We start from the raw sequence: 71,901 nt of genomic DNA on the forward strand, positions 1-71,901 counted from the left end.
GTGCAGCCAACTGGGATAATATCATAATAATATGGTCAGATTCATGGACGGAGCCATTCATGGACTGGGGGGCAATGGCCCCCTAATTTTTTTTTTTAATATAATTATAAAACTATATATTTAGGTATTAATTTTAGCAATTTCGTTTAATAAAATTACATTTTGTCTCCCTTATTGATCATTATAAGAGAAATGCTACAGCTACAGCTACTGCTACAAACTTTTTTACATACTATTGAGTATTAAGGTAGCTAATTCTTACTGGTTTGCATCTGGGTCCACAACTTACATCATTTTTTTACTTACTAATAACTACTAATCACAACAAAAATTTGTAAAAAAATTTGTAGATGTAGTATTTTCCTCCTTTTTTAAAGTCCATAAAAAAACTTTATAGATCTAAGATCTACAAAAACAATATACAAGCCCAAAATATTATCCTAACAACAAAAATTACCAATAGGCAATAAAAAAAAAAAAAAATTGAGACTAATCAACTAATTTTACCAAAAACAAACAACTTAGCCCTTTAAAAAACTTTAAACAAAATAATTTTGTCCTTACCAACAAAAGCCACACTCTACACACACATAAAAATAATAATAATAAAAGAAAATTTTTGCCAACTAAGTAATAGAGCTGAAAGTCGAAACCACTGCATATAGCTAACAATAAAACTACCCCCCCTAACTTCAAGTCCTAGCTCCGTCCCTGGTTAGATTGTGGTCAAGTTCCTAGGTCTCACCTGGCTAGTAGTTTACTCTGCACAAACAATCCAAATTTTATGGACCAAGTCTAATGCAATGTATTCAAACTAAAAACAGAGAGAGAGAGAGAGAGAGAGAGATTGATATCCAAAAAAAGAAGGGAAGAGAGAAAGAGAGGGGTATAAATCCAACTAACCAAATTGATGAGTGTGTTGAGTAATTTTCATTCTGAGAAGATGAGTGTGTTGATTGAATGTGTCTGATTGAGACACAGAATTTGCTTGTCTATAAAATGTCTTATCCTCATCTAAATACATACGGAGAATGACAATCACATGTTCAACTTTAACTCTAGTCTAGGAGTCGTGGTCATGGACCGCCGAAGTGGCTGCATGCCTGCATCCTAAGACCATGGCATGCCAAAACCATTTCACACTAGGCTAAATGTTCTAGCCACGCAGGCAAGTAATAAATGCTAATAAATAAATATCTCTTAAATTGAAAGTTACTCAATTTTTTTATAAAAAAAATTAGTATATCACATTACAAAATTCAACCCTAACAAATATCCTAAAGCACATGTTAACGGAAACTTTCAAATTAAATAATATTTTAATTCTAAAAGTAAATTTCAAGTAAATTGTCTTGAGTGGATGTCTTATTTTTCATGGTCGTAGACAAAGCAATATAGTCACAAACTCACAAATGCCTTAGTTAGGAGAGTAAGAAGTTCTGCAAGTTTTTTGTTTAGGATGAAGTTTATTTCAATTGATATTAAATTTGTAGTTGGTGCTAATTTAGCATGGTGTTAAATGAAAACTATTGAACTTTTTCTCAATAAAAAAATAAAATGTAAATTTCAAGTGTTTAACTAATGCACCGCAATCTCAAGTTAATTTTGCTTTCAAAGTATGCGATTTGACTAATAATATTTGAATTCCTAGATCAAGGATTATACATTTGGAGTTGCCACTTATTTTAATTAATTAAAAAAAAACTATAATGTATTGTTTTATTGATAGAAAATGTTTAATTTACATTTCACTAGATATAAAAATAAAAATTACATATCTTTGATCCTGTATATAATCTAAGAAAAGTAAATGTCCTTATAGTAGTTACATTAAAAAAAAAGTTAAAATTATATCAATAAAGACCTTGTATAAGAACCATTGACCTAAGATCAGAGACTATGTTATAAAGTTGGTAAGTGTTAGGTATCCACTGTGTGTGGAGTATGGTAACCACTGTCATGTCATGAAATCTATTCATCCAAGCATGTCACCAAAAAAAAAAAGAAAAATGCATGTCATCACACAACAAATAAATAAATAAATCAAGCGTCTCAGGGTTTTGAAAAATAGCTTGAATATTTAAACCTTAATCAAGTGTCTTAGGGTTTTGATCCTAATTCATCGTATCATCAAAGACAAACATGTTTTACTTTTTAATTTTTTAATTAATTTGAGGCAACTCAACCAAAAGTTCAAGAAATTTTATTATGCTTGTAGAAGGCTTGATAATCAGTTTAGGTTCAAATGGATGATTGAAAGTTTGCAACAAACTTTATGTCTAAGATTTTTTTTTTTTTTTTTGATGAGATGTGTTTAGGATGAATTGTGTAGGGGTTTAGTATGTTTTTTGGGATTTTTTTTTTCAAAATAACACTAATAACTATTTTGTTAGTTAGCACGTTTTCAAAACTATTTAGGAAACTAACATTTCGAGTGCAATAAACTCGATTTCGAACTCGATTTCATTTTAATTTCAGAATTCAACTTCAGTTCTCACCCTTTAACAAACTCCAGCAAAACTCAACTCCAGCAAAACCTAGGTCCGATCTAATTCGAGCAAAACCCAGGTGAGCTTCGGTGGGGAACGAGATATATGGAACAAGACAAAGTGAGAGAGAACCACTGATCATCCGATCAACTCCAGCAAAACCTTCCTCACAGTTCCGATCTGATCCTAGCAACTCCAGCAAAACCCAGGTCCGATCCGATCTGAGCAAAACCCTAGGTGGGTCTTGGGTTTGTTGATTTCGTTGTTTCTCTTTGGTTGTTGTGTTTGATTGTTGGAGAAGAAGAGTTTTTGGAAATGGGTTGTTGTGTTTGATTGTTTGAGAATAAGATTTTTTGGAAATGGGTTTGTGTTTGCTTCTTCGATGTTCTTCATTGTTTTTGTTTTTGTTGAGTGAGTATCGAAATCGAGTCTGTAAGGCTCAATTTCAATTTGACAGAAAACGAGTTTGATGGACTCGAGTTTAGCATTCCAAAATCGAGTTTATTACACTAGAAATGTTAGTTTCCTAAATAGTTTTGAAAACATGCTAACTAACAAAATTGTTTGAAAATCAGTGTTATTTTGATGAAAAAAAAAACCCTGTTTTTTGGGCATTGCGGAGTAGAGAATTGAATGACAAAGAGTCTATTATGTGTTGAATAAAAGAATTAGCAGCCACCTTATGTAATTTTCTTGAAATTGTGTGCTTTGAATTGTGATAGAAGGGAAAATCTTAGTTGATGAATTTGAGCGAGTCTAAGACTCCCTAAGGATTGAATCCACAGAAAGTGGGAATTGAAAAAAAAAATTATGAAAATTCAGTGTATTTGTGGCAAATGCTGATCGGCGCTTGCTCTGAGGAGTGTCGATGGGCACTTACCCCATGGCCATTTGAGAACAAGAAGACTTGACCCGAAAAGGAAAGAAAAAGTTACTCCTGTAAACTCCAGTCCAAACTCCATATCATGCCAATTTTGTCATAAGTTTTTTTTTTTTTGGCCTTATCCCAATTTACCCTTCTCATTAGTCATGAGCCCACAACACTTTTTCTAGCTTATCACTTAAAAAAAAATCTCACTTTTTACTTTTTGCTTGCAAAGTCAGTTTGTTTGAGGATGAGAGAACTTGGATTGAAGAACCACCAGGATTTTAAAGAGAGCAGTTGCATTTTGATGTAATCAATTATAGATGAAATGAAATTTTCTTATTAAAAAAAAAAAATCAAGGCTTAAATTAGTGGCCATTTATGTCCTTGTACGGCAACAAAACCTCTTTGTATTTTTTTTCCTTTCATCTTTTGACTTGTTAAGAATTTCAAATTATGTGTTTTTATTATAAACCCAAAATTTAAGTACTTAGAAAAATAGAGAAAGAAAAGTTCCATCTTTCCTTTAAATTAAATTATAAAAAAAAAAAAAAAAAAAAAAAAACCTATCAAGGCGATGAGATTTGCATACAAAGTATTTTAATGTACTCATAATTTATTTTAAGAAATTAAATTGGATGTTCTAGGTTATTATTATTATTATTTAATATTATCTTTTAATCTTGCCTTAGAGACTGATGAAATTCTGATTTTACCACTGTTTAGAGGCGGAATCCAAGTTCCGAACGACACCTAGTCCCATGTCCGATTTGACTTGTTTTCATTCCTTTCACGATTGATGTTTTAGAACAGATTTTGAGCTTATTCCATCTTTTGGTGCTGAAATTTCCAATAATGCGAGGTTAAACAATAAACACATGTTGCAATAGCATATAGTATAGCATGGACGGAGCCATTCATGGACTGGGGGGCAATGGCCCCCCTAATTTTTTTTTTTAAATATAATTATAAAACTATATATTTAGGTACTAATTTTAATAATTTCGTTCAATAAAATTACATTTTGTCTCCCTTATTGATCATTTTAAGAGAAATGTTACAGCTACAGCTACTGCTACAAACTTTTTGACATATTATTGAGGTAGTAAATTCTTACTGGTTTGCATCTGGATCCACAACTTACATAATTTTTTTACTTACTAATAACTACTAATCACAACAAAAATTTGTAGATATAGTATTTTCCTCCTTTTTTAAAGTCCATAAAAAAAACTTTATAGATCTAAAATCTACAAAAACAATATACAAGCCCAAAATATTATCCCAACAACAAAAATTACCAATAGGCAATAGCAAAGCTATAAAAAAAAAAAAAATTTGAGACTAATCAACTAATTTTACCAAAAACAAACAACTTAGCTCTTTAAAAAACTTTAAACAAAATAATTTTGTCCTTACCAACAAAAGCCACACTCTACACACACATAAAAATAATAATAATAAAAGAAAACCTTTGCCAACTAAGTAATAGAGCTGAAAGCCGAAACCACTGCATATAGCTAACAATAAAACTGCCTCCCTAACTTCAAGTCCTGGCTTCGTCCCTGTAGTATAGTGGGATTTTAATAAATGTGCTGTTACCCTGTTAGATCTAATAGAATCCATATCTGCTTTAGAATGTAAAAAGTGTTTTCTAAACCCTTGTTTTTCAAATATTACATGTGTTAATTAGTTAAATTAATCCTCTTTAATCTTTATAGTAAAAAGTTAAAATAACTTTCGGTTTCCACTTGGTCTTATTATATTGTGTCCGTTTGGCAAATATTATTTTTGCTAACTTATTTTACTATTCAACTTATTTTTATTACTATTTATGGGTCTTACTGTATTTTTGGTACTATTCACAAGTCTTACGGTACAATTTCAGATTATTTTTACTTTTATTTATAGTATTTTCAACAAAAAGTTTTCTATTTTAAAAAAATAAGCGGATCCCAAACTAACTCATTTTATAACTTCACAAGCCATCAACCTTAAACTAGTGGTCACATCAAACTTCTAAATTCAATACTAGAGCAACGTTTGGATACCGCGTTTCACGCGTTTCCAATGACTGCGTTTTCTCCTTCTTTTTTTCAAATCACACGGATTCTACTGTGCAGAGACATTGTGCACTATTCATGCACTGTTCATGGGACCCACAACCACTTTATTCAAAAAAATTATTAAAAATGGGTCCCACGGTACTATTTACATATTTAAAAATTATTTTGCTATAGTGTTTTCAGTTTTCAGTTTTCAGCAAAATAAACTGTATCCAAATGGATCTTAGGTGTGCGTTTGGGTTAGGATGAAAAATGAAAATTATTTCATTATTCAACTTATTTTTACTATTATTTATGGGTTTCATTGCACTTTTTGACATTATTCATGGGCCGTATTATACTATTTCAACTAACTTTTATCTTTATTTACAGTACTTTCAGCAAAAAAAATTTCAATTTCAGCAAAATAAACGGTATCCAAACACACTCTAGAGCAACTAAAGGTGAAGAAGCAAGTAGAAGTGTAAGTTTCATTTTCTTCTCCCACCTCATAATTCTAAAGCAAACAAATACAGCCTACGAATGGATTCTTTCCACTTATAAACCCCAAAATATAATAATATTACAATTATTGAGAATTTGCTTCTACGTGGCACTTGACTAGTTGAGCCCATCAAGAAAGAGCAAGAATTTAAAAAAAAAAAAAAAAAAAAAAAAAAAAAAAAAAAAAAACACAAAACACAAAACCAAATTCCAACATTTTGGCTAACCATAGACTGGGGTTGCCTAAAAATGCCGAATTCTAGTCTATTACTTTAAGCAAGAGAGACATTTCTAACCACAAACGAAAGGCACCCCAAAATTTGTGGCCTAGTTTTGATATCAATAATACAATATGTTGTGGGTTCCAGTTAATTTTCGCTTACAATAAAAATCATTTAATGTCTTGGTCTGATAATGAGTCATTATCAAGAGCGGACGCAATATATTGAAACTCTAAATAATAATAATAATAATAATAATAATAATAATAATAATAATAATAATAATACAATAGGTTTGAATTACATTCCTCTTTCACAGTTGGTACATGCTTATTTTATGATTATCGCTTATGAAATTATAGATGTCGTGTGAAACAACAATTACCAAATGGTTGGACTCCCAACTTTCAAGGGCTCATGGCCAAATATATCTATTAAACTATCGTGTGATTCTGTTCTATTCATGTGTTCATAATTTGCATATGACAACAAACGTAAAGAAGGGGCAGTGTGGATTGCCCCATTTGCTCTAGACCAACTTTACAAGTCACGTCTCCTCCAGGAATCTCAATCTGTCTTCTTTCCTAACGATTATTAGTCACCCATTGCAAATGCTACCTGCACTAGATGATACTACTGAGTTGAGCCATCCTTTTTTTTCCATCAGCAACTTATAGTCCTACGTCCGATTTGACCTGTTTTCGTTCTTTTCACGATTTTGGCGTTTTAAAACTGTTTTTGAGTTTATTCCATATTTTGGTGCTAAAAATGTTTCCAATAATGCGAGGTTAAACATATGTTGCAATGGCATATAGTATCGCGGGATTTTAATAAACGTGCTGTTACCCTGTTAGCACTAATATACACTTGCATTTCAAAAGTTTTATGTGATGATTAGTTAACTTAATTATCTTATAGTCAATAATATAAATAACTTTCGGTTTCCACCTGGTCTTATTATATTGTATAACTTCACTATTGCACCAAGCCATCAACCTTGAACTAGTGGTCACATCAAACTTCTAAATTCAATAATAGAGCAGCTAAAGGTGAAGCAAGTAGAAGTGCAAGTACCACCGAGGGGTGTGGTTTAGTGGTTTTAGGTGATGTATAAGATGCGCTGAGTGTGAGGTTCAAGGTTCAAGTCCGAAAATAGACTCACTTGGGTTGCCTCTCTCAACAACTCAAAGTTCACTAATGTATCCCCTGTGGAGTTGGGAAGCTATGGCTAACCGTGGTTCCCCTACACCTCAGCAGGGTTCCGGACTTTACAGGTAGAGTGCTACTATGATCACGTCGAGGTAAAATTGTTGCATTGGTCTCCCCTATTTTTTTTTTTGTTCATCAAAAAAAAAAAAAAAAGGTGCAAGTAAGTTTCATTTTCTTCTCCCACCTCAGAATTTAATGCAAACAAAGAGAGCCTACGAATGGATTCTTTCCACTTATAAACCCCCAAATATAAAATTACAATTATTGAGAATTTGCTTCTACGTGGCACTTGACTAGTTGAGCCCATCAAGAAACAGCACGAATAAAAAAGCAAACACAAAAACCAAATTCCAACATTTTGGCTAACCATAGAGTGAAGTTGCCTAAAAATGCCGAATTCTAGTCCATTACTTAAAGCAAGAGAGACATTTCTAACCACAAACGAAAGGCACCCCAAAATTTGTGGCCTAGTTATCAATAATACAATTTAGCTTAATTGGTAAAGTTTTTTATGATTGAATAAAAGATTTGGGGTTTAATTTCTCCTTACACCAAAAACCGATTAATATTTGATAATAATGAGCTATTTTCAAGAGTGGATGCAATATATTGAAACTCTAAAAAAATAAAATAATAATACAATATTTTTGAATTACATTCTTCTTTCAAAGTTGGTAGTACTTATTTTACTATTATCGCTCATGAAATTATAGACGTGTATAAAGAATGTCCCTATGAAGAGTATGAAAGAACAATTACCAAATGGTGGGACTCCCAACTCTCAAGGGCTCATGGCCAAGCATATCTATTAAACTATTGTGTGATTCTGTTCTAATCATGTGTCCATAATTTGCATATGACAACAAACGTAAAGAAGGGGCAGTGTGGATTGCCCCATTTGCTCACATGTTGACCCGGTTCTGTGTCTAGAGTCTAGACAAACTTTACAAGTCACGCCTCCTCCAGGAATCTCAATCTGTCTTCTCTCCTAACGATTATTGGTCACCCATTGCAGATGCTACCTGCACTAGATGATACGACTGAGTTGAGCCATCCTTTTTGTCCATCAGCAATTATTAAATATTAATGTATTCTATTCGAATGAAAAGCACGTTACTAGCAATTCATAACTAGCAGCCAACCCCTTCCCCAACCATTATCAGGAATAATTACCAACTATCATTAACCTTTTGATTGAATTCAGTAACAAATAATTAAAAAATGGACTTTGTTAATAGGTGCCGGACAGCACCCGTTAATGAACCAGCTATGGTTCATTTATGATCTATCACAAATCCCACTGTATAGGAAATTGGTAAAATTTTACTTTTCAGTTGTAGTTTATCACAAAATTATTTGGCTTTCACCATCTAATCTGATACACATTTAATACATATTCAGTTTTTTCTACATCTCTAAAAAAAAGCTTGAATAATTTACTTTAATTTTTATCACATTAATATGTGTTGTACAGCACCCTTCAAAAATAAAGGCCCAAATTCACTGTTGGTGCCAAAATTTATATATTGAAATTTTAATAGGTAAATTTCACGGACTAATAGAGTATTTTAGTTAATGAGTAATTACTAATGAAAGTTAACTCTTTTTTGAGAGACTAATGAAAGTTAACTTAAGATTAACGGTGCTCATTTATTAAACTCAAAGACAAATAATACTAATTTGAAATTTCAAAGATAAAAAATACTCAAAATAAATCAATTTTAGGGACTAACATAGTCCAAAAATTCAATTACATAAGATATAAGTTGGAGTTTTTTTTTTTTTTTGGGGGGGGAGGTGGAGATTGTAGAATTGAGTCCACGAAACATAGACCAAATACATGGTACAATCTTCTCCACACAAAAAAAATAATACATAATACATAAGTTGGGCCCTCCATGTAAATTATAAGGGGGAAAGGGGTTAAGGAAATCAGTTGACTAATGATGATTAAATATTACTTTTCTATTTCCATTAAATAAAATAAAATACTATTCTATTCAGTCATGCTACTTCTGTAATGTGTTATGACTTGTGAAAGCAATATGCAAATCTGTTGCGAAAATATCTATGGCCACCACTTGTAAAATGAATAAATTAAAGCATCCCAAAGCAATATACGCAAGTGGATGTGACAGAATTTAGGTAAAAAAAATTAATAATTATTTTAATCACAATAAGATCGATGTTGTCAATGTTTTTCACTTTTTTTTAGTCGTCACTCTTCACTGTGTCAATAATTCTCTCCGAGGAGCGGAAACCTGGTCGGCTGGTCCTCACTCCTCATTACACGGCCTAACAATATGGACCCCCCCCCTACCTACCGATTCCACCTCAATCACGCACACTTTTGAATTTTGACACGTCATCCACTAGTAATACTGTAATAGTATAGAATAATTATAAGGGACCACGTTCAAGTTTTAAAATGAATAAAACTATTTATGAATAGATCGAGTTGAGCTAAAAAAGTTTACTTATCTTTGTTTGTTTAGACAATGAGTCAAATTTAAGTTTAAGTTTAGACTCAATTGTTAAATGAGTCAAATTCAAATATATTAATGTGTTTGTGAATAAGTTCATGAACATGAGAACATTATTTAACTATTATGATATTATTTTATTATTGGGAAATGTTAACAAAAATTATGCGTTGCTTGTTAAAGTTTCTTTAATGTGGGTCTTATATAATAAAAAAGAAGATAAATAAAAGAAAAAGACATAAAAGTACTTATAAAACAAAAAAAAAAAAAAATTGACATAAAGCTAAAAAAAAAAAAAAAATGTCAAAAAAAGTAAAAAAAAGTTGTTGTTAATGAATACCTTGCAGTACCTGTTAACATAACCCTAATTTATTTTTATGATAAACTTGTACAAAAATATATTATATACAATGGAATTTTGATTATAGAAGTTTGTTAATATGTTCATATCGATATTAAATTACTATTTGTAACTTATTGATAATATAAACAAGCCTATTCATAGTAAAGATTCATAGGATTATGAAAGAGGTAAAATATTTTAATCATGATTTTACTCTATGTATATATATATATATATGAAGAAAGAGTTAATCACTTAACTCCTGAACTAGGGGTGTGCAGAAAACCCACCGACCCGCCAAACCCGACCCAACCCAATCCGACCTGTCAGGTTGGGTCGGTTTTTAAGGCTTGGTGGGTTGGGTTGGGTTACAAAAAAATTTTTTATGGCGGGTTGGGTTGGGTTTGGGTCATAAAATTACAAACCCGCCAAACCCAACCCGACCCACCCATATTTAATATATATTTAAAATATATTTTTACATTTAATAATTTTTTTTTAAATCAATTGTAGGGCACTTATATATATATATATATATAAATATATTATATATTTAATAATTTAAAAAAAAAAACAGTTGTAGAGCAGCATTTCCTCGGTTCCTCCTATTAATACTAATATATATATATATATATATATATTATATTGTGGGGCCCGACCCAAAATAATGGGCTAGTTAAATACAGGCCTGTCCGAGAAGCATCGTGTCCGAGGAGAAGTCATAGCCAAAACATTATTCAAGCCCAACTGCGGTAAAAGAAACCTGTCCGAGGAGTAACACCTCTTCGGACACTACGAAGTCCAGACCAAAAGCTCGCCCCAACCACTGCAGCTCATCCTCCAAGCATATAAAAAATAATAAAACCCAAAATATCTCATGGAAAGCTGCTACCACCATATTAAATGTGTCACAACCACCATCTTGGCCGCATTAATGAGGAAAAGACCCCTGAGCAGTACTACCTTGGCCACTGCAACTCACAAGGGAGTGATAAAGGTGTATGATAGGACAGGTGCTCAAGTGGGGGCTTAGATGATCAACAAGTGTAAGGTTCAGATAAGAATGAGAGAGCTATATAATGTAATGGAGTCCCTCAAAGAAGGGGACGAAAAATGTATTTAGCACTCAGGAAATAGAATCTTCTGTGGAGTATCCATTTTGGTGTTTTTATTCCTGTAACAATATTTTCCATACATCAGACCGACTAAGCTCACTGAGACTAAGTTCTTTGACCCATCCTCTACAAGTATTTATTGTGTGTTGCGCCTTGGGCCAAGGCCTGATCAGTAGGGTTTGGGCCAGGAAAATTGTGCAACTACATATATAATTAATAAATTTTTGTAAATAGCCAGTTTTTCGTATCCTATATAAAAGCCAATTAGTTCACACAAATCCTAATAAATTACTATTGTTGTTTAGTCATTAGTGTTGTTTGCCTTTAAGGAGTTACATTGATAGTTTGATACTAATTTTTAGGTTTTTTTAATATATTAATATATTTTTTTTTTCTACTCAATTTAATAATAATAAAAAAAAATTTTCAAACCCATGTGTTCAACCCGATCCAATCCGACCCATGTGGGTTGGATTGGGTTGGGTTGGACTTATGTGATGGGTTGGGTTGGGTTGAATTTTTTTTGACCCACCATGGTGGGTTGGGTCAAAAAATTCCCTCAACCCGACCCAACCCGACCCATGCACACCCCTATCCTGAACAAACTTGAGTTTGCTTAGCAAGAAAATAAGTCAAATTTGAATATGCAATTTGATAATGAGCTCAAACTTGACTCAAGTTAAAAAAATATAATAAAAACTTTTAATATTTTGACTTGACTGATTTACAGTCCTGAACATCTGAAACCAAATTCAATTTCACATCCATGGTGAGTTGTAGACATTTTCTGTTCATCCGTGTTTAGATATATCCAAACTTTTTGATTGATCGATCGCATCATATTATTCGTATAAGTCAAAAAGTCATGAAAATGGGTCTCACTGAAATATCGATGATGTTATAAACTTGCTTCTTGGAAGTTCTTGTTAAACCTCAAAAATGACCAAATTGTCCAAAACTTTTGAAGCAGAGAGGGAATCATCCATTGATTCCAGTGGAAGCAACGTGAAAAATCAGTAATGACCCACCACCGGAAAGGCTCAGTAAAAAAACACGTGCAATACCCGTGACCTATTAAATTCAATCAAGAGCCGCCTCTTTAGAAGGTTATTACATCCATACATAGTAGTAGTAGTAGTAATCTGCATTCTGTAATAGTAGTACCCATACCCATGCAGTGACGTCTCACCCATTCGTAACACTCACCGAAGATGCCGGGGGTGGGGGGGACCCACACATAACCACGCTTCCACGTGTACATTTCAGTCAGCTAATCATCACCAACTCATCACCACCTATGGAATTTAGCACACAAAGCAGTAACTAACACCATTTGCATCCAACAATACAAAATTTAAATAAATAAATAAATAAATAAAAACTCAATTTTACCTATCACAATTCCAAAATCATTCATATCAATCAAGTTATAAATGTGTAAATTTACAAAATTGTTATAGTAATCATATAAATTTATATTAGCATGGTTCATTTCATGTTTAGTTTTTTTATTTCTTTTTTACGTATTACGCAGATAAAGGAAATAAGTAAATGATTGTTACGGTGTATACTGTTAAAATAAATAATATCATACATGTTTTTTTTCTTAAGTGAGAATGTAAAATAAATTCACAAATTTTTTTGATCTAGCAGCATATAAAACTCTCTTTTTACACTCACCAATCACGGTACTATTAACCCAAGCCACACATGTATCGGGATAACCGGCACTAGCCTGTTTATCAAACCTATCTCAATCTCTCAAAAACCGGCTATAGCCGGTGGAGTCCGTAAGAAGAATCGCGCCCACTTTCTCAGACACCCTTATCTTCGTCACCGTATAAAATCCATAGAGGGGAGAGGCTTTGGTTGCTCATTCGAATCAAACCTATCCTCTTAATTTATTTTTTGATGTCACTTTTTGCCATTGGTCTTCGTTGTTATTTACAGTTATACCACTCGGGTTATGTTAGCTTCTGGTGATTGGGAACCTGAGAGCAGAAGCTCTTCTCCGGCTCTCGGCTTCCCTCGCCTCAGATTCTTCCGGTACCGGCGCTTGAGGTAACCGGTGTTAGACCAAAAAAGAAGAAGAAGAAATTCAAATTTTATAATTGTAAGTATATTATTTTGCTTTACATGCCGAATTCGAAGAGTCACCGTAGAGTACCGGAGGAGAAGAACCGGAGGGGAAAACTAGCGCATAGAGCGTCGTCGTTTCACGGACAAAGTCATCTTACTATGGCGGCGGAGCTTCGCCGGCCGAATACGACGCCGGAACTGCTATCGTACAATAACGTAGTTGGATCGACGCCGATGGAAGGACGGCCACCGGCGGCGAGGCTGACGAAGTTGTTGTTGAACGTGACGATCCAGGGGAGTCTCGGCCCCGTACAAGTGGTCATGTCGCCGGAATTGACGGTAGGCGATCTCGTCGCCGCCGCAGTGAAGATTTACGCTAAAGAGTGTCGCCGGCCAATCTTGCCGACCACCGATCCGGCCATGTTCGACCTCCACTACTCGCAGTTCAGCTTAGAAAGTAAGAATCTCGTAACAATAGCCGTTGATTGTGTGTTTTGGTGACACGTGTGCGGTTACGATTGGCGGTGTGTTTTATTAATTAATTAATTAATTAAATTTTTATGTGGTGGGGCCAGGTTTGGACAGAGAGGAGAAGCTGATGGCATTGGGATCGAGGAACTTTTTCCTGTGTAACAAAAGGACTGCGTTGGACGGTGGCGTAACGACGTCGTGTTCCACGCAAGCTGAGAAAGATTCAAAGACTGGCTTTGCTTGGCTCAAGTTCATGGATTTCTTGCTGTGATTGATTGTCTTTTTAGCGGATTATAAGCCTTGTAGTATTTGTTTGTTCAAATTATTGGTGTGAAAAAACCGTAGGTCAGAAATAGTTGTCATGTGTGTTAGATTTTGGGGCATTTTCATGGTGTTCCCCCAACTTTTCTTATTGCTGTTCCTTGTATCATAATAATTAATGATTTGGAACTTGTACAGTTAAAACTTTGGCCAATAGTTTTTTTTTTTATTCCTCAATTACTCGGGCCAATATGCTCCTTATGGATTTTATTTTTTAAACAAAGAAGATGCAAAATATTACTAAATTATAAGACTTTTGCATCTTCTGAATTAATTTGATACTTTTTTTTACTTAATATTTAAACATTTGAACCACAACGATCAATCAACGTCTATCACAAAATTATAAAGGCTCTTGCATCTTCTTAATTAATTTGATAATTTTATTTTTACTTAATATTTAAACATTTGAACCATAACGATCAACGTCACAACGTGCACATGAGAGGTAGGTCAGGTCAACTGCATTATTTCTCATTCTCCATTGCTGTAGTAATTTTCTAGAACTCAGTAATGGATTTTTAGTTAATGATGAGGCCTCAAATTGCTCTATCTGTAAGTTAATCACACTCCTTATTTGTCTTTGATTGTAAAGGCCTTTTTTTTTTTCTTTTTTTCTTTTTTAATTACAGTAGACAATAGGGAAAAATCTCTAGCGTTTTGGTCTCTTCATGTAAGTTGTAATTATAATAACTCACTAAACTTCCGCTATCAAATCATTTCTCAACGTAATAACCATCTTTGCAACTAAGTTTGCAAGGATGCTTTTGTAGCAAAATGCCTACAAATTTTAAGTAAGGAGAGGAATGAATCTCTTCTGATATGTTTGATTGGGGGGGTTGGAAGGAAACTTCGCTAATGGAAAAGTGAAGGTAGAAAAAAAAAAAAAAAGAGGGATAAAGTAAACTTTAAGCATCCATGATTTTTCATGGGCCCCTCCATAATAGCATCCCAAATTGGGATAAAACAATAATTGGAGAGAAAAAACATTCTTTTACAAATTTGTTATTTTTTTTTTTTGAGAAACTTCTCTCAATTTTGTTGAGAGGTAAATAGACTTAACACACACACACACACAGGGAGTGGGGGGCCGAGTTTAATATCACACAACTCACTCCACACAAAAGCCGGTAACTCTTGTGGGGAGTGTGAAGGCTTTAAACCCTTGTGGACACACACACACAGGCGATGTGGGACAAACCCACTTGAGCTTTTTTTGAGAAACTTCTCTCAATTTTGTTGAGAGGTAAATAGACTTAACACACCCACACACACAGGGAGTGGGGTGCCGAGTTTAATATCACACAACTCACTCCACACAAAAGCCGGTAACTCTTGTGGGGAGTGTGAAGGCTTTAAACCCTTGTGGACACACAACAAATTTGTTATTTCCCCCTTTCAATTAGACAATTACTACGTGTGTTTGTGTATTGTATGTTTTGAAGTATATAAAGAGTATGATGGGGGAATCTTGTAAGTTTATGCAATGTTAAATAAATTAAGATGTTTAGTAAACAAATGATTTTTATAAATAAATAACAACATATATTAATCAAATGTGATGATTGATGGGGATAAATACATGGGTTATTCGTCCTTGTGTCGCCGTCCAAAACATAAGAGAAAATTATATCAGCTTGTCCAAGAAAAAGAAGAGATAAAAACATGTACATGAATGACCAAGTCATGCAATGAAGGAAACTCTTCATAGACGAGTATATCTACAGACGACATGCACATAGATGAATGAATCATACTTGGTGAGTTTTGTAGAAAATCCTCCATTAGACTCACATGAGCGAAGTACAACACGTTGCATGATATGTGGAAGAAATTCCACATACAACCCCCCATGTAACCCATTTTCTTTGTCAACCGCCAACATTACCCATGATGGTGATGGGTTCGAACAAGCAGACTTGCGTCTAAATCTCTATAGAAGGAATAAATTTCATTCTCCCAAGGTAAGTTTCAACCATTCACTATGGGTATTGGTCTTTAACCTTATTTAGACCTTTATTAAAAAGGGGGGTTCACTAATATTTAAAAGATCTAAATTGTTAACTTTTCCCTAACAATATCAATTTATTTCAAGTTTTGTAAAATTAGCAAACAAGTGTCATAATTGTCAATTTATATGACGATTCACCTCCCTTATCCTATTATCACTTAATTTTTTAAAACATCCAAATAAAGGGAATAAATATCTATTCCCCATTTTCCATACTTAATTTTAAAACATTCAAATAAGGGAAAGAAGTAATGATATCCCTCCCCTTTCTTATCCTTCACTCCTTGGCATCTACGGAAAATTATTAGGTACTCCCGGAGTACCATAAATGCATAATCCCTCCTCTCACATGAATGGTGGGTCCCACCATGAATTTAATTAGTAGGACCCACCATTCATGTGAGAGGAGGGACTATGCATTTATGGTACTTCGGAAGTACACAATAATTTCCCGGCATCTACTATTCTCTCCTTTCAAATTTCCAAAACACTTAAAAATAAAATCCATGTCATGCACAAATCTACATTTTCACTTTAGTTGCTAAAAAAAAAAAAGTGCAGATCATACAATTACAAGCGAGCTCAACTTTGTCATAAGCTAATAGAGGCACCACCTTAGACGATAGGCTTTCAAAATTAACAAAGTCATTAGTTTGTTGACAACCTACTTTTGCTAAGGCATTGCAGTGGTTTGCTTCTCAATTTGGTCACGCAATCAATGAGAATAGGCTCCATAATATGAATAAACAATTTTTTTTTAACAAGTAAATTATCAATTCATTTGAACATCTAATTCAACATTAACGTAAGTGAATTAGGGTGAGCTCGTCCTTGAGTACCTAGAGTTCAATCATGGCAAATGATGTTTTCCTTAGAGATGTTGAGAAGCTATTGATCCAATCACCATCTTCATTTCTCAGCAATCCTTCACCACCCGCAATACTCAAGTTACCCAAAGAGGAACCATTGGTGTTGAGATTGACCCAATTAATTAGGGGAGGGAAGTCCATTTCCATCTTTAATGCATTACTCATGGAGCTTTGGGTTAGGACTTAGGAGTACTTGTTAGAAAGATGAAGTGGTTCCTGTGAAGCCATAGGTGCCAAACCAGTCCACTATTGGAAATAGAATATTCCCAAGGGATTAGTAGGTGCTTACAAGAATAATGAGAGGCACACTTGGAATGAGGCCATTCCATTCCTCCAAAGGAATAAAAAAGAGTGATTCACAAAAGTTCCTCGCCGCTGTGTGGTCTTGAAGAATATAAAATTATGGGTAGTGCATTTTATAAAAAGGCCACACAAAGAGCAAGTGGTATCTAGATTAAAATAATAAATAAAATGGTATCAACTTCTAACTAGTAGTTTCTAAAACAATTTAGCAACCACATGGGATGTGACTTGATAGTAGGAGTCTTTGTCTCAGCACTTAGAAATGAGTGGTTTGAATAATAGCTCAAACAAGACCCGTGTAGTATACGTGATATTATCTATTGCAGTCATTTGACATGAAGTCGATGAGCCCACACCAAAACCCAGTTTTTCATTCAGGAAAAAAAAAAATATATATATATATATATATATACACATATATTTAGCAACAAAAAGAAAAAAAAAGTTTATAAAAAAGGAATCTTACGAACAAGTAAGCCCAGCCCAAAAATCAATCCAAAGCCATTTAGGATTTTATATAGTAATAGTAGCCTAGCCTAGTAGGTATTATGATGTACTAAGTCGAACAATATAAGTCCAAAAAAAGAATGGCCCAGGACTAGGCTCAGGCCCAAATCTATTCCTAACGCGCATTCTCGCATTATTGTTTCTCAAAACCCTAGTAAGGTGAGTGAGGTTCTCAAAAAGTAAACCCATCGGCGAGCGGCAAATCCTTATAAAAAACCCTTCAAACCCTTTAATTTCATTTCAGCCTCTTTCATCGCTCACTCACTCTAAACTCTCTCTCTCTCTAAAACCCTCCTCAAACCCTAGCCTCCTCCTCTCTCTCTCTCTCACTCTCACTCGCTCGCTTCCATGGAGTTTTGGGGTAAGCTTCTCATCTCCACTATCATCGTCGTCCTTGTATTAGGGTTAGGGTTTCGTATTTCTGTTTGTATACCTTCGTCATACGCTTCTGTCTCTCTCCTTTCATTTTCGTTCTTGTCCTTAATATTTGTATATTTGTTTCCCTGTTGTGAATATGATTGTTTGTGTGTTTGTTGCCATGGCTGTGTTGTTATGAAAGCTTGGAAGCTACTTGTTGTTCTACCTGCCCTTTTGTTGAAACTGGAAGTTATTTTTGTAAAAATTGTTTTGGTTTTGGTGAAGTGCTTTGTTTTTGTTACTGTATGTTTAAGAATCGTAGTTCATGTTTCTCCGCTTATAGTTTTTGCTGTTTGGAGCTGCTTAGTTCTATAGTTCTATTGTTTTTTTTTGTTGGGAAAGTACTTTCTGGTTTTTCTGCTGACTTTGTTTCTGTTTCTGTACGTGCAAGAGCCGTGGTTTATATTTCTCATATTTTTGTTTCTTAGTTTTTATTCAAAATGATTTTCCAAAATGTTTTAAGTTTAGTAAAACGCAGGGAATTATTAGTTAGTGTTATTTTCTTTTGGTTCTTGAAAAGAATGAGATAAAGGAGAGGGAATAACCCCCCAAAGAATTAAACCCATATTTTAAAGCCTTTTTCCCTTATGCCTTTTGTGTTAGTTTGTGTGTGTTCTTTACAATCTAAATGAAAATGGAACTCCTGTGGTTCTAGATTGCCTTTATGATTTGCCATAACGTCATATTTTCTGTTGTGTATAACATTGGAGCTGTGGAGCTGTGAGCCTTTTTGTCTCTATTTCCTATATTTTTGTGGTTTTAAATGGGGAATGATTATGGTTCAGTGGTTTTTCCTGTTGTATGATTTGGTGGAATAATGTTTGTCTCTTGCATTACATTTTTTGTTAATGCTTGAAATCACTCTGTTGATTTACTAACTATTGTCAACAATGATGGGTATTGTCAATAATGATGGGTATTGCTTGAGAGTCTCTTGTTTTTTTTTGGTCAACTCCTGCACATACATGCATGTTACCTTCTCCAACTTAGTAATGTACGGTCGTGGCAAATCCACTAGTCATACAATGTTGATAACTATTAGTGCTCTGTATCTGTTTTATCATATCCACTGGCATACAGATGTTGAATAGTTTCTTTTTGTGTTAATCTCAAGGTGTTGAAGTCAAGGCAGGGCAGCCTCTTAAAGTATCACCTGGAGAGGAGAAGCTCATTCATCTTTCACAGGTAAAAATTATTGTGTTTTTACTGTTGTTTTGTAGGGTTAATTGATATATTGCTGTCTAGTTTTACGTGTGTTGGAAATGTTTAAAATTATGCGTTTTGATTCAGGCATCCCTGGGTGAGTCTAAGAACAAGGGAAATGAATCCACACCTATCTTTGTGAAGTTTGGTGATCAGAAGCTTGTGTTGGGAACACTTTCCCAAGAGAAATTCCCTCAGCTATCGTTTGATTTGGTTTTTGAGAAGGAGTTTGAGCTCTCTCACAACTGGAAAAATGGGAGTGTATACTTTGCAGGTTACAAGGCTGCTGCTACGTATGAAGAAGAATATCCTTCACATTTACCTAATTTTTTCAGCAAATCGAGTCTTTGATAGTTACTTTCTCTTGAAATTTGGTGCTTGTCTTAAGGGGTTGATGTGATACCCAATGCTAACATCCTAAAGTATTTACTGAACTTGTAAGCTGTGCATTTCTGCCAATGCATGTGAACAGAAAAGCTTAAAATGGATGGGCATCTTCCCTATAACTGTATTAGTTTTAGAAAATAACTGACCAATTGGTTTCCCCTATATTAGTTTATGTAAATAACTGATCATATTTTTGAGTCTAAAAAGCTGGTTACCTAATGAAACCATTATCATTAGGACACCATATTTTGGGATCATTCTAACACGTGTTGCATATGGAAGGTCTGTTTCTCTCTAAATTATCTGTTGTTTCCTTGACTCTCTGGTCCCTTGTCTTTGCCACTGAGCCTGCTACTGGTGAGTGATAAAAATATGTTTTCTAAAATTTCTAATGTCTTTTCAAAATGTGATTGTGAAATATTTACCAATTTCAAACTTGTGCAGATTCTGATATGGATTCATTTGATGAAGAAGACGAAGAGTTGCCACTGAACATTGCAGAGAATGGTAGATGATGCTTCTGAGATCTAATTTTCTGTCAGCTGAATATTATTTTCTATTTTAAGCCCTTGCTGCCTCTGACTGCCAAAAAAATTTCAGGTAAGGCTGGCCCAAAGATTACAGCAGTTAAAAGTATTGCTGCACCTTCTGAAAAGCAGGTTAAGATTTCAGAACCAAGCAAAGATGATGAGGATGATGATTCGAGTGGATCTAGTGATGAGGTATACTGCTGTTATATTATTGCAGAAATTCTTCTAATCGGAATGTCATAGATACTCACTTTTGACCCTTAGGTGAATCACTTTGCATTGTTGTTATATGCATGAATATCTTCTGTTTATGGTTCTGTGGTAATTTGCCTTGGCTCAAATATAATTTGTCTTTCTACAAAAAGTAACATCAAAGGAATGCGTCTCTGCATTCTCGTTCTCAAATGGGACTAAAAATTGTGTTTTGGAGTGTTCTGATGGATCAATTTTTGTTTTGTCTACAAGCCCTTCATCTACATTTCTTCAACTTATTCTGCTTAGGGGGAAAATTTTGGTTAGTGAATTTAATGCAAGATTGATATCAATGTGTTGTAGATTTTAATGGATAAAGAATTCTTACTTTGCCTGTCTTGGGTCCTTGCCTTAATGCAATGACTACTTTATGCAATTACAGCATTGCTAATTGCACCTTTATGTTGCTCTGTAGGCTTTACATTTTCTATTTTCATTTTCTGTTTTTAATATGCTAATTGAAAATAATTTTACCAGCTTTAAATTTTAATGTGTTGCAGGATGATGATGATGATGATATTAGTGGTGATGAGGATGAGGATATGTCTTTTGGTTCTGCTGAGGATGATGATGAGTCTGATGATGAGCCTGAAGAGACACCTAAGAAGGTATAGAAATATATCTTGTATTCTCTATAACTCTCTCTTCTATCTATTTGAATATTTTTCACATTGCTGATGTTTTTACAAATTGTTGATATCACCTCTTTTTGTTGAAGGTTGAATCGAGCAAGAAGAGACCTTCTGAATCTGCAACTAAAACTCCAGTCCCTGCTAAAAAGGCAAAAGCAGCTACTCCTCAAAAAACTGGTGAGTTTGTTTCTATGTTGTCCAAATTTGTGGTTGCTTGCTTTCTATATGTTTGTTCTAATAGTCCTTTGACCTAATGGCACCTTAAACTAAGGGTCCAGGGGTTTGATGATCATGTTTTGTCCCTACAATCAAAGTTGACCTTCCATTTCTTATTCTGGTTTTGTGTTATTTGTTTGTTTTCTAAAAAATCTACAGATTACATGGGAAATATCTATTTTTGCAACAGTTCCACTCTCTTTTCATGTGTGTTTAATTCCATGTCAATTGTCTCATCTCTTGTCCACGCTGATAAGTCATGCCTTTTGTTGTGACATGATTGGAATCGATATTTTTTCTGGAAATATGTATTTTCCTGTGACATGATTGGAATCAATAATTTTCTGAGTAAAGCTTACTAAACTCTGCACCTTCAACATGATTTCCTATTTTTTGTTTATATGCTTTAGATGGTAAGAAGGTGGGTGGTCATACAGCAACTCCACATCCTTCCAAGAAGGCTGCAAAGACTCCTGCAACTAGTGAGCAATCTAAGCAGAAGTCCCCAAAATCTGGTGGTGCATTCTCTTGCCAGACCTGCAGCAGGTATGTTTACTTACCACTTTTCTCCAATTCTATAAGTGATGTTGCTTTCTATTCTCACATGCGTCTCTATATATGCACAGGACTTTTGGCTCTGAAGTTGGTCTTCAGTCCCACACAAAGGCTAAGCATGGTGAAAACTAGTGACTGGGCTATCATAACATTTGCTGCTGTAGCATGATCTGGATTTCTCTGGAAATGGATTTATAGAGAGCTAGGGGGTTATTAGATTTTGGCATCATACATGAGAGAGGGTTCTAGTTGAATGTCCTGTTTTTGGAGTTTGTCTTTCCGGATTTAGTCCTCATATTTTTGGATAACGTAAAACGAGGTTATTTTTACTATGTTATTATGATTTTTTCTTCTTGCTTCGGTAATCTGCTTTAATTTACATAACATGGGAGAATGATGGAAGTCTTGGGAAGGCATCGGTTGCCATTTGAATCTGGCCATTTGCTAAGAGAGTTGAACAAGCTATTAAGTATGAATGTGTCTGATCCAAGTAGGGTTGTGTCTTTCTCAAATGAGAGAATTTGGCTGCAATTGTTCGATATAACTAAGTCAAAATCATTACTTAAAATAAGCACTTTAAATAAGCACAGATATGTCTCCATAATGAATTGTCTATGGTATGTGATGATTATTTAATATCTGAATTTGTTTCTTATTTGTTTTTGGAAGAATTTATCAAAATTAGTAATTAAGAAAACTGAGAATTGAGGCGAAATCAAAGTTCAAAACTAGGTTATGCAAAAAACCAAGAAGAAGATTGGAGAAGATCGAGTGTGTGAGTTAACAAGGCTTTCGTGCTTTGAAAGAAACGTCTTGCTCACAATCCCTTCAAGCCTGGTACTCAAGTTTTTGAGTATCTCTGTCATGAAGTTGCATGAATCTATTCTTAGGGGTGAAGGAAAAATAAGTTCCCTGAAAATGTGCAGTTCTGTTTTGACTTTTTGGAGCCCAGATCCACATAACGAGCTAAGTCGAAACCTATTCAATGTCGTGTGCATTGAAAATTACTTAAAACATGGAAGAGAGAGAGAGAGGACGTTTGATTTATTTTCCGAACGCATGATATTTTTGCTTTTCAGAATTGCATATGTTTTGCAAGTAAATGATCAGAAGCTTGTCCTTTTGCAAATCACTCTAAATCTAACGCAAATTATAGAAGTTGGTCTGTCATTAATATTCAGGTATTAACTGGGAATTTGCTTCTTATCTGTCATTAATATCGTACATAAATTATAAGGAAAAAGTAAACTAAATTGGCGTAAAGAAACATATACATTTAGAGATATTAAAAATGAGTTTAGTAGCTTCACTGTATATTTGTAGCCTTCTTAAAATAAGATTATTATTATTATTATTTTTTAAATCATGAAACCAAAAATAAATGCAAAAGAGTAACGAGACCACAAAAATAAACTAATTTGTGTTGTGTTCCCATATTTCATACTATGAAATAAATGTATACCCAACTCTTTGGTTGTCTTCTACTCATCGATAGTGCGATATTAAGACATGGTGTGGGTAAGTGTGTATGCATATGTCTTATAGATGATTTAAAATTAAATCATGGTAAATTATGACTTTACATTGCGCACCAAATATTCTCTTTACTTATATACCCAAATAAAAACTAACTAACTAACTAAATTACCTAAACCTAAATCATATTTAAGCCCCTAATTTTAAAAGAAAAAAAAGATTACCAGTAGGGGTTTCGGTGTCTTGATTGTGGTGGGAGGCCAGTATAACAGAGGTGGTGACCCCTCAGATTCCTCTTTCTCTCTTTCAAATGTTTTGTTAGTCTCAGGTATTTTATTTTGGTAATATATAGTGAAATAACGTCTTTTATTAAACAATCCACAACATTTTTTGTGTCTCTCTATCTCTCCCTAGTCTTATCTCATTAGTTATTACTATTAATCCTTACTTTTTTTCTTTCTCTTTTTTAAAATACTAAAACAGTGGATATGGTAGAAGACATGAAGAATAGTGAAATGTGTGGTGTAAGCCTAGGTAATTAATGAGATATTAATGAGATAACAGTAAAATAAGATGTAGGGTTCGATTTTTTTGGTCCGGCCCAAGATGTGTGGGACTTTAGACCAGTGAGCCCGGTACAATGAATTTGTAGAGAGTGGGCCAAAGAGCTAGGCTTTGGTGTATGAACAAAAGTTATCATGGTGCTTTACTTGATCAGGATGAGATGGACTGAGTTCATCTGGGAGAATTGGTCCTCGGCACAGTTCCAGGAACCCTTCCTGGTCCCTCTTATGTGTTGGGGGGGTCCCCCACCCCTCTGTCTCTCTTTGCTCCCTTTTAATAGTAGATTTCTTCCTCTGAATGGGGTCCCTAGGGTAGGTGCTTGTCCCATCCGCCCTTCCCTCCAGTTGTTGGGAGTGGTTGTAAGGACAGGGAAGTATAGCCATGTCAGGCACAAGATCATGAACGCAATAATGACAGCCTTTTCCCTAGACACCTCCCTTTTCTCCGTTGTCCTTTTCTGCTATAGTACTTTTCCTGCTCCGTGGTACGATATAGAGTGTCACTACCAGTGGAAGGTCTCCTCATGGCCGAGGAGGGGTCTTTCCTTAGGCTGGGCCCTTGGCCCAAATGTAGACATTCCCATGGGCCTCCAAGTCTTTTACCCCCCACAATATTTACCCCCCCACATAAGATAATGTGAACTTTTGGGTAACAAAAAAAAAAAAAAAAAAAAAAAAAAAAAAAAAAAAAAAAAAAAAAACCTTAATGAAAGAGGTAAAAAAAAGGCTAAATGCAAAATTAGAGTGCCCCTTGACAAGACCTCATATACTCTCGCATGAGGTCTCTGAGAGAGACATTTGTAACAACTTTTATTCTACAATATTCCTCAAAAAAAAAAATTTTTTACTCATTCCTTGAACTGAATAATTGTAATGGTTATGTGTGTGCAATTTATAATTGTTGTTTCACTGCATATTTATAGCTTTCTCAAGGTAAGATTAATTTTTTTTTTTTTTTTAAGTCATGAAACCAAAAATAAATGCAAAAGAGTAACGGGACCATGAAAATCAAATAATTTGTGTTGTGTTCACATATTTAATACTATGAAATAAAAGTATGTCCAACTCTCTTATTGTTTTCCACTCATTGATAATGCGACATTAAAACATGGTATGGGCAAGTGTGTATGCACGTGTCTTATAGATGATTTAAAACCATGGTAGAATATGGCTTTACATTGCGTACCAAATATTCTCTCTACTTATATACCCAAAACAAAAACTATCCAACCAAATTACCCAAACCTAAATCATATTTAATCCCCTAATTAAAAAGAAAAAAAAAAATACCCAAAGGGGTTTCAGCGTCTTGATGGTGGTGGGAGGCCAATATGACAGAATCGGCGGCCCCTCAAATTTCTCTTTCTCTCTCTTTCAAATGTTTTGTCAGTCGCAGGTCTTTTATAGTGAAACAATGCGTTTTGATTTTGTAGTAAAACAATGTGTTTTATTTAACAATCCACAACATTTTTGTGTTTCTCTATTTCTCTCCAACGCCTTATCTAGTTAATTAGTACTATTAGTCCTTAATTATTTTTTCTTTTCTTTTTTTAAAATATTAAAATGGTGGGTATGCTAAAAGACATGAAAAAGAGAGAAATGTATGATGTAAGCTTAGGCAATTAATGAGAGACTAATGAGATAACAGTAAAATAAGTTAATGTAAACTTTTGGGTAACAGTAAAAAAAACTTAATGAAAGAGGTAAAAAAATGCTAGATGAAAAATTAGAGCGTCACTTGGCAAGACCTCATGCACTCCCGCATGAGATCTCTACTTTTATATTTTTATATATATATATATATATATATATATATTGATGGTTATTCCTTTATAACTCCTAATCACTAATCAACATGAGTCTCAATAAACTTTGTGATAGGACTTTATCATACATACAAAATAAGCATAGATATATATATATATATATATATATATATTAAAGGATATTGCTATTGTATTCATCCTTATAAGAATTTAAGCATAGATTAAATTTTCATTATTTTTGACAATTTTACTTTGATTCCTTTATAATTTATATATTGTGTTGATTTAAATGAATTTTTTCTCAAGCTTTCAGAGGATGGACTTTAGATAAGATGTTCAACTTTTATACACCAAGCATTAACTGTAAGTCTTGTACATGGAACAAATAGAGATAAGGAATTAAGAATATGGTCCATTTTGGTCAACCTTAGCATTTGTCTAGACATCAATTTTCTCACTTGCCAAAAGTTCGACTTATTTTATGCGAAAGTTTCCTTGATTATTACTTGTATACAAAATTCCAGGATCATTAAATTGGAATAGGTCCCTTACTAACCTAACCAATTAGAATAGGATGAAATTTCTTCCCAACCACACTAAACGTTGCGAACACTCTAAATTTTTTCTGCATCTCATAATGATATGTTGTTGATAGGTGTCATCCAAGTCCAACATGATTGAGAGTTGTAATCGAGATTATGGCCCAGAAGCTTTACTATTCAATACTTTGCAAGAAAAATTAAACACTCATTTGATGTAACAGGAGACTATGGAATTTGACACTGTATACACTAGGGTTTGTTCTTGATGTTGTGAAATTGTTGTAGGTACTAAAAACTCTAGTTTGATTAGTTGGCAAGTCATGTTCTTTAATCGTGAAAAGTCTACAAATGAAAACTTTTATATTCCTACAATAAATGTTTTGAAGAGAAAATTGTTAGCCTCCTCATCCCATTGGGACCCCCCTATTTATACAAAGGAAAAATGGTCCAATATTCCTGAGTGTGACTTAGTTACATGGAATTTTTATGCAATTGTGCCTAGATTTCTTTTAAAAATTTAATTATAATTTTAAACTCTAATTTGGTGATTTTTATATGATTTTTGTGGTTTGATTTTGATTCAGTAAAGACATATTAGCCAAAAGAAACGAAGGTAGAGCTATTAAAGAAATATGTACTGTAGGGACAAAATTTGGAGCCCAAGCCTGAACTGCACGAAATCCTGGTCCAAAAAAGCCCAATACAATGAATTTTGTAGAGTATGGGTCGAAGAACTAGGTTTAGATGAGTTGAGCAATGGCTTGCATGGAACTGAGGGACAGATAGACAAGAATAAAAGCTATTATCGTCAAAGAGCCTCAGTCTGAGGAGACTTGGGATTTTATTTATGAGTATAAATCACTATATTAGGGTTCTTTTGCATGCTACAGTACTATCCTCTTTCTTTTTTCCGCCCCTATTTCATGGGGGCTTCTTTGTATTATATAGGCTCTTTCTGATCATCTGGGCCTTGCAGTTGTTGATCATCTAGACCTCCACTTGAGCACCCATCCCATCAGACACCACTTTCACTCCTTTGTGAGTTGCGACAGCTAAGGCAACACTGTTCAGGGGTCTTCTCCACATTAATGTAGCCAAAAAAGCAGCTGTAATGCATTTAATGTGGTGGTGGCAGTCTTTCCTTAGATATTTTGAGTTTTCTTCTCTTTCACGTGTTCAGGGGACGTACTTCAACCACTTGAATATACACTTGGTCTGGGTTTGCCGTGTCCGAGGAGAAGTTCTTCCTCGGACCTTCTTCCCTTTGTCTCCCAATGATGAGGCTTGTAAAGTAGATCACCTAAGTCATGTTTCTCTCCTCGGACTTGTTAGTGTCCTTGGATAAGGCCCAAGGCCCAATACATTATTTTTTGGCCATAGTCCCTACTATAGCCCCTCAAAACTCTGGTTTTTTTACTCCATCCGAGCAGAAAAGCGGGGTTTTGATTTTTTGAAGAGATAAAATCAATTAATTTTGAGTTCACATGTGTGGGAGTGGTTGCTTCTGACGTGTTGTAGATTATGAGGCGCTATTAATTGTTTCAATCGGCTTTGTATTCCCCCATCCAACGGCGAAGCGTAGATCCAACAGCTGGCATTCCTCTTAGAATTTTGAGCGGGAGCAACCTTTCCCCTCCTTCCCTGCTATATAAAGCCTTGAAGAAACTCTTTTGCCTTTTTTTTTTTTTTTTTTTTTACGAACATCCAAGAACTTCAGCGCCCAGTCTTCCTAATACGCACCAAACCTTTGAGTTCCCGTAGTCATTCCTGTAAGAAGTTTTTTCTTGAGAGGATCTCTGAAAGCTTCAGAGATTATTGTACAGATACTTGTAAGTTCTTATTCTTTTACGTTTCCCCATTTTCATCTCGGCATTCCTCCTCGGCCCTTCGGTTCATCTAGATGGGTAAATTTCAACGTTTAGTAGATACACCTGCCGCCAGGGAGGCTTTTAGAGCTAGGTACCGCATTCCGCCGGGGGTGGTTTTTACTTATTGTCCTAAGGACCGAGTATTAACCGATAGAAAAGTAGGTGAAGTCGTTATTCCCATGATTGCTTTTATAGAGGGAGGAATGATGTTTCCCATCCGTAGGATCACCTGAGATTACTTACTTAACCATAGGTTGACACCTCATCAGTGCGCCCCCAACCTATTTAGGGTCTTGGGCAGCATAGATGCCCTGAACGAGCAGATGGGCTTAGGTCTCACATGGCACGACATGGTTCACATTTACGAGTGCCACCATCTTGCCAAAGTGGGGTACTACCTTAAATCTCGGTCCGAGGTTGTTAGGCTAATCTCCTGTTTTCCTAAGTCCAATAAGGGTATGAAGGATGACTACCTGATTGCCTCGGGGGAATGGAGCGACGGTCTTCATTGTCCAACTCGGGTAGGAGATCCAGGTGTGGTACCTCTTGGATCAATCCCTTGGGAAGGGGATTTAACCCTTTAGTTTTATTCCTTTCGCTTGGAAATTTGAACTTTTTTTTTTTTTCTTTTATTTAGAAAATGTCTTTTTAACAATCTGACTACAATTCCCTTCTCGGCTGTTTTACAGATAGAGCCCACGTTACTCCTTGGCTAAGCCATACAAACGTTCAAGCCCTCAACTATCTCTTGAGGTCAGAGATCATTGTTCACGAGGACAGAAAACTGCGTGCCGCCCACTTGATCTTAGGTTACAAGCCCTTATCACGCGCTTTTTTGGACGTCGGACAATCAATAAGAGCGGGTAGTACAAGGTTATCTTGGATTGATGTGTCAAAGTCGGTATTCTTGGCTCGAAGGGATCTTCCACCGGTTACCCTGCCCATTCTTCAGAATCCTCAACCAGCTGTACAGCTACCACCACAAGACAATCCCGGAGCTGCAGCATTTGTTGAAGAGGAGACTGAGTCATCTCGTCTTTCACTAGAGGAAGAGATAGACGAGTTCTATTTTGAGGAGGATAACCCAAAAGCTCTCCTAATTGAACTCTCGGACGCTGAGGGCGAGCCTGATAGAAACTCGGCAATTGGCGTTCCTCCTCTTGTTATTTCCTGCCCAAAAAATTCCTCTGACGAAGAGGTGGACAACATGGCCTCAAATAAAGGCAATAAGAGTTTGCGGGAGCTCATGGTTGCTTGTAGTAAGGGGCAAACCTTGAAGGCACCACTAAGTCCCAGACTCCCTCCAACCTTCCTCCTGCTCCTCCACAGGTCCCGCAGACCTCGACCTGAAAGTCAATCCTGACTTGAAGAAGAAAAGGCCAGTCGAGTCCCTTGAAGAAGGCGAGGTGGGTCCTTGCCAGGGCGCGAAACAACAAAAAGTGACCCGAGAGCCTTGGGACAAAAGGGCTTCATCTATGGAGAGTTGAGATGAGCTGGAAAGGGCTGAAGTGCGCATCCTGCCGCGTACTTGGAGCGTTCGACTCGAGGTGGACGGAGCAGCAATTCCTTACAATGCCTCAGTTCGAAAGTACCAAAGGGGCCGAGCAGGGTACATCGTTGAAGCCTTGGAGTAGCCCATGCTCCTTCCTAGGGACATGGAAGCTTACAGGCGCTTCTCGCAGAGTGAACTCTTTCTGTCTCTGAAGAGGGATCTTGCGATGGTAAGACAACTTATCCCCTTACAGGCATAACTATTGAGCCATACTATATTCTAACTCATGATATTTTGTGATTTTTGGGCAGATTACTCAGCAGGTCTTTGTGGCCGAGGAGTGGTGTCACGATGCCCGCAAAGTGGCTGACACTAAAGCCATCTCTCGTGCCGAGGTGGAGAAGACCCTAGGGGCCCTCAAGCAGGTGCAGCATGAACTGGTTAAGAAGTTCAAAGAGGCGGAGTCAGGCTGTAGGAGCGCTGAGGCTGGCCTGAAAAACGCTGAGAAACAAGCTGAAGACCAACGCCAGCTGCTGTACGTGACTGAGACCAAACTTGCCACTGAAAAGCAGGCCGTTTTGGATCTCAAAATTGCGTTGCAGAAAGCTAAGGAAGAGGTCCAGCTAGCCAAGGAAGCAGTTGAGGTTGAGAAGAGAGCTGCTTACCAACTTGGAGTGGAGGAGACGGAAGCAAGGTTCACCGAGGAATTGTTAGAGGTATGCAAGGACTACTGCAACATTACATGGGGTCAGGCTTTCAATGCTGCGGGGGTCCTTGGAGATTCTACCTGGAGGCTGCCCGAAAACGTCTTCTACCCTCCAGAGATCCGAGAGGTCCCTGCCGATGCCCCTGAAGCTTTTGAGCAGCCTGCAGCTATTCCTGATGCCATCCCCATAGCCGAAATTACTAAGGGCTCTGGCCAAGTCGCCGTCCAAAGTAAGGATGCTGAGGGGGAGAAGGGCAAAGGGAAGAAGCCCTCCTCCAAGTCTAAGGATCCCTCTAAGTAGACAGTCACTGAGGCCGACGGTCATGGGGTTGACCCAAAAGCCAAGGATGTTTCTCCTCCTCAGCCATAGCAAAAAGAAGATCCCCCTGCTGAGGCTTAGCTCCTAGGGTTTTTCTCTTTCTTTTTTTTTTCTTTTTTTTGAAGAGAAGTTGTATTATATTTTTGTTTTCAAAGACTTCTCATCCAACAGTATTGTATTATCTCCGTTTATTAATATAAAAGCTCTTTCTCTCGTTCTTTATTCTTCTATTTGATGTTGATGGGATTTTATTGTATTGTTCCGAGTCAATCTGATTGCTCCTTTAGTTGAAGTTTACAACAACGTTTTGCCAATTTAATCAAGTGATAAGAGTAGGACAGTGCAATGAACTTTAGGCAGTAAAGGTTGTCGTGCAAGACTTTGGTTATGTTTAAAACTGCATAGATGCCTTAAGTTATTAATTTCCCCTAAGCCTGTGGTCCGAGGACCCATGCAAGATTTAGGTTCTTTTTAAAACTTGGATAGATGCCATAAGTTATTAATTTCCCCTAAGCCTGTGGTCCGAGGAACCATGCGGTACTTAGATTCTGTTTAAAAGTTGGATAGAAGCCATAAGTTGTTAATTTCCCCTAAGCCTGTGGTTCGAGGAGCCATGCAGGACTTAGGTTCTATTTAAGACTTAGATAGATGCCATAAGTTGTTAATTTCCTCTAAGCTTGTGGTCCGAGGAGCCATGTAGGACTTAGGTTCTATTTAAAACTTGGATAGATGCCATAAGTTGTTAATTTCCCCTAAGCTTGTGGTCCGTGGAGCCATGTAAGACTTAGGTTCTTTTCAAAACTTGGATAGAAGCCATAAGTTGTTAATTTCCCTTAAACTTGTGGTCCGAGGAGCCATGCAGGACTTAGGTTTTGTTTAAAACTTGGATAGATGCTATAAGTTGTTAATTTCTCCTAAATTTGTGGTCCAAGGAGTCATGCAGAACTTAGGTTCTGTTTAAAACTTGAATAGAAATGAGCCGGAAGACGTGCAGTTATCATGAAATATAGTGTAGGCAAAACCCTTTTTTATTAATAATAATACATTCTTAGGTTAAATACATTCTTAGGTTATTTACATTCCAAGGGCGGGGTACAGCTCTCTCATCTAAGTCTTCTAAATAATATGCACCTATTCCTGCCACTGAAGTGATGCGGTATGGGTCTTCCTAGTTGGGTCCCAACTTTCCCCAGGATGAGTTCTTGGCGCTACCAAAATTTTTTCTCAACACTAGGCCTCCTGGCCCTAGTGGTCTCAATTTTACATTGGCATCATACCCCTGCTTGAGCTTCTGGTGATAATAGGGCAGTTGGATCATTGCCTTTTCTCTTCTCTCCTCGATTAAGTCTAAACTTCTTTCTAGCAATTCGTCGTTGTTACTTGGGGTAAAGGTGCCGGTTTTCAATGTTGGAAAGCTAGTTTCCAAGGGAAATACAGCCTCGACCCCTTAAGTCATAGAAAAAGGAGTTTCTCCCGTTGACTGTCGTGGCGTAGTTCAATAGGTCCATAGAACGTGTGGTAGTCCTTCCACCCATCTTCCCTTTGCATCATCCAATCTCTTTTTTATCCCATTAACTATGACCTTATTTACAGCCTCAGCTTGCCCATTTCTTTGAGGATAGGCTGGAGTGGAATATCGGTTCGTAATTCCAAGGTCGTAGCAGTACTTCCTGAAGGTCTTACTATCAAACTGAAGGCCATTGTTCGAGATGAGGGTACGAGGAATTCCGAAGCGTGGAATGATGTTTCTTCAGATGAATTTCTTTGCATCCACGTTCCTGATGTTGGCTAGAGGCTCAGCTTCGACCCATTTGGTGAAGTAATCTGTGCCGACCATCAAGTATCACTTGTTTCCTGCTGCTTTCGGGAAGGGGCCAACAATATCCAGATCCCATTGAGCGAATGGCCAAGGACTGGAAAGGGGGTTAAGGACTCCTCCCGGTTGGTGGATATTTAGGGCAAACCTCTGGCATTGGTCGCACTTCTTGACATATTCTTGGGCCTCTTTCTGCATGCCCGGCCACCAGTACCCTTGGGTAAGGGCTCTATGTGCTAGCGATCTTCCTCCAATGTGGCTCCCACAAATTCCTTCATGCAGTTCTTCAAGTAACATCTCTGATGCTTCTGGGTGTACGCATAATAAATATGGCCCATAATAGAAGCACTTGTACAACTTGTGATCCCTTGACAGCTAGAACCGAGGAGCTTTTCTTCATACTTTCTCGGCTTCCGATTTCTCTTCGGGCAATACATCATCCTTGAGAAAACTCACTATGGGATCCATCTAGCTTGGACTCACTCTGACCTGATGGATTCGAACCATGTCCTTTTTGATTCCATCTACCTTGCACAAATCCTCGACGAGGATGATTCGAGGTAGATCCTGCTCTGAGGAAGTGGCAAGAGTGGCTAATGAATCCGCGTGTGTGTTCTCACTTCTAGAGACGTGTGTCAAGTTGAAAAATTCAAAGTCTGATTGCAAGCTCTTGACTTAACCAAGGTATTCCTGCATTCTTACATCCTTAACTTCCAACTTGCCCCTCACCTGGCCTACAACCAGTCTGGAATCCGAGAACACTTCTAATGCCTTTCCCCCTATTTTCTGCACCATGGCCATCCCTTGCAATAAAGCCTCATACTTGGCTTCGTTGTTTGTAGTCGAGAACCCAAGTCTCAATGATTTTTCAATGGTAATCTTCTCAGGGGATATTATAACCAGCCCTACCTCGGATCCCCTTTGGTTTGCCGCACCATCAACGTAGACTTTCCATTGTGAGACTCTTTGTGTAGAGATTGTGTTAACCGATTTTCCATCCATGTTTTCCTCCTCTGCTATTGCTTCTACTGGGGGTTCAGCAAATTCGGCTATTAAATCAGCGAGAACTTGGCCCTTGACAGAGGTCTAGGGCATGTATTTAATATCAAAAGCCCCTAGGAGCGTGCTCCACATGGCAGTTCTTCCTGTGTAATCGGCGCTTCGGAGTACCGACCTAAGAGGAAGTTAAGTTAGGACAATGACCGTGTGTGCCTGGAAGTAGTGGGGGAGTTTTCGTGTAACATGCACTACTGCAAGAATTGCCTTCTCCAATGATAAGTAACGCACCTCAGCCTCATGTAACGATTTACTTACATAGTAAACTGACCGTTGTACACCATTGTTAACCCGTATTAACACCAAGCTCACAGCATGAGAGGCCACTGCTATGTAGGCGAATAGAACTTCGTCAGCCTCAGGGCTAGACATGATGGGCGGCTGCGACAGGTACTCTTTAAGTTGCTGGAAGGCTAAGGCACAGTCCTCGGACCACTCAAATTCTTTCCACTTGTTCATCAGGAGGTAGAAAGGACGGCATTGGTCTGCAGATCAGGAAATAAACCGATTCAATGCCGCGATCATTCCAGTGAGTTTCTGGACTTCTTTTGGGTTCCGAGGAGCTCGTAAGTTATGAATTGCTTTGATTTGATTTGGGCTCACCTCTATTCCCCTATGAGTTACCATATAACCTAAAAATTTGCCGTACCCAACACCAAATGAGCACTTAAAGGCATTGAGACGCAGTTTGTGTTTTCTTAAGATGCCAAAGATGACCTCGAGATCACTCAGATGCTCAGATACCACTTTACTCTTTAATACCATATCGTCTATGTAGACTTCAATACTCTTGCCTAGTTGTGGTTCAAACATTCTGGTCATCATCCTTTGGTAGGTAGACCCTACATTCTTTAAACCGAAAGACATCACTTTGTAGTGGTAGTTTTCGATAGGGGTCATGAATGCTATTTTTTCTTGATCTCCCAGGGCCAGTGGTATTTGAAGATAACCTTGGAAGGCATCCAAGAAGCTCATTCGAGGGTGGCCTACAATTGCGTCTACCAACCGGTCTATCCGAGGCATTAGGAACGGGTCTTTTGGGCACACCTTGTTCAAGTCTGTGAAATCTACGCAGACTCGCCTTTTCCCAGTCTTCTTTTTTACCACCACTATATTTGCCAACCACTCGGGGTAAAAGACTTCTTTGATAGCCCCTACCTTCTTTAATTTTGTCACTTCGTCCTTAACAGTGTCGGCATGCTCTTTTGACAGGCGTCAGGGTGGTTGCTTTTTGGGAATAAAGGATGGGTTAACATTTAGGTAGTGGCAAATGAGATTCGAATCAACCCCTGGGGCATCGTAGGCGTCCCATGCGAATACGTCCCATGCGAATACGTCAACATTTTCTCTCAGAAACCCAACCAATTCCTCTCTCTCTCTCTCTCGGAGGGGTAGTTCCGAGCTGACTTGAAAGAATCTCTTTGGGTCGTTGTCAACAGTAACCCTTTCTAGACTTTCGCATTTTATCTCCTCGGCTGACTCATCAATGGGTACTGCCGAGGTGGCTAATTGCTATAAGTCCTTTCTTGTAGAAGCCGAGGGTTCTGCATTGGATTAGAGTGAGATGGAAGCCACCATGCATTGTCTAGCCATGGCTTGATTTCCTACAATCTCCTCTACTCGACCCTCTGACGGGTATTTTACCTTCTGGTGAAGTGTAGAAGAAATGACTCCTAGGGCATGGAGCCAAGGTCTGGCCACTATAGCTGTGTACGGTGAGTAGGCGTCGACCACGATGAAATCCACCTCTATCACGTCTGAACCGGTCTGTATGGGCAATCTAATTTGTCCCTTTGGTGTAACAGTTTTCCCTTCGAAACTTACCAAAGGAGAGTCATATGCTGTTAGGTCCTTGAGCTTTAGGTTTAGCCTCTTGTACAGACCAGGGTACATTACTTCCATAGCACTGCCCTAGTCTACCAGTACTCTCTTCACGTCAAACCCCCCAATCCTAAGTGTAACTACCAAAGCATCATCATGGGGTTGGATGATTCTGATCTTATCCTCGTCCGAGAATCCCAGCACAAGTGAGGCTCCCTTCCTAGGCCTTTTGGATTCCCGATCATTCTCCTTGAAGGAGAGCCGAGCCACAGACATTACCCTGGAGGGAAAAGAGCCGGTTCTTCCCGGAGCAGCAAGGATGACATTTATCGTACCCATGGGAGGTCTTAGAGATATGTCTCTACGGGGTTCTTAGTTTGCCTGACCTGGATGACCGCTGGAAGGATGTAATAAGTGCCGCAATTTTCCTTCTCGGACCAACTGATCCAGGTGGTTTCATAGGTTCCTGCAGTCTTCGATGGTATGTCCGTGGTCTTGGTGGTACTGACAATACAGACTCTGATTGCGTTTTAAGGAGTCTCCAGCCATTTTATTCGACCACTTGAAGAATGGCTCATTCTTGACTTTCTCCAAAACCTGTTGTACCGGTTCTCTGAATACGGCGTTAACCGCTTGCGTGTTGGTTGATCCAGATTGTCCCGCAAAATCTCTTCTCGGATGGTTATTGTTGTATCGTTCCGACCTAAAATCATTCCTCTTATGAAGGATGATCTTCTCCTTTTCTTTCCCTTGTAATTGGTCCTCTTCTACCCTTTTGTATTTGTTAATCCGATCCATAAGTTGACGAACGCTGGTAACAGGTTTACCAATTAGGGATTTCCTTAAACAATGTTCAGTGGGGAGACCGCTTTTAAACGTGTTGATGGCGACATTGTCATAGTTACCATCCATCTTGTTGTACATTTCCCAATATCTGTCCAAGTACGCTTTTAAAGTTTCCCTTTCACGCATGGACAATGACAATAATGAACTCAGAGGTCGAGGAACCCTGCTGTTCATAATGAAACGAGAGCCAAAGGCTTGGGTGAGTTGCTTGTAGGAATCTATGGAGTTCGTTTTTAAGCTGTTGAACCACCTCATCGCCACGGGTCCTAGACTAGACGGGAAAACTTTGCACATCAAAACCTTGTTTCGAGAATGGATGGCCATTCTTTGGTTGAACTGGCTCACATGCTCCATAGGGTCTGTTCGGCCGTTATAAATGGTGAACGTAGGTTGGTGGAAACCCCGGAGTAGTCTAGCCCCTTCTATCTTATGCGTGAAGGGTGACTTAGAGATCTGATCCAGAACTTTATTCATGGCATCATTACCCGAGCCCTTACCAGATGGGCTCTTATGTCTCCGTCCATGACGCTGCTCTTCTTCATAAGAGAAGGTTTCACTTGGGGGAGTTCTTGATCTCCGCCTGTAACTGACGTCCTCTTCTTTATTAAAGGATATGTCGGAACTGGTAGGGGATTGCCTTTGCTGTGCATGGCGCAATCTCATTTTCAAGTCATTGATCTCTCGCTGCATGGCCTGACAATTGTTTTGTCTTTGGGATATGCGACTACCTACTTGGGAATGGCTTTAGCTTGTCTGGGTAGTATGTACACTCCCCTCTCGATTCCTTTCATTGCCCTGATTTTGCTCAGGGTCAGGAGGATTACTTTGTCATTGAGGCCTAATGGGTTTTGTCCGCTGAGGATCGATTTGGCGTGGGTTTTCTTGGAGTGGACCTGACCCTACCATGTTTAACCGTCGCACTCACTAACACCCAAGTTCTTTCCCACAAACGTCACCAATTGTAGGGACAAAATTTGGAGCCCAAGCCCGAATCGCACGGAATCCTGGTCCAAAAAAGACCAATACAATGAATTTTGTAGAGTATGGGTCGAAGAACTAGGTTTAGATGAGTTGAGCAATGACTTGCATGGAATTGAGGGACAAATAGATAAGAATAAAAGCTATTATCGTCAAAGAACCTCAGTTCAAGGAGACTTGGGATTTTATTTATGAGTATAGATCACCGTATTAGGGTTCTTTTGCATGCTACAGTATTATCCTCTTTCATTTTTCCACCCCTACTTCATGGGGGCTTCTTTGTATTATATAGGCTCTTTCTGATCATCTGGGCCTTACACTTGTTGATCATCTAGACCTCCACTTGAGCACCCATCCCATCAGACACCCCTTTCAGTCCTTTGTGAGTTGTGGCGGCCAAGGCAACATTGTTCAGGGGTCTTCTCCACATTAATGCGGTCAGAAAAGCAGCTGTAATGTATTTAATGTGGTGGTGGCAGCCTTTCCTTGGATATTTTGAGTTTTCTTCTCTTTCACGTGTTCAAGGGACGTATTTCAACCACTTGAATATACACTTGGTCTAGGTTTGTCGTGTCCGAGGAGAAGTTCCTCCTCGGACCTTCTTCCCTTTGTCTCCCAATGATGAGGCTTGTAAAGTAGATCACCTAAGTCATGTTTCTCTCCTCGGACTTGTTAGTGTCCTCGGATAAGGCCCAAGGCCCAATACATTATTTTTGGGCCATGAACAACATGTATATAGCCATGAACAACATGTAATTTTAAATAGAGTGATGGTAGGTTGCTATACATACATACATATATATAGCCAAAATTAAGAGAAAATTTAATTAAATTCTAAATTAAAGTCTAATTTTGTGCCATGTGTCTCATCTAATTTTTAAATTTATGTGTCAAGTGAATTATTAAGTACAAAAATCAGAGAGTCTAAATTCAATTAGATTCTAAATTGAATTTTAATTGGAGTTCAATTTTGCATCATGTATCCCATCTAATATTTTAATTTTTGTAGCAAGTGAATTATTTCGTACAAAAACCAAAGAGTCTAGAATCAATTAGATTCTAAATCATATATATATATATATATATATATATATATAAATAATTGTGATTGTGATTGTTTTTAAATGTACATGTGCATATGCACGGGGTTATACACTACTTTTATTAAATGAATGTATCGGGGCTCGTTTGGTAATATTGTTTTAGTAACATTATTTGTATTTTTTGGAAATACGTGTTGGTGAAAAAATGTATGAAAATACGTGTAATATTGTTTAAAAACTGAAAAATATTGTTTAAGTGCATATACCAAATGGGCCCTCAATTTTTAAACATAAAATAGAAAACTAATTAGGAAATTGATTTATTACCTTGTTGACATGACATGAATTATATTCATTACCATGTTAGTTTACAAGATTTTTAAATATAATTGGTAATAACTTTAACTTCTTAACAAAATATGATAATGTAAAAAATTGACATTTGGCTTTTGTTTTTTAAATTTTCATTTTAAAATTAGGTAAATAGTATGTTTATTAGATGATGTTCATGAGCACTATAACTAAAAAGTAAAGACTTAAACCCCATTTGGTTGCCAAGAAAGTAGAGGAAAAGAAAAGAAAAGAAATTTTCAATTTTTGCTAATAAAATGACCTCTCATTTACTTATGGAGATGCAATTAATATATTTTCAAATATTTTATTTTATTTTCTAATTAAGGACAATAATTCAAAGGATAGCTTAGATGGCATAAAAATATTATTTTGATATTAATGTTAGATACATCATTTCTTTTCATGTACCGCTTAATAATAAGGATTATTTTGATAAAATACCAAAAGTTTAGAAACAAAATTGACACGTTTAAGATGGTAAAAACCATTTTGATACATAGTACAAGTGTTAAAGACTAAAATGGTAATTAATCATGTTTTTTACATATTTTTATTAAAGATTAAATTCTATAAGAATGTGGTTTAAAACCCAAGTTTTATACCCTCCTGTAGGGACACGATTATTTAACGGCCCAAGAATAACGTTGGGCTCGTATGTAAAGGGCCCGAACAATATGATTTGTAGAGAGTGGGTTTGGAAAGGCCTACCTTTGGGCGCTGGGTTTCAGTCTAGTCCCGGTTTCATGAGTGATTATACAAAGATGAGTTTGGATTGCATAGCTGAGCCTTGCATCAATGTAGTTTGAAAGGTTTGACTCCTCGGAATTAGTCCGAGGAGCATTACATTCTCACCATTCCTCCTTTTTCTTCCTTCTTTCTCCGGGGGCCCTCCCCTTCCCCTTTTTCTCCTCCTCTTTTCCCTTTTATACTAGTATTCGATTTCCCTTCTTCATCTACGTGTCAGTTTCTCCTTGTTTGGGGTAGTTACTCGTCCTATCAATCTTCACGTCAGAGTGGTTGGGAAAAGCTGGATAGCATGGTATGGGGTATGGGCTTGTCAGGTGCTGGGCTCCACGTTATGGTGTTGGCAGCTTTCTAGCTTGTACTACTCCTGTACTGAGTTTGTCCTTTTCTTCAGACGTTTTGTGAGGCGTTGAGCGTGAGGTTGTCCTCGGCTATTTTACTGGGCCATCAAGTGGTTCTCCTCGTACCTCCTCGGCAGTAGGGCTCCTCGGCTTGGGCTTTGGGCTCTTAATGTGAAGTGGGCCGGGATTCCAAATTTCAGGCCCCACACCTCCAATTCCAACATGCCACATCATCTTATCACGTATTAAAAAATAAAAACAATCACACTCAATTAATTATAATACTCAACTGAAAATTCAACCAAATTGGGAGTTTATTAATATGTTATTAATTGTGGTATGATTTACTGAGTTTTAAGTAAAAAACTGATATGACATCTCTCATTGGATGGTGTAAAACATTAATTTTACACCCCATTCTTTCCAAATTTAGACTCTTTTTATTAATATCCTCAAAACACTTTTTTTTATTAGCTGAATTTTGAAACTAATATCCTGATTGGTTGTAATGGAGATGAAAAGGAAAGAAGTGAGGAAAAAGTAAGGGAAGGGAAAGGGAAGAAGAGAGAATTGTACATAGAAGGATTGCATTAAACAATTTCTTCAAAAGAAAACTCTTCTTTGAAAAAATAATGGGACTGTATGAAGGATTGTGCTAAGAAAATTTTTAAAACACAAACTTTTCTCAAAATTATGGGTTGTGAGAAAAGTATGAAACTTCATCAAAAAAGAAAAAAAAAAGTATGAAATATTGGCAAATCGGTCAAATTGTGTATTCTCACTTTTTAATAAAAAATTGAAAAGTGAAAACGCTTAGGACCATCACAACACATTAATATAGAAAAACTTAATGAAAAAGGTAAAAAAAAAAAAAAGGCTAAATGCAAGACCTCATACACTCCCGTATGAGGTCTCTACTTTTATATATATATATATATATATATTGATTTTGAGTCAGGTTGGTCCTCGTTTTAATATATATTGATCAAAATGATTTTGTGAGATCCATAATGGGGTATTGATAATTGAGATTATTTTTTTTTTTTTTTTTTTTCATTTGGCCTTAAATTTTTAACAATTTCGTTAGTGGTGGTACTTGCAAAACAATGTGAAAAAATAGCATCTTGAGTTTTTAAGACTCGAGTTTCATGATAAAACTCGAGTCTTAAATGCTCGAGTTCCGAGTATTATAAACTCTGCACTTCTTCTTTCTCATCTGTTTCTACAGATTCTTCCTCCTTTCTCATCTGTTTTTGTAGATTCTTCCTCCTTTGTTTTTCAGATCGTTTTGCTCCTTTGGATTTGCCCTTTGTTTTTCAAATTGTTCTGCGTTCTCCAAATCTCTCTTTTTCTTCCTCGGATCTGCGTTTTCCAAATTGTATTCTCTGTTCTTCTTCTTCCTTCGGATCTAGTTCTTCAATTCTTCAGATCGTCTTCATCTTCATCTTCGTTCTTCAAATACTTCTATAGAACTCGAGTCTGAGAAACTTGAGTTCCACGTGAATAAATTACTCCACCTTAGCAATAGAACTCGAGTCTTTGAGGCTTGAATTTGTCGCCGAAATTGAGCTTCACAAACTTGAGATGCTAGTTTCCTAAACGGTTTCAAAACCTTGCTAACTAAAAGATATTCTCTCCCAAAATTATGCTAACCTGCAAATTACCTCTGATAATTGATATTTTCCCCCCTTTTGTTTGGCTTCTTAAGAACACAGGACGCCGTTTCCAAGTTCCAACAAAATAAAAGGCTTAAAAATATAGAACACCTCATTTTGGTTTTCTAGTTTACCGATGTTTGGTCGCTGGAGCGATTGGAAAACATGTGTCGTTAAGTTTGGAAAAGTTGGTTTTGTCAAAAATTAATGTTTTTGAGTGATTGGAGCAGCGTTTGTAAGGTGGAAAGTAGGTTTGGCGTCGAAGTCAACAATGGAGAAGGTATTGAAGCCGGAGCAGCAGGTGCATGATAGAGAATGAGAAAGGGCTCAAACAAATCTCATTCTGTACAAAAACAATTTTTTAGCTCAGAATGACCTTTCACCCAAAATTGATCGAAACAATGGAGAAGGTATTGAAGCCGGAGCAGCAGGTGCATGATAGAGAATGAGAAAGGGCTCAAACAAATCTCATTCTGTACAAAAACAATTTTTTAGCTCAGAATGACCTTTCACCCAAAATTGATCGAAACAATGGAGAAGGTATTGAAGCCGGAGCAGCAGGTGCATGATAGAGAATGAGAAAGGGCTCAAACAAATCTCATTCTGTACAAAAACAATTTTTTAGCTCAGAATGACCTTTCACCCAAAATTGATCGAAACAATGGAGAAGGTATTGAAGCCGGAGCAGCAGGTGCATGATAGAGAATGAGAAAGGGCTCAAACAAATCTCATTCTGTACAAAAACAATTTTTTAGCTCAGAATGACCTTTCACCCAAAATTGATCGAAAATGCCAGAACAATTACAAATGGCTTGATATTTCAGCAGAACTTGAAAGTTGAAAGAGGGGGGGGAATAAATGCACTGGACTGAGTATCAGTATGGCAAATACCGACCATATTGGCTGAAATGAAATAGCATTCAAAATATTGCAAAACACAATACACAAAGGCTAAAAAGTTGAATAGTTTAATACACAATGCAAATCCTAATGATGTCAATAACGATGAACCCAATTAACAATCCCAAAGCTATTACAAACCCAAAACACAAATAACATCAATTGCCAAATAGCAAATGTTTACACTGCAGCCATATCCCTGACCTGCGACGTGACCAGAAAGCCATCAATAATATTTCAAGACCTCACCTACGACTCTCAGAAGTAAGAATTTGATTGCAGGTGCTTTCCTTCTCATGCTTAAACCCTTCCTGCTGCTGCACTCAACAACCTGTACATAAATTTCATGGTAAGCTGCAAATAAAACAATATTGGTCCTTAGAAGCAGGGATACCTGAACCTGCAAAACTCATAACATGTAAGATCATTAACTTCCCCAAAAACTATGGTAAAGTAAGGTAAAAGAGAGTTCATAGAAAACTAAACCAAAGACAGAACCATGGAAATTTGATCGTTCCCCTGATGTGTGGTGGTTTTCACAGAGTCCCTGACAGTAAAATCATTCATGCATATACTAATATCTCACATCAAACAAAAAGTTCCACACATGCTTATGGTGCACGCTATTGAATTTGGCTCCCAGCAAGAGTAAATCAACAAACAAAAATAGACTTCCTCAAAGATTTCCATTGTGTTGACTAAAGGAGACAAACTTAACCAATTACTTCCTTAAAATTGTATGTCTAACATTATTTAAATTGACACCATGCCTCCGTATATCCTCTATAGTAAGAGTTCTACCCATTAGGCTGGTGGCATAAATTCCACACAGGAGCGCGCGCGCACACACACACACACACACACACATATATATACAATTCTGGAAAAAGGACACTTCAGAAAAATCTAATCAAAGGATGAGTTGAAGTTTAAGATATCATATAGGTGGTTAGGTTTGTTTGATTTAATGCACCATCAATTACAGTTAGTCAAGGGATTCTAAATAAAAGAATTGAATAGTTTTGCTATCTTTTTATTTTATTTTTAATTTGTAACTACACTCGCTCACACCCAGTGGATCCTAATCCTACAAGGAACTGACTAGTTGACAATTAAGGATAAAAGAGAGCTGTTTAATAGGGAAATAGGGCAGAGATGAAATGGTTAAGTCTTGATAGCAGTTGGTCTTAAAAAGGAATGCAAAGACTTAGATGGAAGATGGAAGCAAAAAAACTGGTTTAAGATGATAAAATAGTTTCTTTGAAGCCTATCATGAGATAAAGCATGCATTGAAGCATACAGAAAGCAGTATGTATGCAGACGAAAAGGCACAGCCCACACCGCCCCCACCCCACACACCCAAAAAAAAAAAAAAAAGGAAAAATAACAATTCAAATTCCATATCAGAACTGTGAACCTGCACACCACCTGCACAGTGGAAAATGGGCTGTAAGCTATTTTTATTAAATTGGTGGTCCTTGATGAAATGTAACTTTCTCCCAATGAAGCAAAGACTATCAAAATAACAAAGAGAAAGAGGAAACGAACCGGATACTGTTAAAAGGATCAGTAATTATATTTTTCTTGCTGTGGAGGTGGCTGCTGCTGGTAGCTATAGTACTGATCTCCATTCTGCATATTAGCATTTTCTCCATCATTTTTGACCTTATTAGCATTTTCTTGCTGTTGTTCTCTTTCCCTATTCCACTGTTCAATTTTGGCACGCCGCTCTTCACTGCCTTCCCTAACTGGACTGCGGTTCCTCCTTTCCCCAGGGCTCTTGCTTCTGCTTCGTCCTCTCCTATGGCCAGGGCTTGTGGTCCTGTGCCTCCTGCTCTGACTTTCGTGATAATAATCCCTTTCATCATACTTTTTGCTAGAACCACGTCCCCCATGAGAGCGCTCTTCATAGCTACGATGCCTGTAGGGGCTCCGACTTCGGCTTCGACTGCGGCTGTGCCTTCGTCGGTACCTCCCAAACAATTGCCACCTTAACTCCCTGAAAAGATCAGATTAGATGAATTACAATCAGATGCAACACTTTCAGACAGAGCATAACATGTTTAGGTATTGCGGAGAATATAATATATCATAGAGGACAGTTTACCTGCTGATCCTTTTCAAGTGCATAAAATTGCAGTATCCACCACGGTTGCAAGTGTTCTCCTCGTACTGCCTACAAGTGGCTTCACGAAAGTCTGTTACTGGAGAAAAATCAACAATGATGGGACGGCCTGCAATTTTTGGCTCCCAAAGTGAGATAGACGTGAACCATGTTTTGATTATCTCTAATTCCAGACATGAATGCCAAAACTACTAATGGTAAGTTTCACACGCACGCACCTAGTGGGTCTTGAACCCACGACCTCACCCTCCATCCCATTATTACGGGAGAAGAAAGTGTCAATTGAGTTATAGCTCATTAGCAAGACTAAAGTTTTTTAATTCATATTTTAAAGTTTTTGGTTTCGGTGTAAGCCAAATAGTAATACAATCATGAGAGCAAAGTCCAATTTTAAGCTTCTTGACAAAAGATGCATGAAACCAATATAAAATTACACAGTTCTAAGGATAAAGAAACCTTCTACAGTTTGTTCAGAATGGAGAGTGAAAGGGAAGGGTGGCCTACTTGTCTTCTCCCTACCCATCTCTCTCCATGTCCACCCACTCTGCTTCAAAGAGCTTTTTCAATACGACAAGTGTCCTACATATTATAGCCAATCCAATCATAACATGAGGAAGTTACACATGAACCCTATGGGTCTTGAACCCGAGATTTTACAATCTATCCCTTAATTAATGAAAAAAAAGTACCATTTGATTTTGAGCTAAAGCATATTGAGAACTAGCATAAACAGAATTTAGACTACAAATATTCGATAAATAAAAAAATCCCAAACTCAATCTAAAATAAGTGGAAAAAGAAAAACGAACCAGCATAAAACCTTCCAGTCAGATTGCGAAGTGCATTTGCAGCATGTTCTTCCTCTCTGAACTGAACATAGACATTGCCCACCTGCCAAATCATATAAAATCAATGTTCTTCTCATTGATAATAAAACTACATTTGGCCCAGAATTTTTGAAAATTTTACGCATAACTATACATAAAAAATAATAATAATAACAACAATAATAATAATATATTTACTTTCTAGTGCCTAAATAAATGCTAAATAATATTCTATGTTAACTAGTTTGGAACAGGAGGGGCGGTACCATGTGGTCGGCAAGGTTGTCACAGATATTGAGGCTTTCAATCTCGCCGTACTTGGTGAGCTCCTCAAAGAGATCTTCATAGAACTCCTCGAAGTGGGTTTGAATGGTGCGAGGGTCGATGGGCTGGCCCTGAGCGTCGACGCCAGGCGTGATCATGTCAGGGCGCTGGTACATGTTGGAGAGGAGAAGGGTCGGGCTTACGCTGGGCTTCGTGTGGAGCCTCGAGCACCGGTCGCCGTGTCTGCAAGCTCCGATCTTGAAGTAGAATGGGCAGTTCACTCTGTCTTTCTCCGTCCCAAATATCGACGCCAAGTGCTCCGCCATTTCCCAACACCAAAACACAATTTTTTTGTGACCAAATATATAACTCTGATTCTTTCTCTGTAACTCTGTTTGTGTGTTAGATTTTTTTTTTTTGAAGATGAGGAGAAACTAAAAAACGCGTTTTTGTTTGAACTATAAGAAAGAAGCCGTGTGTGCTGTGGAAACGGATAAGTGATAAACACAGAGAGAGAGAGAGAGAGTGGTGATGTAATCAGAGCCGTTCCAAGATTGTCTTTGTTACTTCTAGATACTTCGTCGCGGAACCAAATACAACACATGTCACGGTTAATAATAATTAGCTAAATATATTTAAACAACGAGCTGGTTTGCCCGAGAGGTTAAGGGGGAAGACTTAAGATCTTCTGCACATAAGTGCGCGTGGGTTCGAACCCCACAGCCAGCAATCTTTTATTATTATATATTGCTTTTTGTATTTTTATTTTTCAAAATTAAAAAAACATGATGAAGAAGGCAATGCGTTTGCCGGGAGTCGAACCCGGGTCTATTGCTTGGAAGGCAATTATCCTAACCGTTGGACTACAAACGCGTTCGCTTGATTTTCGTGCTATTGTCAATTACTTAATTGAAGTAAAAGGGCTGATATATAAGGTTTATTCCCTAACTGTTCACTTTAAATAACATTTAGTTGCTAAGACCCTTTTAATATGGAAATGTCCAGGGTTTGAATCACCCTTCCTCATTGTAATTGTCGAACTTTATATATGTGTAGAACCGTTCAATTGAGTTGGTTGTAGGCCTTATGTGATCATGAGATATTTGAGAGCCATAAACAAGCAAGTACCATGTTAAAACTAAATTAAAATTACGTCTTAATCCATTTAGATTGACATCATACCATTTTCGTGATACTCTAGCAATTCTGTCATATATAATAACTAAAGCAAGAAACTTTTCTATTGGGCCAAATCCGGATAGCAATGCTATCATTTTTTGGGCCGAATCCTCAGTTCCCATAATTCCAAGTACAAAACCAAGAAACTTTTCTGTTGGGCCAAATCCGGATAGCAATTCTACAATTTTTTGGGCCAAGTCCTCAGTTCTCATAAATCCAAGTACAAAAGCAAGAAACTTTTCTATTGGGCCAGTGGACTACTATTTTGTGCCTGTTTTAACAATGCTGGATCTGAATGAAACCAGGCCTAATTTTTTACATTGAAGGGTAGGTCGATTAAGTGTTGGATATGAATATATGGTGCAACTACAAAAGTGCCACCAAGACAGATTGCTGGGAAGGGAATTTGCATGTGGTAAACTGGCAATTTGCTATCATAATTCATAAATGAAAAGTCGAGTAACCCACCACATTCAATAAGCCGAAAGTGTCAGGCTGCATGTTTATTAGCGGAAAAATCTCACATGCGATAGGCGTATGAGACCTCTCTATCGTTGACAGGTGGGTCTTATACTAGCTAGTTTATAATCAACTCCATAATTAATAATACTACATTTCCTATCTTAGAACCGACATTTTATGATAAGTCATTCCCATTGATTCATGTAAGTTTTTAAAAAAATATATATATATATAAGAATCTACTTTTTCTATTTTACATACTCATTTTTTTAAATGCCACACGTTATGTTATTTATTTTACACTATATTTCATTAAAATATCAATTTTCATTGATTTTTGTAATTGTTTCTTTTTCTTCATACACAACAATCATCATTAACTCTCTTATTTCGTCATTGGAATATGTAAAGAAAGAATAAAAACTAAATGAAAAATAAATAGTGTTAGTATAAATTTACACTATTACTATAACAAATTTATAAATTTACATAATTATACACGGATTGATGTAGGTCTTTTTAGACAAAATTATATATAAATTTTACACATTTTTTTACTATACACCAATGAGTGCTATTATTTATAAATGCAATAAGACAGTTGCTAAAGAAAAAGACATATGCGAGAAAGGTAATTGATAATTATACGAAGAAAACTACATGAATGTACCACAAAGAATGTCGGTAGTTACTTGAACTCATAGTGTTGTAGACTTAGGGGAAATACGTATGCTTGAGATTTGCAAAAAATGAGACACACACGAAGACAACTGGTCCTCCCACATGAAACTTTCTCTTGTCCTAAATAATTAACTTTGTCACAAGTTTTCAAACAGCACAACATTTTTTGGCTATTTGGAATCATATAAAAGTGACTTGGGGTTTGGTTGCTATCAAATCGATCCAATTAATGCATAGCAAGAAAGAAAAGAATATTTCAAACGAAGGTGCCGAATATTTACATTGAATAGCTGACCCACATGTAGGAGATAATGGGCCTAAGGTTAAGGTGTACACAAATTATGGGCATTAAACGTGACGTGACATGTGGATGCTTTCATTTTATAATTCGAGCTGGAAATTGGAACCGTTCATGAGAAAATACAACAACACTCCCTATTCAGCAGCCCACGTGATAGGGCCTGACAAAACAAAATTTATAATGTAACTATATATAAAAATATTTATATATTGGGTTATTTCTCAAATGATTCTCTTGTGTGAGCCTGGAGGCACATGCGTTTGTGTCAGTAGATAGTTTTTTTTTTTTTTTTTTGGAGAAAAAGTGTCAGTAGATAGTGTGTGTGCGTGTTTTTTTTTTTTTTCTTCTTTCTATTTATGAAGCAGTAAATTAAATATTATGTGTTGAATTAATTTTTTTCCTGTCATAAGGAAAAAAAACTTTTGCCTGTCTATTAAAAAAAGAAAATTTATAAATTGCATGTTCTTTTCCATTTAATTATTTAAGATTCATTTTGAGCATGAGTTCCAACTAGCTTAACTGGTAAATCAGACTAAGACACTAATCAATTTTTGGTGTAAACATGAATTGATCCTTAGATCTCTTATTCAACCATTAGAGATTTTATCCGTTGAACTAACTGAAACTCACAAAGTCTCTGATGATTGAATGATAAATTTAAGGTTCAATTTCCGTTTACACTAAAAACCAATTGATATCTTGGTTCAATATGACCATTAAATCCAACAAAATGACATAAATTTGAAAAGTGAAAGATATTAAAACTAATTTTCAAGAAAGAAAAAAAAAACTAAAAATGTTGATTTAATATAAAATTGGAAGTTGGAAGGTAGTTTTCAGCCTTTGATGAAAAAGACAATGGGATAAAACATTAAATGCTATGATGACTTGGAATTTTAAAGGAAGAAGAAGAAGCAATTTCCGGGAAAACCTTCCCCAGATTACTGTTCATTCTCCGAGACTTGTTGTGTGTGGGTGAAAGATGCTAGGGTAAACGTCATAGAAAACCACTTTGCATATGACATTACCAAATGTTCGCTGTGATTGTCGGCCTTTACACATCATTGGATCAAATATTTGGAAAAACCTCTCAGATGGAAAAGCATCTAAGCAATCTTGTAATATAATTAATCCCAAGTGAATTTTTGTATTCCACATTTCCACTTTCTATTTTTCTTTTGTTTATTTATTTATTTTTTATAGTCTTCGTTAAGAACTCTACCTCACCCAACTTAAAAAATTCACTTTCAAATACTATTAAACAATAGAATGGAATGGAAGTCGTAAAAGACAACTCATCTACATTCTATAAACAGTAACAGATTGCATAGTGGATAAGTAGCTTCCACAGATCTATTTTCTTGATAGCGTGTCATGTGTGAGATCCATGCAGTGTGAGAAAAATGATTTGTTGCAACACGTGTCTTTTTGAAAAGTTTAAGATAAAAATGTATTTACAACTTTTTTTGTTTAATAACAATAGCGTGTCATGTGCGAGATCCACGCAGTGTGAAAAAAAAAATGATCTGTTGCAAGACATGTATCTTATAAAAGTTTAAAATAAAAATGTATTAAAAACTTATCTCAAAATAGCATACATGCTTTTTCCATATTAATTGAAAGGGAAATGTAGCCTGGTTGGTTGGTCCTCACACTACAGTAATAATGCCTAACTACTGGATTTTATTTTTCTTTTAAGGTTTGGTAGGAAGTAGGAATCACCTTGTGGATTGTTATAATTATGTTATTCACCCATGACAGGTTGGCAATAGGAGTGCTTCTGATATTATGAATGGAATATAAAAGTCCTAGTTTTTTTTTTTTTTTTTTTTTTTTTTTTGCTGAATAAAAGTCCTGGTTTATGACTGTAAAAAGTTATTGGATGAGATCTGGTTCATAATCGAATAGCCAAATGGGTTAGTATAAGGTTCATTATGATCTGCTTTATCATTGGAGGAAAATTATATTATGACTTATGGGTCTTTCAGTCTGACTGCAAACTTAGCTTGTGTTAAGTCACAAAATATTTGAAATATTTTCCTATATTTTGTCAGTAATTAAAGTTAACATGGGTCTGGCCCCCATGAATAAAATAAAGAATAAAAAACACTAAATTATATAGTTGTAATCAGTGAACATTCCAATTGGTAATGGCACAGTGCATTTTCAGTGTTGATTTATGCTTTATGTTTGTTTTTCCCTCTTTTATCAGAACCTATGGTGAATTACTTTGTTCTTTTCCTCTGCTTTTTTTTTTTTTTGGGTTATGAGTTCCTAATGTGAGACAAATCACAAATGTACTTATTCGGCATAAAGGGCTAATGATGCATAGCAGTTGGGCCCCTAAGTCCACTGTTTGTGACATTTATCTTTTCATGACAAGGCTATCAGAACAACTTGCTTTGGAAGTTTCCATAATATATGGCATGAATTAAAAAGTGATATTTTAAAAAAGCCAATTATTGGTATCTTTCCAAATTTTAATTAAAAACAATTCTTGCCCTTACCAGTGGTTCAAATAAACTAATGTGCCCTCTATGATACTAGCTCTAGTACCATAACTTTTGTACTACCTCCATTGGATATTATAATTGTGTGCAAGTCTCTCTCTGTCTCTCTCACTATCACTATCATTGGTTCAAGTAAAGGAAAAGGATACAAAAGATAATGACACTTCCACAAGAAGTAATGCATAAACCTCAAGTTTTAAACTTTCATTAAAAATTAAAAAGTAAAAACCCTCCCCAATTTTAAACAATGCTACCCGTGACATAATGGTAACAAGAAGTAAGCCAAAAGGTGACCACTGATAGCGTGGAATCATAAAACGCAATTCATGCCATCTTACCTATATATGATTGGGACAAGGCATGACAAGAGACATGAAAATGTTCCCTTATGCCCTCTTTTACATACAAATTAAGGGTACAGTTAATATATGTACATTAATGATCTATTTTAAGAAAGCTTTATGGGAAATTGAAAAAGCTATAAAAATAGTTAATCATTTTTTCATAAAAAGTTACATAAAATGGTACTCGTTAATAAAACCCAAAAATTAAAGCACATAATCTTATAGAAAGAGAGGTAACATGCCTAGAGAAAAAAACACCAACTGCAGAAAATATATCACATACTAGTTATTAATATCATTAACAACTTGGGAGCTTTTATATAATTGAGGAACGACTGATTTTTTTATAGGAGCAAAGAGTAAATATTCATTTGCAAGAAGAAAATCAGTTAAATTTGATTTTGATAAAAATAGACAAACTGTTGCAGTCTTTCAAAGGAAATCTAAGTAGCAATTGTTGCTTTTTGTAAAATATTCTCCACCCTTAGCTATGGACTTTGAAACATTAAATACCAAAGCGGCATATGAAGGCTTAAGCCTATAAATACTTTGATTACAAGTTCACCCTTTTGATTGCTTGGATTATTCACCAAAACTAAGGAAAACTAACAAATAGAAAACCGAAAAAAGAAGAAAATCTCACAATTACAATCTATCAAAACAAATTAAATAACAGTCTCCTTGTTGTCTAAACAAATATGCTGTTTCAGCTTCTTCCTTGTACTTGGTTCTGTATAATGTGTTTTCCCAGTAATGTGAGCCTTTTCTTTTTGTTATTTTCCAATACCACTTGAGTAATTGCATGACATACCCTGAGGAAAGCACGGCAATAACCTTTCTTGTCAAATATGACGAATGAACTCTTCTTGAATAAGTTGACATACTACAAATCGCAATCAATGGTTGCTCAACCCCTATCCGCAATATATAATTCGGTGTTGGAATGAAAGATATGGACACGGCAGGACAAACACTAAAATGAGGCACCAATTTAATGTATATAATTTAGGAATACAGCCACTAAGAGCTGGGGATGATGGTGCCAATGTAGCCAAAACCTGCAATGAGGAAGCTAAAGGTTTGGAGGAAAAGGTAGATGAAGTAGTTGTGCTTCCCATGGACATAGTCATAGCATCCACAGAAGAAGAGGAAAGCTGCAAATCCCAGCTCCAATGTGTTGAGCCTGTTCAAATTTAACCAAGAAGAAACAAAAAAAGGAAATGCATGTTAGGAAATATATACACACCCTTCACCTTGATTTTTACACTCACACACAACAATTGCATGGCCTAGAAGCAAAATTGTTGATGATAAACTATCACTTATACCAAAAGTTTAATTGCTGATGATGAACTATCACTTTAGGTGAAGATTAAGTAGAAAAGAACTGTTGACTTTTTGCAATTGAAAATAGAAAAAGAAAAATAGGAAACTAATCACCACAAATTATTTTCTAGAGTTGTGGAGTTGGCTGTTTTGGAAAAATTTATTTTGGTCCAACACATGGAATTTCCTGTGTGGCGGCCCTACATCATTTTGTGGCTAGTACATATTTCCCTCTCCCTGCCAGTATTCATGTGTGTCTCAAAAAGACTAGTAGAGAGGGGGGAGTACTATTTATTTATCAAGATCTCCAACTTGAAATGGTCGGAGAATCTTAAATTTTGTTTATACTAACTATCATGCTGATTGCAGTCTATACAGATAGATTTATGAGTTTAAACAAAATTTTACCTATCTGCAAATTTAAATCGTAGTCTTTTAGGAGCTGATTTGGCATTTGTCTTGTTCTTTGAAGCATCTCCTGATTTGTTCTTGGTAGCAGAATCTCCAAGTTTTTCAGTGACAACCCATTCATTGGCCCTCCCAGCTTCTAGCAGACCAATCCAGGTTGCCTTGGTCCGGTGCATTGACATCACATTCTCAAAAAGAATCCAGTAGAAAAGTAAGTGAATTGACCTGCAAGTTTGAGACTACTTAAGCAAAAGGAGTTCTTGATTTGGGGACTATAATATCTAAGAAAATGGATGACTAAACAAATTTATACAGTAAATCAGACCTTGGAGTTCCTACTGAATTAAGAATGGTGATGACTGAAGGAATATAAACAGCTCCCCAGATTGGAACATGAACTTCAGGAACCAAGATGGTCAGGGGAAGTACAACACAGTAAAAGGAGAAGGTAACCATATGGGCTATGATCTTCCGAACAAAGAAGAAACTGTAAATGACGTACACTTTCTTCCAAAACCCTACTTTCTGCAGCAATGTTTACAAAATAAATAACATTAGAACTTAGAAGCTAAGAAAAAGAAGGGCCCAAATTGTTTGCCAACAAAACTAGATAATTTTATAAGTCTTGTATTCTTCGATAGCATATCATAAATAGAACTGACCTTATTTCTAACTATCTCCATCACCATTTTCCTAAACAGATTAGCAGGACCACAGGACCACCGGTGCTGCTGGAAACGGAAGGCTTTGAAAGTACTAGGAAGCTCACTTTTCACCTACGATAAAGTTAATTGGTAATTTAGCAAATGCCATAACCCGCTAATATACAAGTTTGTAAGATATGGCTAAGATACAATAGAAGGCAGAGTTCATTTTGTGACTTAGTTAAACCCAGACAAATAGAATAATAACTTCATTTTTGCAATGCTAGATACCTGGAGGTCGCCAAGGTACAAAAATTTCCATCCCTTAAGACTAGCGCGGACAGCAAGGTCCATATCCTCCACTGTAGTTCGGTCTTTCCAACCACCTGCATCATTGATAGCAGCAATTCTCCAGACACCAGCAGTCCCTTCATTAATTCATGTGCATAAAACAATTCATTATAGATGCAAAAACATTGCACATGATTGAAAGGGTGTGGTGATCGTCAATATAGAACTAATTTGAAATTTATCATCTCAGAATATTAGTGGTACACATATTAAGCTCTTTTTAAGTTATTGATGTACATATAGCTTCCAAAGCACAGGTGTTCTGTCCTAGCAAATGCCTTTGGTTCATGGTTTATCGTTTGTGATTCTTCTTAAGGTATTCTGAATGGTAGAATAATTTTGTTAGTGCTATACCATGTATAACATTAACATCGAAAGAAGTACATTGGAATTTTTAATAAATGCGGTTTCTTATTATTTTCTTTAAATCCTTAACTACTCCTGGATAAGCAGTCAAAAATGAATAAAATTCCTGGTGGAAGTTAACAACATATGAGCACGACCATTGACCTAAATTTCCCCACCGATCATCATGACACATTCAATTTTGACTCATTTTGAAATTTCAAATCATTGCAATGGTTTAAATTTGAGCCCAAAAACATAAATTGCAAGAAAAATCGGTGTTCCAAGAATTTTACCTAAAATTCTTTCCAAGACTCATAATCCCTATGTTGAATCATGATAATGATGATTATGACAATGACAGTGTTTACAAGAACATCATTTTCATACTCTGAGAAAATGGTATAAACCTACTAAATAATCTTATAGAGTTGGTGAATTCATCCTTTTCCTAAAGACTTGACCTCACCTGCTCCTATCACGTTCACTTACCAATAATAAATATATGTAGCTGTCCACATTATAAGTTCTCTTCAGTTCAAATACTTTGGACCAGTTCTGTCACATGATGTCCAATCTTGTAGGTTCTTTTTTTAATTATATATTATACTTTTAAAGCATAGTTGATATAGTATACCTTGTGTCCAGGGAACTAGTACATCAAAATCAATTCGATTCCTTAATCTAATCTAGCTTGTGAACATTGAACAAGTATAACTAGACATTAATTCATATTAATTTAAGGTGGTTACCATTAAAACCAAAGAAAGCATGTGTTGCAGACCCAACTTCTTGTTCAACTGTGAAATGGTAATCCAGTGACATCTCTTGCATCCTTGTCAACAAGCACTCATCAGCATTCACTGCAACCATTGAAATAAACAAAACCCATCACTACCACCTTGATATTGATTTTATTTATTATTAGATTAGATATCTTAAAAATGGTACATATATTCATAAGCAAAGGCATGGTCAAAGAACTAGTACTTTGTGCTTAAAAGGTTTAAAAGCACACATAAAATGTCTATCTTGTTGTGCTAAAAAGAAGGGTCAAAGAGACTCAAAGTTGAACTAAACAAAGGGGGAGAAATCTGCCACGGACCCACCCTCACGAATCCCGTGAGACTGGTGGGCTGGCGATCTCCCATTTGATTCTAAACAATGTGACAAATACGCCATTGTCATTTGTTCACATATTAAAATAGAGATAAGAGAAAAAAAACAAAAAAAGAAGGGGAGGAAATAAAAAAAATCCTCACATGATGCTGAGCCATTTACGATTTGTCCTCACGTGACTCAAATTAAAAATTTGCCACGTCATAGGGGAGCACGATGGAGTGAGCGTATACATTACAAACAGTCCATGTGTCGGCAGCCAGAGTAAGGTCCACAACTGGGCCTATGGTACTGTCCACTTGCTATTTTTTCCCATTTCATTTTTTATATACCCCACTTTTTGTTCAATTATGTAACTCAAGAAGAATCGCTTCTCTCCTCCCCACACCCCAAAGAAGAAAAAGTATCACAAAAACTACCAAAATTGTCCGTTTTCACTTTTCATTAGCTCATTTAGTAAAATCTCTAATGGTTGAATAAGAAATTTAAGGTTAAATCTCTGACCATACCAAAAATCGATTGATGTCTTAGTCTAATGATTAAAGTTATCATCATGCCATAAGTTATGAAACTCTTAAAAAAAAAAAAAAAAAAACTAGTAAAATATTTTTGTGCTCGAATAAAAAATGTGAGTTTATTCAATCCGAACCTAATTAAAAATAATAATAATTAATTGATATGAGAAAAATCTATGTAATACACTACCGACATAAGCTAAATCTATTTACCAAAATCTATCCAAATCATTTATTTATAATAAAGAGCACGTGGAAAGTGGTGCTGCTGAATTTGGTGCCCAAACTGAAATGACAAATTAACCCTTCAACCCTTCAACCCTTCAAAAAAAAAATTAACCCTTCAACTTTTACACTTTTCACTGTACCAAGAGAGTTGACCATGTGATCCGTACAACAGATCTGAATAGTTGGTAAAGGCAGTACATTTGCTACATTTTTACATAGAACCATTCTGGTTCTTTTCAACAAAATGACAAACCTACCCCAACTTTTAGTACTGTTATCCTGGAAAAAACTGAGTGATTCAACTCTTGGTCTAAGGTTTAGGACACTTGCGTCATTTCAGGAACAAAAAGAATTTCTCATGAACCTAATTAAGAGCTAAAAAAGTTGGTGTGGGGGGCATTTATGTCCAACAGATTAGCTGTTCCTAAGACTGGACACAAATCCTCATTATTAATTAATTAATGGTCACTAAATACTCCTAAGATTAAATAAAATACTATAACATAATATACTATAATACTATAATATATGTGTGTGTTTCTCAAATAAAAAAAAAAACTAATCATATTTTGTCTTTCTTTTTTTTTCTTGAATCGTTGCGTACTTGCAAATCAAGGGCTTAAGATGTATCCAATTATGGGACCCATGGCCCGTGATGTACGGCCTATAGACAAACAAGTGTCAAAATCAAGGAGCCCCAGGTCCCAGTGGACTCTACTGTTGGGTCCCACACCGTGATTTATGGTTGCACATTAGTGGGCCCCATCGCACGCCATTCAGGTCTGCAAACCATTCTAGCCGACTAGAAAGTAACAAAAAAATAAAAACTATGAAAGTCCAAATACTTATTATAAACCAAAAGAGAAAGAGCAAAGAGCACCGACACTTTATAATACAAATTCCAAAGATAATAAAAACCTATTAAATGGACCGTGATTAATGGCCAAAATATGGATCAATATCTTTGTGTTTTTGAGGGCTTACCAAATCTCCAGCGAGCTTGAACCAGAGCAATTTCAGGGTTATGGATCAAGAAAGGAATGGCCCGCCTTAGAAAATCAGGCTCAGGACTGAAATCAGCGTCGAAAATGACCACATATTCGCAGTGTTTAACGTAGCTTCTCTTGAGGCCTTCTTTGAGAGCACCAGCTTTGTATCCACCCCTGTTCTCTCTAATTTGGTACCTTATGTTTATGCCTTTGCTAGCCCATCTTTGGCATTCTAGCTCAATCATTTGCTGCAATTTTATTTTTTTTGGGTGATTAATATAATGCCAAAAATGAAACTTTTTTTTTTTAACATCATAAATTGGTCTTAGCAGTAGAACCCAGATCAGGACTTTTATGTTTACAAAACATTATAATGTTGGTTTTTAGAATTGGGCATGTAAAGGACTATGAAATGTGACACAACATAAGAGAAAATGCTCCTGTGAACTGAATTAATAAAAAAAAGTCAAAAACAAATAGACCCAGAAGAGGAAAAAAGAAAAAAAAAGAAAAAAAAAAAAGACTGAAATCATTAGGAAGGAATGCAAAGATGCACAATTTGGGTATTGAATTCATATTTCAGCAAAAAAGTAATGCAGAATTGACCCACACCACAGGAAAAAAGAAAATTGCAATACTTGTACAACAAATTAAGGAAAAGAAATTGTTAGTGCCAAATTAAAGACTAGCTAAAGCAAAATTAAATGACATTTTTTTTTAATTTTAGGGAGTGATTTGATGGCTTTGACGTATGGAGTACGTATACAACAAAAAAAGACACACGGGAAATACCTTGACAGCAGGGTCAGTTGAATCATCGAGGACTTGGATCACGAGACGATCCGACGGCCATGAAAGTCCGCATGCTGCTCCAATGGAGACCTTGTAAACCTGAGGTCAAAGACAACAAAAAGAACCAAACTTTAGAGCTTTCTCAGAAATCCAGAAGCATAAAAACCATCAAAAAGAGAACTACAATGGTAAAAACAGCAAACGAAAGTAAACATAAACCGGACCTCTCTTTCATTGAACATTGGGATTTGGACAAGAACCACAGGGAAATTGGAGCTGCCCAGTTCCACATCATCTTGTATGAGCTCGTACTTGTAACGTTTTTCTGGTTTCTTCCAGAAGAGCTTGACTAGGATTATGACAATACCCATGTAAACCCTCTCCATGAAGAGCATGAGTGACATGGCTAAGCAAATGTACACACCAAGTCTCAGCAGAGGGACTATCAATGGTGCTTTGATAAGCTCCCACATCATCCCAATTTGTCCTGCAAGCTCATCTCTCACCCCTTGGAATGTCTCTGGCAACACAAGCTTTTGTGTAATTTCAGCCATTTCTCTCTCACTCTCTCACTGGTAAAAAGTTTTTTGTGCCTACTTAAAACCCCCAAGTAGATCTCTCTAATTTGGGTTTATAAATGCACAGAATGTGGTAGCGTTGGGACACTAACAAGCGGCTCAGTGACTTAAATTGGTAAGGATGTGCAGAAAAAAGTTGTGAGTACCAGTGCTACAGATCTCTCTCTTCCCAGAAATGGCAAGTACAGAAAAATCTCAATTTTCTGCTCTATTTAAGCCTCCTCTCTCACAATCTATGCCAGCCAATACTTACCCTTTCTTAATTTCTATAAATATGAAACAGAGGCAGAGCAATATTGGGGCATTGTAAGAGGGAGAGAGAGAGAGTGAGAGTTCCAGAGAGGGAGAGAGAGAGATGAGCAATTGATAGAGAGAGAGACATAGGTTCTTTTATAGTCAGTTTCGGACTTTTTTAATACTATTTGATTTATGTTTAATTTGTTTTATTTCTTTTTTTGTCAGAATTTATTTTATTTTAATGACTCTTTATAATCATTTTGTTGCCTTAAAAAAATTTGTAGAAAGCTTAAAAACTAAAAAACTGTTCCAACCGCAAGTGTTGTTAGTGAATTGACTGCATAATTAATTGCAGTTTTGACAAGATTTGTCACTGATTTACAAGGGGGCACCATTGTCATTTAAAGGGTCTGTTTGAGATTTGTTATTTTATTGAAATTGAAATTTTTTGCTAAAAATACTATAAATAAAGGTAAAAATTAGTTGAAATAGTTTAATGGACTCATAAATGAGTCCAAATCTTTTGTCTCACTTTTCCTGCTCCACTCTATGTTTCACCAATAAAACCTTGCTACATGTTCACCTAATTAATTAATTATTACCATTAAATTACTATCATTATTGACTTATTAATACTATTATTATTAATTAATGATAGTAATTAATTAATTAGATGAACATGTGTCAATTTTTTATTAATAAAACATAAAGTAGAGTAAAAAAAAAGTAGAACAAAAGATTTGAACTCTCTATAAATAGTAATAAAAATAAACTAATAATAAAATAAGCTGACTTTTTAACCGGTAATCAAACACACACACTAAGGAAAGACATTGAAGTGAACCACTCCATGAAATTATTTAGTGGACCACTGCATGTTGCATGTGAATGAAGTGGCTTTGCACAGAAAAGAAAAACACAAAAAGAGAGTGTGGCTTCTTTTGATTGGCTAGTGATCTTGTCCAGTGGGGTAAAGAAGATGAAGCTCGTGGAATCCGCAAGTTTTAACTGTTAAAGACTGTCAGGTGTGCCAATTAATCGACAACTATAATTGCTTGATTTTTTAAGTGCATTGTGATTCTGTAACTGTAAAATGGGTCTAAACTTTAAACTCTTAATAATAAGAAGAAAATCACCATGAGTTCTCACATATCATGTAAAAGTACATTCTTTCCTTTTTCCACATTCATTCCGGAGTAGAAGTAGTATTCTTTAAGTTTCCTCCTTTTCTGGTTTTGAAAACAGAAAATTTGTCTTTAGGCAAGCAAATCTGGGGCACTTCCTTTAGAAGTGACAAATTTCTTGATAAGATCTGACTTCATGAAAAGTACTAAATTTGGAGGGTGTAAGACGGTAAGCAATGTGTCACCATAGTTCGAATTTAACTCAATTTTGTAACAAAGAATATTGAGGGAGCAACAACAAATTTCACAACTTTTAAGATGACATTGTGATTGATATACAATAAAAATGATATAAGAGATAATCTCATGTAAAAATGATATTGTATCTCATGTAAAAGAGATACTGCACTAATTAGGGCCAAAATGGGCATTTGCCCATTTCGCCAAAACTTTCTAGTAAAATACTTATGTTTTGAAACTATTTAGCAAAATGTCCCTGTTGGTTTCAATGAAAAACTTGATTTTTAGAAAATCGAGTTATGTGAAATCAAACTAAAAAAAAAATACATGGAACTCGAGTTCCATGTAAAATTTCTCAAATTACTCGATTTTCATCAAATCAAATTTTTCATTGAAACTCGATTTTCTAAAAATCGAGTTTCAAAATCGGGGCATTTGGCTAGATAGTTTCAGAACAGTAGCATCTAAAAATTGAGTTTCAAAACAGGAGCATTTTTGCTAGATAGTTTCAGAACAGTGGCATTTTGCTACATCTTTTGGACAAAATGGGCAAATGCTCATTTTGGCCCACTAATTAGAAAATATCACATTTTAACCGTTATAAAATTTGTTGTGTTTATAGCATTGTTGAAAAAAACTTTATACGAAGTACAACCACAATATATTAGTTCTATATTACAAATAGAATTTCTCTCTAAATTGACTTTGGCAAAAATTCTCAATCACACTACGTGATAGTTCAAACGACTATTCATGTGTGTTTTTAAATTATATGACTTATTTAACAGGTGTGCCCTTTGTTCAAGTGACTTAATAAGTCATGTGATTAAAATACACATGATTGATCATTTGAATTGTTGCCTAATGGATTAAAGGTGATTCATCCAAACTAGTTTCAAGGAATAATTTAACTATACTTAAGCACAAATAGGCTGACTCATTTTTCTTTCCATGACAAGGAAGTCGTTTATTGCATTCATTTGTTGATAATTTGATAATCAATTTGAATTCTAGATATTTACGTTCAAAACACTAATAAATGTCAATCAATTGAATTACAAGGCTCTTGGTAATTACATAATCTATAAAGTATAGTTTCCAATCAATTTCTTTTATATTTATATAAAAACATAGTTACTAAACACAAATTGACCCAATCAGTTGGATTGGTGAACTGTTGACTTGATATCTTGACTAGCACAAGTGTTTGATTAGACCATTTAATCGTATGAACTAGTTAATCCTAGTCAAAGTTGGTGAAAGTTCCTTGTAACCCGTTCAATTCGAAAAGGTTCTTTAAAATGTCCAAGTTTTTTCATGTACGCCAAATCACTTATCTACCTAATTTGACATTTTTCTTTTGAAAAAAAGAAAAAGAAAATCTATATTAAGGGGAAAAAAAATCAACTAATACAATATCTTCCACAATTTATTTGTGACTATGGGGAGTGGAACAGTCACCTCTCGGACAAACTAACCCAAGAAGCATTTGGGCCATGGGAAAGAATTGGGTCTAGCCTGTGTTTTGAAAGGAAGACTTAATGGGTAATAAACCCTAAAACGAGGGAAGCTGGGTCATCCCAAGTACCCCGGAAAAAATGAGTCACACAAAAGATTATTTCCTGTGGAGATGGAAAGATGCCACCTTACCCGAAGTCCCGTGCACGAGTGATCCACGTGCGATTTCCAGGATATTCTTGGAACCATGGGAAAATTCTAGAACTTGCAAGAAGGTTGAAGATCTTTACCTCTGCATTAATGATGGGACTCTTACCTCACCTCCACCGCATTAAATACAGAAGAGACAGCCTGAACAGTACCAACAACCCCCAAAAGTCAAAGTTCCAGGATAAAGGAGGAGGAATCTGTTAGGAATGCTATAAGCATATGGATAATAATTGTTGTATTGAGATTTAGTTAGTTAGTTAGTTACAATTCCAAGCATGTTAATCACATTTAGCACATGTTGGAATTATTAATGCACATGGGGAATAATAGAACCAATAGGATGAGGCCATGTGGACCAATGAGATTAGAGCTAGTCTCCTATAAATACATGATTGTAATCCAATATGAGGAATCAATGAAGAATAAACCAATTTGTTAGTGCATTTCTCTCTCTTAATCTCTCTCTTTCTCTATGGAGGGTGACTACCTCGAATTAAGTCAACTTCCCTACAATCCCCATTCATTCCCCTATAATTCTCATCAATCTCCATTAGGAACCACCGGGTTCCTAACAAATGGTATTAGAGCCGTTGATCCAGAGACAAGCAATTGTGATGAAAGAAAGCTTTTGAAAAAAATACAAGGAATGTTGAACAAAGCCTTAGAAGAAGCTAAGGATATTTCAAAGAAGATGAAGGCCTTGGATGAATCTAACATGGCCATGAAGGAGGAGCTCTCAAGATTGCAAGAGGGTCTCGAGAACATGACGGAAGAGGAGTTACAATCTCTTGATTCAATGAAACTCGAAGAACAAATCAAGTTCCAAGAATCTACTACTATTGTTGCAAGCCGAGATGTTGATTTTTGTGTCAAAGTGGATGATGATATACATGTACATGCTGCCCCTGAAGTTCAGTCGAAAGAATCAACAAAGAAGGTGATGATGATCTTCCAAGAACCCATTCTTGATGCACCAATGGAGGCTTCCATTCAAGAGTCTATGATTCAAGAATTGGCAATCCAAGTGTCGGTGATCCAAGAATCCAAGATACAAGCTCCAAGAATTCTAATGGTTCTAGAATCAAATGGGGTCTTGAGGATACTAGAACATTTCAAGGTTCAAAGAACCAATGAGACCTTGAAGATTGAAGAACCATTGAAGGCTCAAGAATTTGAGCAAAGTTTGAAGATCTACGAAGAAGAAACCTTCATGTGCACCGGACCGCTTGTCAAAGAGAAATGCATGAATATGGTGATCAAAATGTCACTACGGTATTGGTCCATTGGAAGATCTCCTTTGATGAAGATGCTATTTCACAACAACACCTTGTGGGCAAGGTGTTTTCAAGGGGAGGGAAATGTTAGGAATGCTATAAGCATATGGATAATAATTGTTGTATTGAGATTTAGTTAGTTAGTTAGTTACAATTCCAAGCATGTTAATCACATTTAGCACATGTTGGAATTATTAATGCACATGGGAAATAATAGAACCTAGTTAGTTAGTTAGTTACAATTCCAAGCATGTTAATCATATTTAGCACATGTTGGAATTATTAATGCACATGGGGAATAATAGAACCAATAGGATGAGTCCATGTGGACCAATGAGATTAGAGCTAGTCTCCTATAAATACATGATTGTAATCCAATATGAGGAATCAATGAAGAATAAACCAATTTGTTAGTGCATTTCTCTCTCTTAATCTCTCTCTTTCTCTATGGAGGGTGACTACCTCGAATTAAGTCAATTTCCCTACAATCCCCATCCATTCCCCTATAATTCTCATCAATCTCCATTAGGAACCACCGGGTTCCTAACAGAATCCGATAAAGTTGAGAAAAATATCTTACGTAGATTGGTTAAGGAAGAATAAAATATTTTAATATTTTATGTTGTTTTCTTTTTCCTTGTTGAATTGTGATTTTAATTGTTTTTCTTTTCCTAATTAAATTGTTTTTCCTTTCTCAAGTAGAAGTAGAAGTAGGTTTATTATTTATTTTCCTAAAAAGAGTAGGAGAAATTCTATTCCTATAAATACTCTTTATAGAGGGGTTGATTATTGATGTTATGCGTTGATTAATAAAAGTTTGTTAGAAATGTTTTCTCTATTATTTTTCCTATTAGCCTAATGTTCTTGTGGAACTTAGGTTTCGTGGAAAAGTTGTAGTAATTGTGTATTACAAATTCTGCTTCTACACGCTCACACTGCATCAGTTGGTATCAGAGCCAAGCTAGGTTCCTACTATGGCACAAAGAGGAGTACATGGGGGAAAACTTGTTGCCATAGATTACGTGTATGAACGCGATAAGGTTGCACGCAATGCGCAATTACAGGCGTTCTTTCAACGAATAGAGCAATGGTTTAATGCGCTTTCAAAGCAGCTCACTGCCTTAGCCATTGGAATCTACCTCGAAACTACCATCTAAATCCATGTTTTGTGGAGGAGGAGGAGGATCTTGATATCAAGCAGGAGGGCTGCAATATTAAAGAGGATGATGAATATATTGAAAGAGTTTGTCTAGTAGATTGGGACTTTCCACCAATTTATGATGACTATCCTGAAAATTTTAGTCAAGGAGAGAAGATTGAGCTTGATAAAAATAAAGTCATATACATACGAGATGAGCCCATAACTCACATCATTGATAAGACTTTCGACATTCAGAAACAAAAGGTTATTGATCCCTTTTGGGAGGATTTTATTGAACAAGAATTGATAGAGGTCAACAAAAGGCGTGAACGAGTGATTTTAAGTAATCTTTGTGGAGGAGGCAATATGAAGTTTATGGATGTGTGCATGGATTCTTTTTTAATACTTGTTTCATATATCCCACCATGGCAAAAGAGGTCAAGAATAAAAATCCGTCATCAAGATTTATTATGAGTGAGAAAAGATTGATAAGTAGTATATTGATTCGTCTTGTCTTGCACATAAGAATAGGATGGAGAGGATTATTCAGGGTTCCAATTGATCGTGGAAGATTGCCACAAAACTCGAGGACGAGTTTTCCCCAACCCCAAGAGAATGACATAGATTGGTTAAGGAAGAATAAAATATTTTAATATCTTATGTTGTTTTCTTTTTCCTTGTTGAATTAGGATTTTAATTGTTTTTCTTTTTCTAATTAAATTTTTTTTCCTTTCTCAAGTAAAAGTAGAAGTAGGTTTATTATTTCTTTTCCTAAAAGGAGTAGGAGAAATTCTATTCTTATACATACTCTTTATAGAGGAGTTGATTATTGATGTTATGTGTTGATTAATAAAAGTTTGTTAGAGATGTTGATTAATAAAATTCATGAAATATAACCGTAGTAATCAAAGCAATTCTTGGTCTAGACCTGCTGACCCCCAATGAAAGCCATATTCTTGGCTTCATCCGGAAATTCTTGCAAAGAAAGAAAGAGAGAGAAAGAGAGAGGTGGCTTATGACAAGCTCGTCTGGGCACCCTCTGTGGCGCCTATTTGTCATTCAACCAAATATAGATCCATACTTCTGTCACGCCATTAAATTGTCTCAATTTTACTTTCACAATTTATATATATATATGGGCCCTTGTCTTAGATTCTCATGTGCTTGAAAGCGATATGGGTGAGTATAAAACACTCCTAAATTTCTAATGGCTTATGCTTATTGACAAGCACGAGAGCTAAACCCCCTTAATTAGTGCCACTTCTTTCTGCCTGAAATTTTTTTTTTTTTCTTCCCATTTTCTTTTTGATAGGGAACTCAGGGAAACAATTGATAAATATTGTTTCAGTAATTTACGCTTTATAAAAAGAAAAGAAAAGGACATAACTAGGTATAGAGTTAATAGCATTTAGTGTAGTATTATTTTTATGGTCAATCCCATTTATTTGATTTTTATTTTTAATAATTCAACTAGAGAAATGCTATATACAATATTTTTACAACAAATCATAAGTGGCAAGTTGTTACTAGTTATTATTGATGGGTAAAAAATTAATTTTAGTTGTAGGTTTAAATTAGAATTAATAACAACCTACCACCTATAATTTGTTGTAAAAATATTGTAAATGTAGCACTTCTCATTCAATAATTGGGGGAGAAAAGATTTTAAATTCGAACATCTCCATCAAAAATACTAGAAAGTGCCATTTTTATTTTTATTTTTTTATGGAGAATCAAACGCGCATACACAAGGGGGGGGGGGGGGAAATGACGTTCTAATACAAAATACACTACAAACTCCACTTATAATAATTTTTAAGAGAATGCGATGTAAGTTATATTACACACAATAATAAACTAACAAATATCATTTGATTCTAAAAAAAAAAAAGCAAAAAAAACAAATATCATTTGAGCTACAATACTCTTTGGCTATTTATTTGAGATTGAAGTAATTGAGTTCAACCTGAGTTATTCTAGTCAGGGCTAAACCATCCAAAAATAAACTGAAACGAGCATTAGTTCAATTTTCTCGGAATTCTATCACAATCGATGCAGTATTTTTTCTGTTTTAATTTTTAAAGAAGGAATTTCACGTTTTTGTCTATTTCATTCAATCACTCCGCCCTTGGTGGCATTTTATAAGCTGCTCAAATTCCTGTAGGTTTAATTCCAATAAAAAAGTCAAAAGTGGTGTAGTCAAAGTTTTGGTGACGGCGGTTGTTTAGATTTGCTTGCTACAACAAAGGTCACATCACATGCATTTGCAACGCAGCAAACATGATCACTATAGTTAAGTTCTATTCGATTTTATTACAAACAAATATTAAAGTATTGTTATGTTTGTTTCGATATTAACATTTTCTGAAAAGTGAATTATTTTTTTTATAAATATTTTCTAGAAAATTATCAAATTTTCTTATATTTGATGGCAACCTTAAAATGAGTTGAAAAACTATTTTTACCTTAAAATGAGTTGAAAAACTATCTATTTGACTTCCCTTATTTAGTTTCACGCAATATACAGTTGTTTTCCTTATTTACCTTAGCATGAGATATACTTTGTTTTCTATAACATTTTTTAGAAAATAACTTTATTTCATATGAAACTAAATAAGGAGAAATCATATCATATCATATACTATATAATAAAAGTTGGGCTTAGAAACTGTGGTTGCGCCAAGTGGCTGAACTAAATTGCATAATTTTTTTAGAATTTTAAAAAAATAAATATAATTTTTTTTGTACTTATCTTCTTCTCCTATAATTTCCAAATTGATAAAAAAATCTTAATTTGATTACAATTCAAACTCTTCATCTAATCCTTATATTATTATAATTTATAAGTTGATAAAAAATTTTAATTTGATTACAACTCAAACTCTTTATGTAATACTTTTTTTATTTAAATTATATAACTATGTGTAAAAAAAAAAAATTACACGTAAAAGAACAAAAAACAACAACAATCTTCATCTATTCCTTTTTTTTTAATTTAAATTATATTACTTTGTGTAAATAAAAAATAAAAAATAAATACTACCCATAAAAAAAAAGCAACGTATTCAATAGCAAAATCTTTCTCTTCACACGAGACTTTTTTTTTTAGATAATTATTGAAGGTACTCAAGAATTCTTGGCTTTGGCTTTGGCTTTTTGGCTTGATTGCCTTGCCTTGAAATTTTTTTGTCCCACATTGGAAAGATGACTTCCCTCCTTCTACCTTATAAGGCATGAACCAATGAGAAAGAATACCACTAGTTTGGTTTGCCTTGAATTCTTTTTGTCCCACATTGGAAAGATGACTTCCCTCCTTCTACCTTATAAGGCATGAACCAATGAGAATGAGTACCACTAGTTTAAGGAGGGAAGTCATCTTTTCAATGTGGGACAAAAAGAATTCAAGGCAAACCAAACTAGTGGTATTCTTTCTCATTGGTTCATGCCTTATAAGGTAGAAGGAGGGAAGTCATCTTTCCAATGTGGGACAAAAAGAATTCAAGGCAAGACAATTAAGCCAAAAACCCAAAGCCAAAGCCAAGAATTCTTGAGTACCTACAATTATTGTTTATACAAATTTACCAAAAATGTTTTGGATAAAGTTAAAAAAAAAAATTGTAAATAAGGTAATAAGTATTTAAGTTTAAACCAAACACCTTCTCTTTCTTCTCCCAAAAAAAAAAAAAAATCTATATATAATAAACGTTTGTTCTTCTCAAAATAAAACGTTTTTTTTTTTTTTTTTTTGGTTATAAAAGAAAAGTTTCTTTTTTTCCATAAAAAAAAAATGTTTTCTTTTTTCTTTCTATTCATATGACCTTTTTTTTATTCCACTTTTTATGGGATTTATGAGATAGCAACAAACAAATTGATTAGAAATCTTAATTCCAATTGGATTTAAATTCTATATCAAATGAAACTCTACATATATATATATATATATATATATATATATCCTCTATAATAATTGGTTCAAGTTTTAGTTACATACTCACACTTTCATCTTTCAAAATGATAGAGAAAACAAACAAATTTAATTTTTTGTTCTTTTTCTAAATTTATATCTTAATTTATAATTTGTGTTAATTTCTTAATTTTAAATTATGAATAAGTTTGATTATATTCTTTATATTGAATGTAAATTGTTGTTTATAGGTTTTTGGTTATGTTATATTCTTCGGAAAAAATAAATAAATAAAATAAAAGAGTTTATATAAATTTGGCAACAAAGCTAAATAGATAAGCCTAAGAAATGTTTACTAATAATAGTTTTATCAGTAACTTTTTTATTAACATGATTTGTAAAAAATTGAATAGAGAGATAATTTATTAACGTGATTTAATTTTAAACTCTACTAAAACTTTTTTAAGGGATTTAAAAAAAAAAATTCAAAGCAATTTAACTATTATTCGCCAATTTCTAACTACCAAAACCCACAATTGAAGTACTAATTTGTATGAGATACTACTTCCAAAGATTAAATATCTTAGCTATTATATATTATACGTTGACTCTTTTTTTTTTTTCTTTTCAAAAGAAGCGTTTCTCTCTCTCCCCGCAAAACAAAGGGATTATAATAAGAATTAACTAGACAGAGGTAAGACAACACCACCTCTTTTCTACAATAGATGTTAAATTCATATCATTTTTCATGCATATACACACGCTACACAAAGGGATTATAACAAGAATTAGCTAGATAAGGGTAAGACTATACCACCTCTTTTCTACAATAGATATTAAATTCAGATCATTTTTCATGCATCTCTCACCCCAAAACAAAGGGATTATAATAAGAATTAACTAGACAGGGGTAAGACTACACTACCTCTTTTCTACAATAGATGTTAAATTCATATCATTTTTCATGCATATACACACACGCTACACAAAGGGATTATAACAAGAATTAGCTAAATAGGGATAAGACTATACCACCTCTTTTCTACAATAAATGTTAAATTCAGATCATTTTTCATGCATATACATACACATGTAGCGTGCAACGCACGTGACTTAAACTTTAAGTTTAAATTTAAACTTGGTAGGGTGAAACTCACTCAAATTTCAATATCTTCTTCCATGCTTTCAATGACAAAAATTAAATTCTCATGTGAGTCTCTCTACTTCAAATTTTTAAATGTTTAATAATTTAGATTATTCGTAATTATTAAATTGAGGTTTCTACTTAAACATGATTTCAATTATTGTTTTGAATGGTTTTTAACTATTAAATTCAAGGGTTTTTCATTTAAATATATGTGATTAATTGAGCATTAAAGTTCAATGTATTATTGAAAATCATTTTATATATATTTTTTAGATACCTCTATCATCTTCCATTCAATTATATATATTATGGGGATGCAGACCCAAATATATATTGGGTCTTAGGCCTTGTCCGAGGAGGCACAGTAATCCGAGAATAGATCAATAGTGAGGAAGAAGTAAGATTTTGAACTTCACGAGCAAACTATGACTGTAAAGGTTGGGAGAGGTAGGCCGAAGAGGAGTATCTCCTCAGCTAAATGAAGAAGGGGTCAGAAAGTGTGCTCTGTCGTCCAGAATGACGTTCCAGGAAGTTCTATTGATAAGGATATGCACTGCAAATGTACAGGACAAATGGGAGCCAATAAATATCTTAGCAAAAGCTGTTATCACTGTATTAAATGCTTGCAACTAACTCTCTGGTCACATTTATGTGGAGAATATCCCTGAACAGTGATGCCTTAGTCGCCCCAATTCACAGAGGGCCTGTAAGAGTGTCCGATGGGATAAGCACTCAAGTAGTGGCTTGGACGATCGATAAGTGGAGGGTCAAGATCATTCAAAGGGAGATATATAATGTAAGAGACCCCTGAGGAAAGAGGGATTGAAAGATAGAAAGAGAAACACTGTAGCAATCAAGAACTGAACTTATAATCAAATTTGAGAATCAATATATAGGAATCAATCTCCTCGGGCTGTGCCGATGATAGTTTTCTTTAGATTAAACTAGTCTATTTACATTTTCTTGTCATCTGAATTCACTTTATTTGTTGACCGATTCATTAAAACCCAATTTTCCAACCCACTCTCTACAAATTCATTGTATTGGGTTTTTTGAGCCTAAGTTCATTTATCCTTTGGGCTAGGGACTCAAATCTGGTCCTTACATATATATATTTATGATACCTTAGTCTTAAAAAACATGCATTCATTATGTAACTTAAAAGTAAAATATTCATTTATTTTTATTATTTATTTTAAGTAGATTAATAAAATAATTATTTACATGTGAATTTTGATTAAGTCGTGCATCGCATGGGTATAATTTTCTTAGATTTTTTTAAAAAATAAATATAATTTTTTTTTCTTATCTTCTTCTCCTATAATTTCTAATTTAATAAAAATCTTAATTTGATTATAATCCAAATTGTTATAATTTAGAAGTTGATGAAAAATCTTAATTGATAAAAAAAATTGGGTACTTATCAATTTGCCATACGTACTACTTTTTTTGAGATAGAAGATAGATATTGTATTGAGTAATAAATAAGTATTTTTTGTCTTTATCTTCTTCTCCTATAATTTTTAAGTTGATAAAACTTTTTATTTAATTATAATCCAAATTCTTCGTCTAATCTTTTTATTTAAAATAATAAAAACAAAGAGAGAGAGAGAGAGAGAGAGAGAGCATGTGGTAATTGACATTCATGTGACGTGAGTAATTGCAATGTCAATGTCATTGCATTACAAGTCAAGCTCAAGCAAAAGCTAACGTGTAGAGCTAAATCCAATCAATCTTACACCAAAACTTGAGAGGCTAAAAAAAAAAAAAAAATCAAACCTCAAAACTACTAGGAGAATTGTCTAAGTGTTTCAGATCATACACAGTACACACAAACACTTTTTTTTTCCTCCTCAGTCGAGGTCTCTCCGAAATCATAGGTTGCTGTACAGTGATTTCGCCACCACTGACCTACAAGTAAGTTATTTTTTTTACAATCTATATGCACTTAATTCTTCTTTCAAATAATATTTACCGTTAGTTGTTTGCGGCATATATTGTTTGGGTTAAATATTTGAACAATGTTAAAATTACAAGACTTGCAAGATTAAAAAGAAGATTTTTTTTTTTTTAAGAGAGAGTTTCAACCTATGGCGTCCGCTCCTGATAATAGCTCTTTATTATTAGATCAAGACACCAATCAGTTTTGGTGTAGGCAGGGATTGAACCCCAGATCTCTTATACAACCATCAGAGACTTTACCAGTTGAGCTAACTATAACCCACGATTAAAAAGAAGATTGATTATGAATGAACAATGATTTCTCTATTAGGAGTGACATTGCCTAGAGTTACAGACAATTTCATGGTGTAGGTAGAATTAGAAAGACAGATCTACATAGTTCGAATTTGAAAGTAAGTCCATAAAATAAATATATATTTTTGGCTTTTAAATAATACTATTTAAACACTTTTAATGAACAATGTTTTTGGAGTGATTATATTTATATAAGATTATAATTATTTAATCGTTCTTTAGTCATTCAACAACATTAGTTGTATTTTTAGACTAATATAAGTTCATTGAGTTGATGTTAAACCAGCTTATGTCCTTAATCTTATTGGGCCATTTTGATTGAAAAATATAATATAGACATACATGTAGCATGATTTTTGCTTTCAATCATATACTAATAATAATTGTGGGGCACAAAAATTTAAATAAGGTACCTGTGCCACGTGTTGTATCCATGGCCAAGGAGTCCATTATCATGCCAAGAAGGCCACACGCTCAGACAGTAAGGCCACATTAGTGGCACATTGCTAGAGGAGGTCTTATTGTTGAGAAAAAGCTTTGGAGAGGGGGTTAGCCCTAATATAACTGAAGGGATCGTGGCTGCTTCCACATTTAATGCATCCCACCAAA

At 35.5% G+C, this 71,901-nt stretch overlaps 5 protein-coding genes and 2 non-coding genes across 9 annotated transcripts; 3 read left to right on the top strand and 4 right to left on the bottom strand.

Moving 5' to 3' along the window:
* Positions 1-13,131: 13,131 nt before the first annotated feature.
* LOC126722380 (uncharacterized protein At4g22758) lies at positions 13,132-14,289 on the top strand. The gene is made up of 2 exons (XM_050425544.1): positions 13,132-13,810; positions 13,929-14,289. The coding sequence occupies exons 1-2, from the start codon at positions 13,411-13,413 to the stop codon at positions 14,093-14,095; spliced, it is 567 nt and encodes a 188-aa protein (XP_050281501.1). The 5' UTR covers positions 13,132-13,410; the 3' UTR covers positions 14,096-14,289.
* Positions 14,290-18,026: 3,737 nt separating this feature from the next.
* On the top strand, positions 18,027-22,381 carry LOC126722385 (histone deacetylase HDT1-like). The gene is made up of 9 exons (XM_050425549.1): positions 18,027-18,196; positions 19,367-19,437; positions 19,543-19,760; positions 20,279-20,349; positions 20,443-20,564; positions 21,125-21,232; positions 21,343-21,433; positions 21,883-22,018; positions 22,099-22,381. Exons 1-9 carry the CDS (start codon positions 18,184-18,186, stop codon positions 22,157-22,159), a joined length of 891 nt encoding a protein of 296 aa, XP_050281506.1. The 5' UTR covers positions 18,027-18,183; the 3' UTR covers positions 22,160-22,381.
* Positions 22,382-35,908: 13,527 nt separating this feature from the next.
* Positions 35,909-36,988, bottom strand: LOC126721953 (uncharacterized). The gene has a single exon (XM_050425121.1). The coding sequence runs from the start codon at positions 36,986-36,988 to the stop codon at positions 35,909-35,911; it is 1,080 nt and encodes a 359-aa protein (XP_050281078.1).
* Positions 36,989-42,312: 5,324 nt separating this feature from the next.
* On the bottom strand, positions 42,313-46,022 carry LOC126722391 (splicing factor U2af small subunit B-like). 3 transcript variants are annotated; one of them, XM_050425559.1, is made up of 5 exons: positions 45,532-46,022; positions 45,248-45,329; positions 44,421-44,547; positions 43,862-44,312; positions 42,313-42,644 (listed from the first exon to the last, which is right to left on the bottom strand). In XM_050425559.1, exons 1-4 carry the CDS (start codon positions 45,853-45,855, stop codon positions 43,880-43,882), a joined length of 966 nt encoding a protein of 321 aa, XP_050281516.1. In that variant the 5' UTR covers positions 45,856-46,022; the 3' UTR covers positions 42,313-42,644; positions 43,862-43,879. The 3 variants fall into 3 exon arrangements, with proteins under 3 accessions (XP_050281516.1, XP_050281514.1, XP_050281511.1); XM_050425557.1 differs by having other exon boundaries at positions 42,313-43,741; XM_050425554.1 differs by having other exon boundaries at positions 42,313-44,312; positions 45,532-46,021.
* A 153-nt stretch (positions 46,023-46,175) lies between these two features.
* TRNAL-UAA (transfer RNA leucine (anticodon UAA)) lies at positions 46,176-46,258 on the top strand. Its single transcript has one exon. It is a non-coding gene; the product is annotated as a tRNA-Leu (tRNA).
* A 72-nt stretch (positions 46,259-46,330) lies between these two features.
* TRNAG-UCC (transfer RNA glycine (anticodon UCC)) lies at positions 46,331-46,402 on the bottom strand. Its single transcript has one exon. It is a non-coding gene; the product is annotated as a tRNA-Gly (tRNA).
* A 4,989-nt stretch (positions 46,403-51,391) lies between these two features.
* Positions 51,392-58,667, bottom strand: LOC126722410 (glucomannan 4-beta-mannosyltransferase 2). The gene is made up of 9 exons (XM_050425566.1): positions 57,948-58,667; positions 57,724-57,822; positions 56,927-57,179; positions 54,833-54,943; positions 53,676-53,812; positions 53,403-53,516; positions 53,066-53,265; positions 52,741-52,965; positions 51,392-52,189 (listed from the first exon to the last, which is right to left on the bottom strand). Exons 1-9 carry the CDS (start codon positions 58,275-58,277, stop codon positions 52,027-52,029), a joined length of 1,632 nt encoding a protein of 543 aa, XP_050281523.1. The 5' UTR covers positions 58,278-58,667; the 3' UTR covers positions 51,392-52,026.
* Positions 58,668-71,901: the final 13,234 nt, after the last annotated feature.

The sequence above is a fragment of the Quercus robur genome, chromosome 1, assembly GCF_932294415.1.
Source record: "Quercus robur chromosome 1, dhQueRobu3.1, whole genome shotgun sequence".
NCBI lineage: Eukaryota > Viridiplantae > Streptophyta > Magnoliopsida > Fagales > Fagaceae > Quercus > Quercus robur.

Coding starts and splice junctions, on each gene's coding strand:
- LOC126721953 (XM_050425121.1), bottom strand. CDS start 36,988: ATGCAGCGAGAGATCAATGACTTGAAAATGAGATTGCGCCATGCACAG.
- LOC126722385 (XM_050425549.1), top strand. Junction 21,434..21,882: donor AGCTACTCCTCAAAAAACTG/GTGAGTTTGTTT, acceptor TATATGCTTTAG/ATGGTAAGAAGGTGGGTGGT. Junction 22,019..22,098: donor TCTTGCCAGACCTGCAGCAG/GTATGTTTACTT, acceptor ATATATGCACAG/GACTTTTGGCTCTGAAGTTG.
- LOC126722380 (XM_050425544.1), top strand. CDS start 13,411: ATGCCGAATTCGAAGAGTCACCGTAGAGTACCGGAGGAGAAGAACCGG. Junction 13,811..13,928: donor CTCGCAGTTCAGCTTAGAAA/GTAAGAATCTCG, acceptor TGGTGGGGCCAG/GTTTGGACAGAGAGGAGAAG.
- LOC126722391 (XM_050425559.1), bottom strand. CDS start 45,855: ATGGCGGAGCACTTGGCGTCGATATTTGGGACGGAGAAAGACAGAGTG. Junction 45,330..45,531: donor ACAACCTTGCCGACCACATG/GTACCGCCCCTC, acceptor ATGATTTGGCAG/GTGGGCAATGTCTATGTTCA. Junction 44,548..45,247: donor GACTGGAAGGTTTTATGCTG/GTTCGTTTTTCT, acceptor CAAAAATTGCAG/GCCGTCCCATCATTGTTGAT.
- LOC126722410 (XM_050425566.1), bottom strand. CDS start 58,277: ATGGCTGAAATTACACAAAAGCTTGTGTTGCCAGAGACATTCCAAGGG. Junction 57,180..57,723: donor CAACTGACCCTGCTGTCAAG/GTATTTCCCGTG, acceptor ATAAAATTGCAG/CAAATGATTGAGCTAGAATG. Junction 53,813..54,832: donor TGCTTTCTTTGGTTTTAATG/GTAACCACCTTA, acceptor GAATTAATGAAG/GGACTGCTGGTGTCTGGAGA.